At 32.3% G+C, this 63,389-nt stretch overlaps 5 protein-coding genes and 1 long non-coding RNA gene across 10 annotated transcripts; 2 read left to right on the top strand and 4 right to left on the bottom strand.

The window, feature by feature from the left end:
- Positions 1-2,742: 2,742 nt before the first annotated feature.
- On the bottom strand, positions 2,743-11,793 carry LOC125868321 (uncharacterized). The gene is made up of 2 exons (XR_007446725.1): positions 11,565-11,793; positions 2,743-2,791 (listed from the first exon to the last, which is right to left on the bottom strand). It is a non-coding gene; the product is annotated as an uncharacterized LOC125868321 (long non-coding RNA).
- Positions 11,794-12,486: 693 nt separating this feature from the next.
- LOC125867546 (mitogen-activated protein kinase 17) lies at positions 12,487-16,843 on the bottom strand. Of its 2 annotated transcripts, none has more exons than XM_049548086.1 (12): positions 16,767-16,843; positions 16,198-16,257; positions 15,080-15,488; positions 14,860-14,987; positions 14,477-14,536; positions 14,211-14,360; positions 13,962-14,117; positions 13,746-13,883; positions 13,584-13,657; positions 13,202-13,294; positions 12,856-13,114; positions 12,487-12,742 (listed from the first exon to the last, which is right to left on the bottom strand). In XM_049548086.1, exons 2-12 carry the CDS (start codon positions 16,198-16,200, stop codon positions 12,671-12,673), a joined length of 1,542 nt encoding a protein of 513 aa, XP_049404043.1. In that variant the 5' UTR covers positions 16,201-16,257; positions 16,767-16,843; the 3' UTR covers positions 12,487-12,670. The 2 variants fall into 2 exon arrangements, with proteins under 2 accessions (XP_049404043.1, XP_049404042.1); XM_049548085.1 differs by lacking the exon at positions 16,767-16,843 and adding an exon at positions 16,328-16,467.
- A 3,818-nt stretch (positions 16,844-20,661) lies between these two features.
- LOC125868279 (60S ribosomal protein L31-like) lies at positions 20,662-23,415 on the top strand. The gene is made up of 3 exons (XM_049548912.1): positions 20,662-20,699; positions 20,794-20,909; positions 22,938-23,415. The coding sequence occupies exons 2-3, from the start codon at positions 20,827-20,829 to the stop codon at positions 23,215-23,217; spliced, it is 363 nt and encodes a 120-aa protein (XP_049404869.1). The 5' UTR covers positions 20,662-20,699; positions 20,794-20,826; the 3' UTR covers positions 23,218-23,415.
- A 350-nt stretch (positions 23,416-23,765) lies between these two features.
- LOC125867384 (nudix hydrolase 25) lies at positions 23,766-28,372 on the bottom strand. Its single transcript, XM_049547864.1, has 6 exons — positions 28,202-28,372; positions 26,668-26,718; positions 26,231-26,323; positions 25,959-26,053; positions 24,175-24,286; positions 23,766-24,079 (listed from the first exon to the last, which is right to left on the bottom strand). Exons 1-6 carry the CDS (start codon positions 28,265-28,267, stop codon positions 23,975-23,977), a joined length of 522 nt encoding a protein of 173 aa, XP_049403821.1. The 5' UTR covers positions 28,268-28,372; the 3' UTR covers positions 23,766-23,974.
- Positions 28,373-37,506: 9,134 nt separating this feature from the next.
- On the top strand, positions 37,507-54,497 carry LOC125867092 (uncharacterized). Of its 4 annotated transcripts, XM_049547513.1 has the most exons (26): positions 37,507-37,893; positions 38,002-38,114; positions 38,229-38,355; positions 38,669-38,767; positions 38,837-38,905; positions 39,006-39,140; positions 39,215-39,283; positions 40,302-40,360; positions 40,478-40,637; positions 42,256-42,420; positions 42,515-42,599; positions 43,541-43,780; positions 43,867-43,961; positions 44,071-44,113; positions 44,941-45,098; positions 45,312-45,422; positions 45,838-45,906; positions 46,017-46,160; positions 46,563-46,637; positions 46,717-46,893; positions 47,025-47,110; positions 48,130-48,184; positions 48,900-49,025; positions 49,151-49,264; positions 54,010-54,126; positions 54,218-54,497. In XM_049547513.1, the coding sequence occupies exons 1-26, from the start codon at positions 37,777-37,779 to the stop codon at positions 54,281-54,283; spliced, it is 2,874 nt and encodes a 957-aa protein (XP_049403470.1). In that variant the 5' UTR covers positions 37,507-37,776; the 3' UTR covers positions 54,284-54,497. The 4 variants fall into 4 exon arrangements, 3 of the variants coding, with proteins under 3 accessions (XP_049403470.1, XP_049403471.1, XP_049403472.1); XM_049547514.1 differs by lacking the exon at positions 38,837-38,905; XM_049547515.1 differs by lacking the exon at positions 37,507-37,893 and having other exon boundaries at positions 38,234-38,355.
- Positions 54,498-54,956: 459 nt separating this feature from the next.
- On the bottom strand, positions 54,957-59,487 carry LOC125867918 (probable sulfate transporter 3.3). Its single transcript, XM_049548505.1, has 13 exons — positions 59,052-59,487; positions 58,918-58,966; positions 58,561-58,768; positions 58,153-58,324; positions 57,314-57,379; positions 57,118-57,231; positions 56,921-57,037; positions 56,559-56,685; positions 56,178-56,464; positions 55,896-56,086; positions 55,721-55,803; positions 55,568-55,644; positions 54,957-55,260 (listed from the first exon to the last, which is right to left on the bottom strand). The coding sequence occupies exons 1-13, from the start codon at positions 59,337-59,339 to the stop codon at positions 55,102-55,104; spliced, it is 1,938 nt and encodes a 645-aa protein (XP_049404462.1). The 5' UTR covers positions 59,340-59,487; the 3' UTR covers positions 54,957-55,101.
- Positions 59,488-63,389: the final 3,902 nt, after the last annotated feature.

Raw genomic sequence — 63,389 nt, 5'->3', positions numbered from 1 at the left:
AACACGTAGTTTATCGTATACAAACTACAAACTTATTCCAGGAAAGAGAAAAGAGAGAGAGAGGGAAAAAAAAATGAGACATGAGTTATACCAAATATACAAAAAATAATATGAGTAAATTTTTTACTACAGAGTTTAAAAAATAAAATAAAAGATTTTTTATAATCCTAAATTAAAGTTATATTATATTTAGCTCTCCAAAGAGCAATTCTTCTCAAAAGGTGCTGACCATTCTAAACGTGGCTTCAAAGTTAAATCAAATATATAAAAATATACTTTAATTTTATAGTCTTAAATATATCACGTGTTTAAGCAGAACTTAAACTGTTACCTAAAGAGGAACCTGTTTTTTAAACCAAAAGAGTATCAAATTAGGTATAGTGGTATGTTACTTTTCCTAGTTACTATCACATTAGGATTTTTCAGCCCGTGTAAGATTATATTTGTTGCTCTCTTTATAAATACATCCATAAGTACTAGCCTAGATTTTATAACTAGACCTTAGCTTGTATTTAATTTTAATTGCAAGCAAATAATGGCCCTTAGAAGCATATGGCAAGAAGAGACCCTCATAGATATCATGGAGATGATACTGAAAAGAGTTGGCATTGGTGACTATGTACGTATGACTCTCGTTTGCAAGTCATGGAGATCAATACTTGCTCATCTCAAGCCATCACATCATCTTACCGCCCCTTGGCTTTTACAGATAAAAGATTGTGTGTATAATGATCATATAGGATTCAACTTCTATAGTTTGTCTGAGGGTCGTTTTTATTCTTTCAAATTGCCTACTCATATCTTGAATAAATATCCTAAGGTATCTCATGGTGTTACGTTCTGTTGTGCAACTTCTAATGGTTGGCTGGTTCTTGTTGCTGGACCGGACCATAACCCTGATATGTTCCTTTTTGACCCTATTTCAGAAACTGATGTCAAACTCCCTCCATTGACAACAATACCATTCTCCTCAACATATATTAAGGATCATTGTAGAATAGCATGCATGATCTATACGGTTTACGTATTTTCAATCTCGGATGATCCGACTAGAAATCTTATAACTGTCACGGTTTTTGGGGATGTACTGAATGATGAAGAAATCTTGGCATTCTGTAATTGTGATATTGGAGTCAAAGAAGAAGAGAGATTGTGGAAGATATTTGATGCAGATGGAGCAATTAGCGGCTATAATACTGAGAGCATGTTATTTCATGATGGTGTGTTATACATTCTTATTTCAAATAAGGATTATGATGATTTTAACAATTTTAAGTCAAGTGATCAGGATGATAAGAGAATCGGTGACGAAATAAATCATGTTATCATTCTCAAGACCGACTGTTGTGAAGTGAAGATGAAAATAATTGATATAGTAAAACACAACACAGCTCCTCATATTCGGCCTTGTGATAATAAGCTTCGGTTTATTGCTTATTCTGGCCTAAGATATGTGTATTTGGCTAAGTCAATTACTACAGGGGAGTTGCTTATAATTTGGAACAAGACAGATCCGTTGTCTGAACATGAGGATGATTATGAACTTCATATCTATCATACTAGTAAATTAACAATCGAGCGATATCAAGGTATCTCTAAAACAAGTAAGGATTTTGAATCTATCACTAGTTTGGATGATCAAGCACTATTTGTGTCGCCAAATAGCAACTCTTTCTCAATTCCTGCAACAAGTGATGATCGAAATGGATGTCAAGCAAATTGCATCTATTTTACTATGGATGGCATTGATGCTCTCTACAAGAAATCTTTAACTCTTTATCGTCAATCGGGTATTTACTTAATGCAAGAAGAAAGGATCAAACGACCTTTTCCTAATCCACCAATGTGGTTTCAACCACGACTTAGCAATTAAATAACCACATTTTTTCTTTTGCTACAATCAATATTTTTGTTGTAGTATTGATTACATATGTATTATACATGTTATTCAAGTTTTGGATGTTCAAATTATACTTAAGTTAGTTCTAAGTTACTACATATGTTTTATAATGTGCCTTCCGGTCTTAGTAACCAAAGTTGATGGCTGAAAGTTAACTTAGTTTTCCCTTACTTATATTAAGTTGTCCCATGAATCCAATATCTTTTAGGTCTTACCTATTTTTTCTTCCTAAAATCATATATTTATCCTTTCATAACTAAACATTTTAAGTCGCTACTTTGATAATATTTCTTGTCTTTTTTTAGTGGAGATCTACTCGTATGCCTATTGAAGATAGACCCCTATCTATGCTAACTATGTTTGTTTGGTACGTTTATTACATCATGTTTGTCATCCTACTGTAATTTATGGCTATTTCCTACATAAAAATATGGACATGGATGTTTTTTACAGCTATCATGAAAAAAATTATCATCACTATATAGAAAGAAAGAAAGAAAAAATTGTGCTTTGAGTTCACAACGTACAGAAGACCATATTATAGTCTTGACAATTGCCCAAATCAATTATGTTTATATATTATTATGGAGTAACTAACAACCGAAAAAGTAGTTTCTGTTTATCTTCAGTTACTGTCAATTTTTTTGCCAGCCCCTTATCCTTCCATTAACTTATCTTTGAGCGACCGGCTACAATGATTTACAACTAACATCACAATATAATGGTAAAAACGATCCAAACAATAAACCACCTTCTTCTTTTTTTAATAAGCGTGTAAATTGAAGAACACAACAACATCCGCAATAAACATTATGAAGTACTTTATCAGTTCTCATAAAAGCAAAATGTAATGGCGTTTGGAGGCGAATTTGTGAACGAAAGAGTTCTAAACTGGGAAATTGACTCAAAAAAGTGAACAAAATTCACTTTCAGAGCTATAGTTCATAAGCTCTCCCCTGTCCTCATTTGCAAAGCACAACTATTCATTTTCCATTCACACATTTTAAAACCCAATAATACATATCTACAGAATAAACAGAGTATTCATTCCATCTTTTTTAACTATATCTTGAATGATTTATAAGCTATATAAATATTTATGACTTATTTTAGACCACATTTTTTTAAATTTGCGACAAATTAAATTACATCATATAAATAGAAACGGTGATCATATCGATTTACTTAGCTATTTTTCTTCACTCCTGTTTATATGATCTAGTAATCTTACGTTCTTTCATCTGTTGTGGTAGGTGTTTATATGATCTAGCATATGTGGTGTATTGCTCCCATTTTCTTGATTCCGTATATTCTAATGATGCGATTCAAGGAGTATATTCGATCTCACCATGAAGTTGTGTGATTGATTGACAAACATGTATGCATACCAAAAGATTGTTATACAAAAAGATACTAAATAAAATACTTGAAAAGATTATGACAAAATTGACATTTCATTGAGAAAAGAGAGCAAAACACATCTATAAAGAGGGACGAAAGTTGAGCATGACTTGTTTTTGTGGAATATAGCAAAATAAACAGAGCATTGAAGTAAACCTTTTGCAATAACTCTGCACTGATTTGAGCTGTTAACAAAGCTCAAGAATTCCGATCACTGTACTCTGTAGAAGCTTGTAATTTCTTCCGTGAAAGTTGTTAGAATCTTCAACCCAAAATATACTACCTGAATCTTCATTGCAATAACTCTGTACTTTGCAGAAGCTTGTAATTTCTTTTCGTGAAAGTTGATAGAACCCTCAACCCAAAATACTACCTAGAATCTTCATCACACACTGGAGAAAGCTAATAAAAGGGGAAGAACACACAAATGTAAAGGAGAAAAATCAGCCCAAACAAGACAAGAAAAGTAAAACCCGCCATTGCAGCTACATCATTGTTTACTGGTGTGTTCAAAGATGAACGACTTGAGATCTTCATCTTCTTTGAAGATGATTTTATGGTGGCACAATGCACCTTCTTCGTTTTACCGGCCATTTTTGCAGAACAAATTTTATTTTCTGTTTTTTTTTTTCGTTTTGGGAATTGGAGGGAGTTAACTGCTTTTGATATTGATAGTAATATATATAATAGAGTTATCACCCTTAAAACTTGTACATTTAATAAAATGCACACCTAAATTATTAAAAAATTTAATTACCCCCTCAAACATTATTTTTTGGAACTATTTACCCCTAATTTATGAGAAGTTTTAATTATCCCCTTAAATATGAATTTTTGGTACTATGTATCCCTAAATATGCCACATGGCGTAAAAAAAAATTATTATGTCCCAATTTAGATGACTATATTAAGAGAAATGACATATTCCTCTATTTAGTAAAAAATTGATTGTATATTTTCCATTTTATTTTTAATGAAACTGAAAATTAAATTGGGCTCATCACTGAAGATTTTCTTAAAATGGGTAACGGCTTGAATGAGTAAAGATTAAACCAAATTCAAATTATTTTAGTTCAATCCTTAGAATTCTGATGGATTGAACGAGTTATCGTTACCTGGGTTCATTTTTTACACCCCTAATTTTATTTATGAGGAAATTTCGCAAATAGCCACTATAATAAACTTAATTATACTCCATAGCTATAGTTTGCATATTTACTGGTTGTAGCTATAGTTTAAGTTGTCTCGTTTGTATAATTCGCAGATTTGTACAATTCGCGGGTACATTTGTATAATTCAGTTATTTTTGTATAAACTCGAAATAACGAACTCATACTATTACAAATATCAAAAGTGTAAACAGTTATACAAATTATATTATACAAATTTTGAATTATACAAAAGGTATACAAATTATATTATACAAAATCTGAATTATACAAACGTGCGAATTATACAAAACTAAAAAGCTGAGCCGCGTAATTATAGCTAAAAGTAGGTCGCAAATTGTAATTAAGGCAAACTACAGCGCTATGTTAAATAATTAACTAGAATATGTTTGCTTATACGTGTAATTTTCCCTTTTATTTAATTATTTGTCTTCACTTCAATTTAGTCTCCGCTCCTATTTATATGATCTGGTGATCTTACGTTCTTTTAACTGTTGTGGTAGGAGTTTAATTCTTGGTTTATTTTCGTTTGTGTTATTGTTTTAGTATATTGAATAGGGGTGTACATGGTTGGATTGCTTCTAGTTTTTCATATATCAAATCAAATTATTTATGTCAAATTTTTAAATTTATAAATCAAATTAAACTAATAAAATTCGGGTTTTTTAATCTATTCGATAAAGTATTTCTACAAACATATAACTAACTTGTGCTTTAAATATTTCTTTAGATAAATATTTTTGTATACTTATACATAAAAATATGTATACGTATATGTAACTGTATTTTTGTATATATGTTTTTTTGTTGTGATTTTCAGTCGTATATGTATATGTGTATTATATGTATTTAAATATGTATATGTATATGTCATATTTTTGTATTTAGATAGATTTGTATAAAAATCTCTCTCTCGCTTTATACAAACACAAATTACACATTGTATTTTGTATAATTCATGTTTGTATAAACCGAGAAAGAGAGAAAGGCAAAAGAGAACTGAATAGGGGAAGATTTGTATGGTATGATTATAAGTGTATAGGACAAAGATATATGTGTTTGTATGTGTATATACACTTTTCTCTCGCTTTATACAAAGAGAAATGCAATTTATACATTTGTGTTTGTATAAAGTGAGAGAGGCGATGGAAAGTGGCGAGCGAGATTCGCTGGGGAGAGGCGAGTGACAAACTATTTGCTACGGATTAGAATTAAATGAAACTGTGGTTATAACATTTAATTTAAATTAATAATTTGCTATTGTATACAATTTTTCCTAAAAAGAATATTACAAATTAAAAATCATAATAAAAACTATCATAATTTAAATAACAATCAAAATAAATTGTATTGTATTTAAACTACTATCACAATATAATGGGTAGCAACAATCAAAACAAGAAACTACCTTCTTCTTTTTTAATAAGCGTGTTACTATAAAAAAATAATCCAAAATAGACTCGTATAGTTTCACTAAAATTACCAAATTAGAATCTTTTTTAATAAGCGTGTTACTATATAAAAAAAAATCTAAAATAGACTCGTATAGTTTCACTAAAATTACCAAATTAGAATCTATAGTACGGTGTAATAATTAATACTTCTAAATAATTTTAATCTGATAATTTAAAACATTATTACATTAATATATATTTTTGCGACGTTTTCTTAATATATTAGCCAAATTTTTGGACATCCATGCTTATGAACCTTACGTTGAATGAATTTTGGGAACTCGACGCCATCTTCAAAATTAGCATAGTTAAAATTGATATGATTTTGCCTCGATTTTCATACCTTATTTGAGCTCTACTTTCTTTTTTTTTAGTAAAAACAAAATATTACCATAAATGTTTTTTACTTTTTAAAAGAAAAAAAATATAATTATATTTCATATTTTGATATTTTTTCTTTAGAGAAAAAATTTTGAACTCTGTAAATTGAACCTCCTCTAATCATATCAAGAATACAACAACATCCGCAATGTCATTTAAGAGTTTTATTTAGGGAGAAATTTTCTCCCAACATGTTTATGTTTTTTCAATATAAGTTTTATAATATGTAAGTCAATTGATCAAATCATATAATAATATTTTGATTTTTTAGTATAGTTCTTTGTTATTTGATTTATCGAGTCAACGATTTGCAATTATAAACTTCCACATAAAACCATGATTACTTTCGTACCCAACAAAAACTCACTAATTTCAAATTAAATCGATATAATATATCTCTTTTTTTAATTATCATAAATGTTTACTTTTCCTAGTTACTATAGGATTATATTTGTTGCTCTCTTTATAAATGTACTAGCCTGGATTTTATAAGCTTATATTTTAATCGCAACCAAATAATGGCCCTTAGAAGCATATGGCAAGAAGAGACCCTCGTAGATATCATGGACATGATACTGAAAAGAGTTGGCATTGGTGACTATGTACGTATGACTCTCGTTTGCAAGTCATGGAGATCAATGCTTGCTCATCTCAAGCCATCACATCATCTTACCGCCCCTTGGCTTTTACAGATAAAAGATTGTNGCCCTTAGAAGCATATGGCAAGAAGAGACCCTCATAGATATCATGGACATGATACTAAAAAGAGTTGGCATTGGTGACTATGTACGTATGACTCTTGTTTGCAAGTCATGGAGATCAATACTTGCTCATCTCAAGCCATCACATCATCTTACCGCCCCTTGGCTTTTACAGATAAAAGATTGTGTGTATAACGATCATATAGGATTCAACTTCTATAGTTTGTCTGAGGATCGTTTTTATTCTTTTAAACTACCTACTCATATCTTGAATAAATATCCTAAGGTAGCTCATGGTGCTACGTTCTGTTGTGCAACTTCCAATGGCTGGTTGGTTCTTGTTGTTGGACCGGACCATAACCCTGATATGTTCCTTTTTGACCCTATTTCAGAAATTGATGTCAAACTCCCTCCATTGACAACAATACCATTCTCATCACGTTTTGATTATCGACGCGGTAATGCGTTCCAAAAAATCGCATTTATGGTTAATATGGTTCATGTATTTTCAATTTCGAATGATTATTCAACTAGAAATAATCTCATAGTCGTGGTTAATTTTATGAACGAGTTGGAAGATGAAGAAGTCGGAGAAATATTGGGATTTTGTAATTGTGACATTGGAGTGACAGAAGAAGAGAGATCATGGAAATTATTTGATGCGGATGGAACAATTACCCACAAAAATATTGAAAGTATGTTATTTCACAATGATGTGTTATACATTATTGTTTCTAAGGAAGAGGATTTTTTGAGTTTTAAGTCAAGTCAAGATAACGAGGAGAGAATTGGTAAAGAAATAAATTATGTTGTCGTTCTCAACAGTGATCGTTGCGAGTTGAAGATAAAAATAATCAATATAGTAAAACACAACACGGCTCCTCATATTCGGCCTTGTAATAATGAGCTTCGTTATTCTGGCCTAAAATATACCTATTTGGCTAAGTCAATTACAGGGGAGTTGCTTATAATTTGGAACAACACAGATCCATTTTCTGAAGATGATGTTGATTATTATGATCTCGATATCTATCATACTAGTAAATTGACAATCGAGCGATACGAAGGTATCGAGAAAAAAAGTAAAGACTTCAAATACATATCTAGTTTGGGTGATCAAACACTATTTGTGTCACCAAATAGTAATTCCTTTTCAATTCCTACCATAAGTGGCAATGGATACCAAGCAAATGGTATTTATTTTACTGTGGATTTGCTTGATACTCTCCACAAGAAATCTCTAGCCCTTTATCGTCAATCGGGTATTTATTGTATGCAAGAAGGAAGGATCAAACGACCTTTTCCTAATCCACCAATGTGGTTTCAACCACGACTTAGCAATTAAACAACCACATTCATTTTAGTTGCTTAGTAGTGATTTCATATGTATTATTATACATGTTATTCAAGTTTTGGATGTTCAAATTATTCCTCATGAAATGTTAAGTTTTGTTATGAACTCTGTTTTTTACTCATAATGAACAGAAAATCAAGGAAGTAATTGAATAGGATGAGTTTTGACCTTAGGAACTACATAAATGGGAAGGGTATACCAATAACATAAATGGTACTAACTAGGATGATTCTCCCTAAGTCTATTCGGGTTTCGTAAAGCCATGTCAAAGTTGTTAATAGACCTTAAACACTATAAGAAAGTAGAGATACAATGACATTTATTTAGTGACATGTCGGGAAAAAAAAGAACTTTTCGACATTTACGAAAGAATGTCATATTAGTAACAACATTTGATACAAGTATCATAAAAACAACGACATTTAGTGATTATATAATGAATAACAATTAGTGAGTAATTTGGAACTAATGAAACTTACTTTAAACAATATATATAGTCGTGAAGATATATATGTTTGCTTCATGTTATAAAAATTTGAGGCAATAACTAGCTCAATAGCTTCATGTTATAAAAAATTGAGGAAGTAAAGTTATTTGTTTAGCTAAAATATTTTATTTCAAGTTTTATACTTTATTACTCCGTAGTGTACGAGTCTAATTTGGTAATTAAGTGAAACTATACAAGTCTATTATGGATTTTTGTTTATAGTAACACACTTATTAGAAAAAAAAAGAAGGTGGATTCTGGTTTGGATTGTTGTTACCCATATTGTGATGGTAGTTTAAATATATTATTTATTTTGATTGTTACTTAAATTTTAGTATAAAGTACATAAATTTAAATAATTTAGGCATTAATTATATCATATTCCGAAAGTTTCCCAAGTTACAATAATTTCAAATTTTTCAAAACTCACGAATACGTTATTCCTTCGTCCGTACATGGCAAATATTATATAACTATAAACCAGATTCATACTAATTTAGGTTTGAAATAATTGAGGTTATATATTAACAATAACATTTGTACTAGACACATTATACACAAACAAAATTGTAATGTATCGAATATATTATACACAAACAAATTTATCCAAAAAAGCGGTAATCAAATAATGAATTTTCGATGTTTGATCAGGCAAAATTATTTGATTCTGGTTTTTCTTCATTATTATTAAATTGATATGTACAGATACTACACATGGTTGTGGTTATTTTGTATGAAAAACACAATTTTTTTCTTGGGGATTTCTTGTATTTACAAGAAGATCAATTCACATAGAAAAAATCTCCGTCTTTTTTTTTTGGTACCGAGGGCGGCTTAGTGCCTTCAAAAATGAGGCATCTATCTTAGGCCCCTAAATTTGAGGGGACCCATTTTTTACAAGTAATAATAGAATTATTATAAGTATTTTTTAATAAAAAAAATAAATTATATTGTGTCTTTCTTTAGTTTGTTTTGAAATATTAAATAATATTTTTTTCTTTTTGACAATTTTTAAATTTAACTTTCACGTGACATATTTAAAACTACAAGATTTAAATAATACTTTGGTATATATATCCATAGAAAATTTAAAGCTTTTTCATTTAAAGAAGATATAACTTTGGATTTCAAAAATTAAAAAAATAAAAGATAGATGTCCAATTTATTTTTGATTTTAGACCACTAATTAACTGACGTCAAAATTGCCTAGACCTAGTAGCTTCTTCAGGATGAAACTTAATAAAATTAATACATCTTATGAAGAAACTGACAATCTTATGCAGAAAAAACTACTTTTAAGAAGTTTCATAACATCCGAGATTCTTCTATCCGTCATCCGCCTTTTTTGAGTGCAATGAAAAAGAAGAGAAAAAAAAAAGAGAAAAAGGTAAACTTGAAATGGAAAAAGAAACTAAGTTAAGAACTAGAAAATTGAAGATATAAAGAAAAAAACAAAATTTAAAACTTCGCAAAAGCAACGTAAAGAACAAAAACCATTAAAATAAGGATAGAAAAGCAAAAAATACACTATAGGTCGTGTCTTTCAGTACCGATACAGTAAAGAAAGATGGAGAAATTGTAGAATCTTTAAGTTCTTTAAGGAAGCGAAATATTGATTCTCTCCCAGTAACTTAGACTTGGCCATTGGGGAAGATGATGATCTTCCTTAAGTGATTTTTTAAACCTTGTTTATGGTGCAGTAAAGTAGTTAGAAGTTTACATAGTTACAGAGTTCGTTTTGACGGTAATCCATTTCACATATTTTTAATTATAAAGAAAAATTTAGGTGTGTCTCAAGTATTTCAGTCACAATCTAAGAGATACTTGTGTCTTATCAGTCATAATCATTTATCTCTTCACTCTCATTTACTCAATCCCCAAGTATCAATTGAAATCACAACACATTAGTACCGTATTGTATTGTTTTAATGAATACAACGTCTAAATTTGTTGATACATAATGTCAAAATCAATATTTTGAAAGATAAGTACTATAATCGATATCCTAGAGACACACCTAGACTTAACTAAGTCCTATTACCCTAGTTAAATTTAGGTGTGTCTCTGAAATTTCAATCATAATCTAGGAGATATGTTGATGGCTGAAAGTTGACTTAGTTTGCCCTTTTTGCTTTTCGTTGATCACAATAACTGTATATTCACCAAAGAAATAATCAAGGTGTCTAATCTAATATACAAAGTATTATAAATGGAGTGAATTTTAACTTTAATATTCGTACATATTTAACAAATATTATTTAAGCAAATTCTATTGCATTTGATACTAGAATTGAATTTGATACTTGATTATTATGCGTCTCGAAATACTAAATGCAATAAATCTTTGACATGTGAAAATTAAAAAAAAATTGGTGATATTTTTTGTTATTAGAGAAACAAAGTACTACTTTATATTGGTCAATAATTAACTTGTCGAGGTCAACAATTTATTTGTATGGTTCTATTTTATGATAGGTAATTCAATGATAAGCCATTGAATTCTAAGGCAGTGATTTTTGAAAAGAGACTTTAGGCAGTGATTTGGGCGAATTCGAATTTAGATAGGTAGCGATACCGAACGCCAGATGAAAAATCAAAAAACAAAACGTATAGTTTTTCTGAGTTTCACCCAGAAACTAATACAAGTTCATCAGTTATCATAAAAGCAAAATGTAATGGCGTTTGGAGGCGAATTTGTGAACGAAAGAGTTCTAAACTGGGAAATTGACTCAAAAAAGTGAACAAAATTCACTTTCAGAAGCAAAAACCCATACTTAGAACTGCAACAAATCCGTACTATGATGCCATTTTTTAATTTAGGCTTTGAATTTGCAGGGCACCCCACAGAAAACCTGCAAGTATTTCAGAGCTATAATTCATAAGCTCTCCCCTGTTTTGCAATCCAAAGCCCTACAAATTCATTTCACAAAAATAAAATTCAAAAAAACTGAAGAAAAAAGAAGAAGACAAAGCAATTCGCCGTAAATTGAACAGAAATTTTCGGAGCTCTGCAATGGTGTTTAGCTTGAATCTGCTAATGAAGAAACCCTAATTGTGTTTTCTTTTTTATTTATAGAGAGAGAAAGAAAGAGAATACTGTTGGGCTGGGCTTTGGAGTTTGGGCTAAAATGCATGTGTCGTTTGATTTTAGGTTTTGAAAAAGTGGATATCCAATATCGAACATTTCAATTTTGATTCGATTTGATTTGGTGTTTTTAGAACGAGTTTTTGATGTGAATAAAAAATAAAATGAGGATAAAATCAAAATATAAGATACTTAAAAATTTAAAATTATGTTAAGTGATGATGTGTCTTATCATTGAACACTTATATTGTGCTTAAAAGACCATATTTGTTTTTGTCAAGAATATTGTGCCCTCCAACTACTTCTTGAAGAAAATCAAAATGAAGACGGGTTCCTTTACATGACATACATCAACAAAAATACGTATGAATTTCTCTTGAAAATTAATATTTGAAGTTAACTATCTGAATTGTAAATCTATTGCTACTTTGATTTGTTCGTGAATAATTTAATTTGTACTTAACTTTTGCTTTTTGGTCAAGGTAATGTCCATATATCTTTTTAGGAGAACAATATAGAGTGGATTATATACATGAAAATAGTTGCTGAGGTAGTTAAAATTAAACTCTTCTCATTCATTGTATTCGATGAACCTGTCAAAGCATATAAAATTAATCTAGAACGCCATACAGACGAAAATGGCTAGGTCTTGGACCTCTTAGTAGCCAAACTGTTACATTCTAGCAAGTATTACTAATCAGAAATCTATCAGTAGCTCATCCGCGCCAGTATAAGAAGTCAAGCATACAATGTTGCTGGCTCCTTTGAAGATCTACTTATCCCATTATCATATCGTTTGTAAGTTGTATCCTGAGGAGAAATGCAGAGTTAAGGTGAAAACATGAACGGTAGAGAAGTGTTTCTTCATTTTGTGAGTGAGTTGTTTTCCGAAGATCAAAATGTGACATATGAGAAGAACTTACCTCACAGTCATCCCACACTGCCCCAACACACTTGGAAAAGCTAATGCTAGCACTTCTTATTAAGCAACGCGCTGTGTTGCTTGTTGGACTTAGCTCATTCTGGCTATGACCTTCATTTTCATTACTAGAATCAGCTTTGTTGACCTCGTCTGATCCTCTCTGGCTTAGAAGGCGTTTATGAGCAACAACTGTTTCAACATGTCTTTCGAAATCATCATGTTGATCAGTTTCCTCATCTATTGAAACATAGACACGCTCTCTGTCGAAAAAAAATGATGAGTGTATTTGAGAGTAAGCAAACTTTATCCGACACTACTCGCAATAACAAATATCAGGGTCAACTAACCTGGGCAAAGAGGTATATCGCCTTGGATGGTGCGTAATATTCCTTCCATCTCCCTCAAGTAGGTCAAATTGTTCCTTAAAGCAATCAACACCACTGAATGCAGATCAAAATTAATGTTAGTAAAGCATTCAAAATTATAGCTTAATGCACACAATCAAAGACGCTTATATATTAAGTGTCAATTCGAGTGATACATTTTTGAAATATTCTCGAAGCTCATTTTGATCCATTACAACAATTTTTACTAATACATAACCAGATGGCGGATATCACACGGATTGAAACTGAGTGGAGTGTTCAAAACTGGAAGACTTCAAGTATGGGCGCAGGATGTAATTGCAACACAAGCAAGTGGATGAATAAGGAGAACTATTGGCAGTACCTTGGGTACAAAAAGCTAGTATGTTCAGTGCCATGAAGATACTCCTGCAACATTTGAGGGTGGTACTCTAAAATCTGTCCAGGGAAACATCAATGTTGTAATACAACGGAGGCATAACAAAATGAATGTCCACGAAAGATAAGAATGTTTGACAACTCATACCTCCCGGTAGATGAGTTCTGTAATATCCTCTTTTGTCAGTTTTCTTCTTTCAAAGTCGAATTCAAATTTTGAAATAGGCCGAGCAGATGGTTCATGCTCAATGTTTGCTAAACCACGGAAGTACGGATGTGCTAGTGCCTGTATTAGGATAACATGAGTGGAAATATAACTTGCATCACAAACTGCAATAAGTGTACTATGTTTTCTAAGTCCTACCTCTTCAGCAGACGGGCGATCTTTGGGGTCAAAAGCAATCAAACTCTCAAGTAATCTTAGAGCTAATGGATCTATATCCGGGAATTTTTGAGAGAGAGGAACAGGAGCTTTCTTCGTCATGCTGCTTAAATGTATCCTTGCTTTGTCATTTTTAATCTACACATATGGGGAAAATGGATCAGACTTATTTGGCTATTCGTTATACAGCACTAACTTATCGACTTTAACTGAGAAAAGGGAAGGACAAACCCTTGAAATAACTTCAGTGGATGGAGAACCAAGCAAATCAGTAATCAAATCCAATTGGTGGACGACATCATCCCCCGGAAACAATGGCTGCTTTGTAAGCATTTCTGCAAATATACATCCTATACTCCACATATCAACTGCCGGCGTGTACTGCAATAAGTAGTTTGTTTTAGAATTGATACAAAATAGAATTAATTCTGAAGTGTCACCAGATAAGAAACAGAAGTATATAAGAATGTAAGTTATCCTATAAATGACATACTTACTTTGGAGTAAAACGAACCACAAAGTTCAGGAGCACGGTACCAACGAGTTGCCACATAGTCCTATACAGAGCAAAGAAGTTAAGAATCTTACTTGGAATAAATCAAAAATAGTTTTTAGATATATTTCAAGAAAAAGAAGGGATAGACTACGAAACAAAGAGAAGTATATGAGGTTATTGAAAGGTATGTTGCTCGGATTCTCCAAAAATGCACTACTTTTAGAGGATCCAACATGCACCCGTCAACATTTTTGAAGAATCCAAGCAACATAGCTTGAAAGAGGTGTAATAACTTGACATTTTAATGACAACAATGCGACCTTTCAGCTGGATATTATGGTTAAGATATATCGAGAAAATTTTAAGTAGAGAAATGCTTCATACAGTCCAGAAAATAGCTGATGGGGTATCGCCAAATGCTGCCCGAGCAAGCCCAAAATCACAAAGTTTCAGCTTGCAATCTGCATTTGCTAAAATGTTCTTTGGCTTCAAATCTCGATGGAACACGTTTGCTGTTGAATCAATGAATTGAGAGAATAAGTCATAAAATATGTAAAAGAGAAATCTAACTAGAATAACAGAGAGAAAAATGAGGAACAGCCACCTGTGTGCATATATTTTAAACCTCGAAGAAGCTGATACAAGAAGAATTGATAATGTTCAGGCGAGAGACTGCCGTTGGCCTTAATGACATGCTGAAGGTCACACTCCATCAACTCGAAAACAACATATATATCCTTGAATTCTCTCGGACATGGAGGTAACAGAATATGCTTTATTTCTACAATGTCTGGATGTCGAAGCAACCTTAGGAGCTTTATTTCTCTAAGAATACGAGTGGCTTCAGAGACATGCTCAAAAACATTGTTGATCTTCTTTATCGCTACCTTCTTTCCTGTATGAGTATCAACTGCTGATGCAACAACACCATAGCTCCCCTTTCCAACAACCTCTTGGATTTCATATTGATGTGCTTCACCATATTCAGTGAAGAATTCCTTGAAAGGCATTGTCTGAGATATTAAAAGACTTTATTAGAACTGTACATGCCCAAGTCCATTTAAGCAGACCATCAGTCCATTCTCCAACCAATATGGGACTTTAACTGGCTCGTGAGGGGAGATTGCCCAAGACCATACAAGCAAACCATCAATACATTCCTCAACCAATGTGGAACTTTAGCCCACTCTAACACTTACATTAATTTTCAGTTTGTGGAAAGTGTTCAAGAAAATAAGGAAATAATCCTCTTAAGTGTCGGAAAATGATAGAGATCAACGATATGATGGGGATCCGGTAATCATTTATGCTAGAGAATCAAATGCAAACTTGATGAACCACTCTAGGTAATATTGACTCAAGTGCGAGTTATAAAGTAGTCATGGGAAATCGAACACTAGCAATGAAAATTGATAACATTCATAGTTTCACAGAGACACAAAAAGTGGCAATCACAAATCAACAGCTAAAACTAACACAACTACTATGCAGGTGAACAACAATAAGGAAAACACCATTACACATGAATAAATTAAACTTAATGATGAGAATGACTAAATTGTTTATAACAACAACAACATACTCAGTGAAATCCCACAAAGTGATGTCTGGGGAGGGTAGACTGTACGCAGAACTTACCACTAGAGAGATTGTTTCCAAAAGACCCTCGAATAAAGCAAATCAATGCAGTAATTAAAAGGGAAAAAAAAGAAGTAAAGTTACCATCTTTTTAGTATTTAGACTTCAATTTAAGATGCACCTGTTTAAAATCACATCCAAGACCTACAATATGTCAAAAAGTTAAAAATAAGTGCAATGAAAGTTTAAGAAAAATCAAAATAAAAGTTTATACCTCTGAATTATGGTTAGGGAGAACAGCTCTTAGATAATAATAATAATAATAATAATAATATGTCTTCTTCTGTCCACACTTTCTGGTAAGACTTTATATTTATACATTCATGAAAGTGTAGCACGTCTAAAGAAACGACCAGGTAAAAGCAACCCCAGTTGAAAGCTGTTATATTTGTATCAGTAAAATATTAAAATACTATATAATAAAAAATTTAAAAAATAGGCTAACTTAGAATATGTCAGCTTTACTTTTCCATATCACTCAAACAGCTTTATCCAAACAATAATAAAGTAGAATTGAGGTACAGGTGCGCGAAAGTTGATTCAGATAATTTCAATCAATATTATTCGAATAGACAATTCATTTGTTTGAATCCAGAAAATATGAAAATAGAATGTGTAAGGAAGTTATGAAGAATTAGAAAGAAAGAGCAGACCTTTTGCAAACTGAGGTAACTAGTGAGAATTTCTTCACTGAAAACTTAAAGGCTTTAGTCAGTTAGGACAAACTGATAACAGCCAACATTTTACCTATTCTTCAGGATCCTGTTTTGTTTTAGCTTATTTTACGTTCATTAATAAAAATATAAGGTATGATTTGTTATGTTAATCATTTTTATCTTATGTTTCTCGAGAATTGAGTACTATTAAGATACTTATTGTTTTTGTTAAAGTGACACTTATTTTGGGACGGATAAGGTTGATAACAGGAGCGTTAGTTAAGGGAACAATCAATCAAGAATGTATTAATTTAAAGCTTAGTTGTACAAATGTTTTTGATTATATAATATGATATTTTATAAATAAATATAAATGAATAAGCATCGTCGACATAAGATGTACATTTAATTTCTATCTACCAAACTCTACGCACATTTATTTTTGGTACGGCCAAGGACAACATTTTTAGTTGACAAATTGCTTGTTTAATACAAATTTTATAAGCCAAATATATATAAAAAAATTTGGAAACACGTCATTCCAAGCTTACAAATTATTATTCAAAAATATTCTAACTACATATATAATTACCAGATCAGTGGATTAACTTGTTTGATTTGAACTTTGAAAACATTCCTGATAAGTGATAACGTAGATGAGATATCCTATAATTATTGAAGATGAATTAATTAGTTATATTAATCTAACAACTGGTGGTTAATTATTTACTAAGCCAACCACAAATAACGTGTTATCCCTTTTGATTTATTTAGAAATAATGATAGAAAGGGTTGACCTCGAACTTTAAGGAAATTGTCTTTTACTCTCATTTATAACTTAAATAACAAAATTATATTTATTTATTTTTTTAATTTGATGTACTTTATTATATTTTTCATGTGTGCTTTTTTGTGAAAAAAATAATATTATGTAGCTAAAATAATATTTGTAACGAAATTATATCCCGACTGATCTAATGATAATTACAGAAATGATTTGATTAAAAAAAGTCATAAGTAGAGAAAGAATATTATATTATATTATATTATTTCATTCAGTTTTTCTTATATTTCTTCATCTTGCTAGAATTTGACCAACAACACAAAACAAAACACACGTGTCTCCTATTCGGTGTTCGGACCCTGTATTGGAGTATGTTTCCCACTTAGTATTCGAAGTCCGTATTAAAGACTTGACTAAATTTGAATTATACATTACTTTAGTTTGTAATATTACGTATCTTATCAGATTTTTCGTTAATATATACACTTGTTTTTTTTTCTTGCTATGAGATGTGGAGAAATTAAACCTTCAATATTAAGATTTTTCTTGGATTCTTTTGACAGCAACCTTTGATTTTATTAATTGAGTTGTCCAGTTGATGTAGACATAATTATTAGGAGAGTCTTAATTTTATCAACTAATTGATGTAATAAAGGTCGACTTTGAACCATAGATAAATTAGATGTATAATTAAATAAAGTAAAATGGTTATTTTATACTCCTTTTGTTTGTCATGACAATTAAATAATGCTTCAAAGATATATACATTTCAAAACAAGGTGGATGGAATATGTAGTTTGTCTCTTGCTAAAATCAAATAAATTGTATTAACAAATTGCAAAGTCAAATTGACATACTTGAGCCAAATATATTGTATATGGGAAATTAGGAGTTCAAATTTAATAGTTTGTCTCTTCCACTTGCCAAAGAACATTATAAATTTATAGTCTATCCTTGGTATTTTATTTATTTGAGATTATTTGCTTGAATATGCCGTTTAAAATATTGATGGATGTTGCAAAATGAAGATATTACTAATTAAAAGATAAGTTTAACATAGAAAATATATCTTGGAAAAGATATAAAATTGTATGATCAAAACCGTCTAGCTAAAATTAATTTCTGAAATGTTCCAAAACAAAAAGGAAATAGTATATATTAGGTTGAAACATTAGCTCACAAAAATAAAGAGCAAGCAACATAAATCTGACTAGTTTAGAGTTTAGTTATATGTCTTTGTTTATAGTTTTCGAAATTACCTTATGCACCACAGTTACTTTGCCAAATAGCACTTAAATACATGTATCTCAGGTACATGCTGGTCAAATACTATACCCAAAATAATCTTTAGCGATATTTAATTAACAACATTAGCTTAATTACCAGTAAAATATGTATTTTTAGCGGCAATAATACTTTTGTAAAATGTCTTTAAAACCTATAGTGACATTGGATCCAATTACAATTAACTTATGTCGGTAAATGTTTTAGCACTCTTTATTAATGTATATATTTACTATTGCTAAAAGTTATTTTTGCTATAGTAAAATTAGGTGTAATTTATTCCAAATACACCTTAACCAAGTGTGATCACATATATCTGGAATACACTAATTATCTCGCTCGCCTCTCCCCCTATGTATTTGTATTTCAAAATGTATTTGGTAGCAAAGATATATGTATCTAGTATCAAAAGATACATGCTGACTCTCTTGCTCGTCTCTTTCTTCTCTCGCTTGCATCTCCCTATGTATCCATATTTTAGAATGTATCTGGTAACAAAGATGCATGTATCTAGTATTAAAAGATACATGTTAACTATCTTGCTCGTCTACTTTCTCTCTCGTTCCCCTCTTTCCCTGTGTATTTGTATTTCAGAATGTATCTTGTATCAAAAATACATGTATCTAGCATCAAAAGATACATGTTAATTCTCTGACTCGCCTCTCTCCTCTCTGACTCACCTCTCTCTATGTATCTGGTATCAAAGATACATGTATCTAGTATCAAAAGATACATGTTGACTCTCTTGATCGTCTCTTTCCACTCTCACTCGCATCTTCCTATGTATAAGTATATTAGAATGTATATGGTAACGAAGATACATGTATGTATATGGTATTAAATGATACACATTGACTCTCTTGCTCGTCTATTTCCTCTCACACTCGCCTCTCTCCCTTTGTATCTGTATTTCAGAATGTATCTGGTATCAAAGATACATGTATCTAGTATCAAAAGATACATGTTGACTCTCTTGCTTTGCTTGCCTTTCTCCTCTCTCTCTCACCTCATTTAAGATACATATATCTAGTACTTTGTTATATGTATCTTACTTGAAATTTGAAGAAGTGATATATCTAACTTGAAATATGATACAAAATTATTAATTAGTGAGACAATATGTAATTATTTCAAACTAAATTAGTATTTTTTTTTATCCTTAATAGTAGTAGACTTTATGGACAGATTATCAAGCCATATGGACCATTCTGGAAATTTGCCATCTGTGGGCCGAGGTAGCCCAAATAACATGAGCAGCTAAAGTAGGCAGGCCCAGCTNTGGTATTGAATGATACACGTTGACTCTCTTGCTCGTCTATTTTCTCTCACACCCGCCTCTCTCCTTGTGTATCTGTATTTCAGAATGTATCTGGTATCAAAGATATATGTATCTAGTATCAAAAGATACATGTTGACTCTCTTCCTCGCATCTCTCCTCTATCACTCACCTCTCTCTATGTATCTGGTATCAAAGATACATGTTGACTCTCTTTCTTGCCTCTCTCCTCTCTCACTCACCTCATTTAAGATACATATATCTAGTACTTTGTTATATGTATCTTACTTGAAATTTGAAGAAGTGATATATCTAACTTGAAATATGATACAAAATTATTAATTAGTGAGACAATATGTAATTATTTCAAACTAAATTAGTATTTTTTTATCCTTAATAGTAGTAGACTTTATGGACAGATTATCAAGCCATATGGACCATTCTGGAAATTTGCCATCTGTGGGCCGAGGAAGCCCAAATAACATGAGCAGTTAAGGTAGGCAGGCCCAGCTACAGAGTACAGCCTACAAAATAGCAATTGCGCTGCTTCACGGCCCGGTCTCTCGCCGTCTCCTTTGAAACCCTAGTAAGTTTGCCTTGCTCTCCTTTTCTTCTTCCATTGAAATTGTTGTTTAGGGTTTAAGCTAATTGAAGCAGGAATTTCTGTTCATTGTTTGCAGGGAAGTGTAAGTTTAGACTTAAAGGAGTTGAAAATGTCGGACAAAACCAAAGGAAGAAAAGAGGAAGTAGTTACCAGGGAGTACACCATCAACCTCCACAAGCGCTTGCATGGCTGGTAATCACTGTTTTTGTTTTGGATTTCTGTTTAATACGATTTTGATTACAAATTTTGATTATCACTTTCATAATCTGAATCAGTATTTTGTTATTGTACCAAAAAATACATCTTTTGTTAAATAGAGCTGATTGCTTTTATCAATTTTATGATTATATGAAGAAAAATTGTCCCTAGAATATATAGCTGTGTTGTTTCATATCCAATGTATGGAGGCATTTTGAGTTCTAGAGTACGAATAACTGTTACCGTCAGCTCATTTGACAACTGTGAGTGTGGAGCCTAAATGACATGAAAAAAAGCGAAGTTGGAGTATTAATTCTATAGAGTTGATCACTTTTGTCAATTTTATGGTTATCTGAATAAAATTTGACCCTAGAATATATAGCTGTGCTCTTTTATTTCCAATTTATAGTTGTCTGGTGCTTGTTTATCTTTTATGTGTATTATGTAAATGCCAGATAGTAGGGATGCATTTTGAGTTCCAGAGTATGACCAAGTGTTTCCACAGCTCATTTGATAACTATGAGCGGAACCTAAATGAGGCAAAGTTGACCAAAATAATGGGCAAAAAAACTTTATGAAAACTGTATATAGCGTACTAATTAAGTGCTCTGTACGACTTCCATTGACGAACCAAACTTAATGGCCATTAAAGTCCCCCAGCATCTTCCCCATTCAATATAGTGCTCTAAATATTTAGTGCGCTATGTAGTTAGTTAGTTTTAGCTTGAAAAAACTGTTTATTTCCTAATGTTAACAAAATTTTAACTAAATATAACTAATTTAATACATTAACATTGTGGAATTAGATAAATTAGTAAATAGCGAAGTACACATTAATTGGCACATTAACAATTGAACAAATAACAAAGAATAAACAATTTACTAATAATAATTAAACAAAGAAAAAAAAACACTTAATTGAAACTAAAAAACGATATAAGCATGCTTTGGATATAGTTGTATTAGACATTGAACACAATTTTTTTTGAAATAAATGCCTCAATTGTTAGTTGTTAAGGGTTGATTTGAATCGTATTGAAAGTTGATTTTTTCCTGAGATTTTTGCTTAGAATCTTGTTCTTTGACTCAAACATACCTATTATCTTGATTTTTGGGGAATTCTTAACGAGGTGGGGCTGGACCTTCAATGGCTTCACGTTTTTATTTTTTGAAAATTGAATGGGGACCTGTGGGGAAGAAGAGGGTGAGGGACTTTTTAGGAGTTACATAGTGGACTAATTTAGTGCGTTTTATTGCTCCATTGACTTTAACGGCTATTAAGGTCTGGTCTGGCGATGGAAGTCATAATAAATTGTCCATTATTTTGGTCAACTTCCATCTTTTTTCATGTCATTTAGGTTCCGCTCTCGACAATATATAGATAGCCAGGCTATAGTGTGCATGAGTGAGAGTTTGCTAAAAAAATATGAACAGTGGGACAAATTGTCAACTAGTGTGAAAAGAAAAATGGAATAGTAAGTAAATAAATACCCATTTTATGAAAGGTGCTGTTAGGAAAGAATATTGACATGCTTCATAACTATTGTACACCAAAATCCCTCAGGTTAAACTCAATTTATCATTTCAATATATTGGCTGACTGGAATTTGTGGAATAGAGACTGTCCAGATACTTCACATTGCTGCTATGGTTATAATAATTTAATTTGTTGTGTGTTCTAACTGATTTTGTGTTGCTAATTAATCAAACTACCATTATTTTCATAGTATTTTTAGTGTTCTCATCATCAATATGATGTGTGTGCTGTGTATTTTTGTTGATGAACCCCTCGATGTTCTCAACCCCTCGATGCTCTCCTGTAAAATTATGACCTATTGAGTACAACTATACATTTCGGTATCCTCGACCAGGATTATTAGCTTTATTTTTTGGTGGGGAGAGATTTCTGTTGAAATTTCCTTTTGGCTTGGTGAAACTGTTAACAGCACATTCAGTTTTAGTATATATGCTGCTCCATGCCGAGTAGTGGTCTAACATTAGAATGCTATGCTTTTGTAACAGCACATTCAAGAAGAAGGCTCCCACAGCCATCAAGGAGATCCGGAAGTTTGCAGTGAAAGCTATGGGTACAAAGGATGTCAGAGTGGACGTGAAGTTGAACAAGCACATCTGGAGCAGAGGAATCCGAAGTGTCCCAAGGAGAGTCAGAGTTCGTATTGCTCGCAAAAGGAATGATGACGAAGATGCAAAGGAAGAGCTCTACTCCCTGGTTACTGTAACTGAGATCCCACCAGAGGGATTGAAGGGACTTGGCACCAAGATCATTGAGGATGAAGATTAAGCTATCAGTAGTGGAGAACGATAGACACATTATTTATCTGAGAATTATCAATTTTGTTTCGAAACTTAATTTGTTCTTGGACTAATATGGTCTACTTCGCAATTCGGATTGTTAGATTTGTGTGCCTTGGACTTACGAGATCCAATTATCTGTTGCGTCAGTATATGACCATGCAAGTTCTTTTTCTGATTTCTAGAATTCGTACTGTGATTTTGGTTGTGCTTTATATAATAGTAAGTAGTATCTACAAGGATTAATGTTGGGTGTTCGTGCTAGCTAGAAAGCCTTTTTACTGTGATTTCTTCTTATTCGTCAAAGTTGTAGTCTGTGATCTTCATTTCTAACCCAACCACACCATTATTTCTGGAAAACGTTGGAAAAATTGACAGAAGATTGTAAGGTGATGGCGAGTAAAGCCCAGATATCTAACCATACAACTTGAGTTCGAATGAATTGGTCATGAACAGCAAAATTAACTTCTTTGCTCAACTTGATCATTGCACAAAGGAACTTAGAGACTGCTAGACATTTGTCTTTCACTATAGGAAGTATAGTTCGACTACTCGATGACATCTACTTTTTAAGACAATCAATTAACATGTGGAAAGAAGTATTTTATTACAATCAGAACATCAACCTATATTTGCAGATCTTAGCAGACAAGTTCATGTACAAGGAGCCTAAAGAAGTTCTGAATCCCAATAACAAGTAACCTGTGTAAGGAATGAGGACTATATGCAAACAACGTGCACAGGATTCACCATTTCGTTGATTGGCATTTAGCAGCTTTGCTACCATCATTGAGGTAAGACTGGAAAGTCCGAACAACTTCCTCATACGTTGGCCTCTTGTAGTCTACAGCCTGTCATTATTTAGGACGACAAGGTTCAAAGTTAATGTTTTGACATACGTAGATATGTATTAAGTTTAAAACTGGTTATCCACTTCGGAAAATACCTGCTCAATTACTTCTTCTGGTCTTGCCCACTTCCACTCTGAGAATTCTGCTTCTGCTTCACCAGTTGCTAAGTTGATTTCACTTTCAGCATTGGTAGATTGCATAAGAAACCTGCCAGACACATAAAATCCTTTTTTTACATGTTACAGTTAACTTCAATTTCTCCGGAAAAACTACTATTCCTTCATGAGAACAGAAACGTGTCATTTTGGCTGAAAACTAGACAAAGCTTATCGAGTGCAATTGTGCAAATGCTATTTTATATACTTCTTTCATCAACTGATGGGTGAATCCAAAATATAAACAAGTAAAAAAGCTGCATCAGGCGCTGATCTTTTAGCACAAGTACTTGCTATGGTGTGAAAGAAACTGATGCAAAATCTTCATTTTACAAAAGCAGAAGCAGGAAATCTAGATCCAATTGCAGGCTTCTGCTTTACCAGAACCAATACCTACGAGTAATTACACCATTAGCTCCCTACACTGCTTAGATCCTTCACTTGTCTTGACGTACTTATGTTGAATGAGTTTGACACGGGTGTCGGTACTTCGTGTAGTGCTTCTAAATTTAAAAACAGCAGAAAACTACATATACCCTAATTGGATATCTACACACTCTTATCAAATACAAGTACCCACTTCCGGGTAGATGCAACATAGTTATCCCCTGGGAACACAGGAGTCAGGAAGTATTGGACTCAAATCACTGCCCACATAAGCTCCAAGTCCCTGAGTGTGTACAAGATCTATATACTGCTCTAACTCTCCGTGATTATTTATCATTTGGGTTAACATAATTCAATAGAGGATAGACTTAGATGTAACTCAATCTAAAAGATAAATTTTCCTAAAATCTTCTTGGTGCATAATTAAAACAGAACGACGCATCGGATGTAGGTGAATTCCAAAAAGACCACTTCTCCCGACATGAGATATGCTGGCATCATTTCATTTTCAAAGAGAGAAATAACAGTGAACTATCCAAACTGTGCTCAGAATGCAAAGCTTTTCTTTCACATCAAATGATAAAGTATTTCCATTTATTTAGACTCCTTAGGACAGTAAATCCAATTCCAGAAGAAATCCACTGACATCTTACATCACATGGAATTCGGAAACATGTTGTACAAAGCTGGAAACATTCAGCAGAGACGAAGAGGAATGAAATAGTTTATAATAGATGGAAGAACTACTTAACATTGTTCCTTATCTGCAGCTGGCAAAAAACAAGAGAACTCTAATGTAATGTTAATTTACACTATTCAGGAATGAAACCTAACTGAGGTGTTCTTTCGGAGAATAATCCATTGCTTCATCACATATACATTTTCAGTAATACCTTCAGAGTATCTGCTTCTAATACCCACAGCTTAAGGGAAAACAAAAGAACAATATCTTTTAGCAGTGGTGGAGGAGTAGTAGTACAAATATCTACAAAAATGCATGAGAACAAGCAAATAAAATGAGTGGAAAAAGTAGGATTAGATGGACATCTTAATTTTGGTGTCGAATAAAGAGTTTAACTCATATATTTTCTGATCCACCTATGTGATCTACGTTTATAAGGCTTAACCGATACATGGAAAAGGACTAGTGGCAGAAGCTTGAAACATTGTTTCGTAGGCGAAATATGAATAAGGCATCTTTTAAGTTTGATGATGCAAACATACAAGGTTCCTCCCAGGGAAAAGGTGTTTATGGATAAACACAATATTTCTTGAAGATATATTTTGCCTTGAAAGAACAAAGCACAATTATATCAAGAAAACCATAGGATACCTACCATTTCTGTGCCTGTCCATGCCATTCTCCTCCCCAAAGACGGTTTACTTTGGCCTTTACGGCTGGTGGGAAGTCATACGTCAACCATTGTGGGACCTGACAATATGAAACAACCATTATAAATAAATGATCTGATCATTTGAGCTTTTGGACACCAAGGTTTCATGTTTCTTGCCAGATAAATACTTTGCTGTCAGAGGGGAATTAATATTTAACATGACATAATCTAGACATATATATCTAACTAATGAAAACTTTTCACGTTAGACGAACCTCTGCAATTATTTCAGCTGATGTTATTCCAGTTTCCTCTCGCAATTCCCTAATGGCAGCAGATTTAGGGTCTTCTCCATCTTCAATGCCCCCCTAATCAAGTTAATTACCATAAGATAGCTAAACAGTACCAGCACAGTTATGAATATTGAGTGACAAATGGTACAATTCAGGGTGTTAGATTGTGCAAATACTTGGCAACTAGGTGCCATAACTTAGTTTTAATAAATACATGCAATTGAGTTTCACCAAAGGATGAACCATAATACGATAATCTTGAATCTCCTCCTTTCAAAATTTAATACATCGTATCCTTATATTAGTAATCAAGGCTAGAATAAAACTCTATTCCTACAAAAGCTGGTAGTGAGCCCCTTTCTACAATGAGTAAATTAATCAGGTGTTAAAAGTAGAGAAGATATTAATAACAATGTTACCTGTGGCATTTGCCATGCTCCGGGTACATTCAATCTGGAAGCCACAAAGACCTGCAATTGCATCATAACCAGATAAGACCCCAGATTTTCCGTATTTATATTTAGTAAAGACACCATTTACAACATTTTTCGTTGATCAAAATACAAGTGAAAGTAGTTATCTAATTTATGATTACATTTATTGCATGTAAACAAAGACGGAAAAGGGGAAGTTATAATTTGAAATTTCTGATCAAGTGAAAACAAAATGCAACCGATACTTGACACGGAACTGTCTAAGGAGAGAAAATCAGAAGTACGTCCTACTGTTGCAAAGTCATTCCCTTTAAAACTTAAGTACTTTACTGGCTGAGATATATTACTTTTACTGCTATTTGGAATTAATAACTTTGTTTATGGAAGTTGGAACAGTAACAATAGCAATCAAAGAACTCATCTTTTTCTGCTCTCCATTATTGACTCCTTCAATTGAACTGTTCCATTCCCCATCTTTTCTCATTCCAGTCTAAAAACTTTCTAGCTCAACTTAACATACTTTCAGGTTCTCACCCCTCATGTTACTTCATTTTTTTATAATCATGGTTTCTGGGCCCTTGACTAATTCCACAGGATACATGTCACCTCCCACCAGCAACATATATCAGTTAGTAAATGTTCCTCTATCCACCAAGCTAGGATAGAAAAGAAGAAATCACCTAACGTTTTTTACTGTGCTGGGATTTGAACCTGAAAACTCATGGTTCTCAACCCTACTCATTGACCATGAAGCCACACCCTTGAGTGTCATATTCCTTTACTGTTCTTCTTTATGTTTTTGGGCTTGCCTAATTTTAGTCCTTTGTTTTCTAACTCGAGGGTCATCACTTTGTCAACTGAAGGGCTAAAGTTGCTCTTGTCAAGGACGGAGCTACTAAGGGGCCACGACGGTCATCCTAACCCTCTTCAACAGAAAATTACATTGTTTATACATGATTACAATTACTTTTTATGCATACATGATAGATGTTGAACACCTTCGACTTCTTTGTGTGTCCACTTCTTCATATTTTGAACCCTCTTAGTGAAAATTCTGGCTCGGTCACTCAATCTTGTTTGACAAATTAAAAGGGTAAAACTACCTAGTGCTACAACTCAAATACTAAAAATCAACAATTTGATAAAAGATATTACTAACATAAAGTAAAAAAATTCTCATTTTTAGCATCCCTAAATAGATGTTTCTTTTGTTTCTCATAAATATTAAAAAAAAATTAAAAAATTCCCTAAATAAATACAGGTTAGATCAATAAGTACACTAACAAAACATAAATATCTAAATCTCAATTTATTACCCTTTTTAGTACAAATATCAGTAATCATGTAATTTAATTTTACCAAACTCCAAAAATAATTGCTCAGATCCAAACAGAGAAACCCAACACATCACATAAGAAAACCCAGAATCAAACACCAGAAAAACAGAGTAAACATGGCTTTAAGCCTTCTATTTGTTAGTAAAATGAAAGAATTAATTGAATAAATGAGAAAAGTATACCAAATGATCATGATTGATGAGACAAATTCCTACGTTAGGACGATAACCACAAGGGAGATTCTCCATTGATAAATATGTTTCTTCTGGGTTTGAGAAAATAAAGTCAGAACTGAGAAGTTTCAGAGAGAGAAAGAGAAAAGATCACTATCAGAAATCAGAAATAGCAGCAATATATATGATAAAAGTCAAAACTTGTACTACTGCAACTTTTAAAAATTAAAGTGCTAAAAAGAGTTTAGTGGAAGGAATGAGGTGATGATGACGAACTTGGACTCAAAACTTCTGATTAAGAAAAAAGAGTGTTACAAGTATTTCTCATTTATTATTATTAAGATTTTGAATTTAAATTTTGAATATACAGTTATTTTTGTTATTAGGAAGTGATTAACTCAATTTGTGACTTTTCATAACTGAATTGGAGTTTTGACATGTTATTTTATTATTAAAAACAGAAATTATTTTAATGCATAAATTAGATGAAGATCTGGTTGTTAAGAACAAACTAAATAGGAGTATTAAAAATTTAAGCTTTCTACTATACAAAAAGTGTGTCAATTATTTTGGAAAGAAAAAAATAATATAGGCATAATAGATCATTAATTCGTTTGAAATATACTTGTACTGATTTGTATTATATCACGTACAATATATATGTTTACTTAGCTCATGTCAATAATAATGTCCCACGGGGTATGGACTCAACCCCATGTTATCTATGCTGGAATAAAGGAATTTAAAAGTAAAATGGGAAATCAAAGAAACTAACATATGTAAGAGTTCTATTTATTGAAGTGTATATAATTAGTTTTTGATTATATTAAATTGATAAATACTTATTATTTATTTGAATTTGACTTTATGTATGTAATTATAAAAATATAAAAAGAAGAAGAAGGTTTAGGTGATAGTACAAAATCTTGCCCCTGTTAAGAAGGAGTACGAATTTAAAAATAGCTTTTAAAATAAGATCATCTTATGCATCAATATGATTGTATAGCGGCGTGTGAAAGTTAAAACTCTCATTTTCCCCTTTCTCGTACCAAATTTTTCCTTTGATTTTTATTTTATTCTTTTCTAACTATTAGGAATTGAAATTATTGTTTTCCTTTTCTTCTCTCTAAACCTCCTTTCAATCATAATCAACGCATGCAATATTTCATTGGCAATTCATCATTTTTTATTGTTTCATTTTATATGACAAAAGGATAAATGTCAATGAGTTTACTATTTACTTGGATTATGTTTGAAAAGATGAATTAGAAAAAGAAAAATAATTTATTTATTTATTTTGGAAAAAAAATAAAAAGATCCTAATAAGTCGTAACAAAAAGAAAGGGACAAAAACAGTAGAATAAATAATTAGTGGGGAAAAAAGGTACGTTGACTTTTTTTGGAGACTTTTGAGTGGAAAAAAGAATCTAATAATGGAAGTAGCATCATCTTCAGGTGGATTTGTCAAATATTTTTTAATTTTTTTGGTTTTCCCTCGGTGTTTAATACATGTATTGGAGTTTAACTATTTTAAATTTTCGCCGCATAGAATCCCATTTAAGAGGAAGTGTTTTCTACTAAAATTAAATTTGATAATTAAAATTCAAACATGAGACTTTTGGTTAAAAGAAAAACAATTGACCCACATTTGTTGATGGTGCTTTGTCAATATTTTATTTCATAAAGAAATGAATATAACCTTAATATCCACACCTTACTTTTTAGTTTTGACATTATGTAAGGAATCAATTAAAAAGCAACTTGTCATTATTATAATTAATAAATAGCATATGGGATTAGTACAAGTACTTAATTCAATGCATAATTAGAGGGGTAAAAGTCCACTTATATAATCACTTTTTCCCCTTAGTTAATAATCTAATTTCAATTTATCCAAAAGTCAATTAAATTGCTATTTCATCCTAAATTTGATAAGTCTTTTTCAATCGATGCTTTTACTATGTTGAAAAAGTGTTGCTATCATAAGATTAGTGTTATAATATAGGATTAATGTAATGATGGTTTTTTTTTAAATTTATCATTATATGTCATTTAGATATTCAAATTAGACTGAATCCTTCAATGACCCCTAAAGTTGGCACTAAGTTTCGCTTACACTCTGTTTGGATCATTGTTACTCATTGTATTGTATTGTATTGTTACTATACCTACAATATTTGTTTTGATTGTTACTTAAAATGTATTGTATTGTTAAATTTCATTGTTACGAAACAATGAAAATCCCTATTTTATGAAACAACCGATTTGGTGTGTACCCATTGTTACTTAATTTCTTTTTCCAATTATATCTTTACATAATATTTCAAAATACTATTTTACCCTTTACCTTATATTATTTAATTCTAGTCAAACCTCCTACCCTAGAATAATTAAGGATATTTTAGTAAAATTATAAATTACAATACAGTGCGATACAATCAAACCAAACAATTAAAATGTTATTAAATAACAACAAACAATACAGTCTAGCCAAACATTGTATCTACCATACAATACAGTACAATAGAGTACAATACAATACAATACATTATGAAAGAATGGGTAACAATGATCCAAACAGAGTGTTAGACACCTCAACTGGGTGATGTTCATTTTAGACACCTCACGTAGGGTTTCGTTGTGTCATTTTGACACTTTTGCTAACATGTTAAAATAAGTGTGATACACTCAAAAATAGAGCGTGAAAGACTCAATTTAGCTATTTTTTATTTTATTTTCTCTTCTTCTTCTCTATTTTTCAAGCTACCACCTCCCACTATTTTTTGAAGCTTAAACTCCTTCAATGGAGGTCAAATTTTTTATTCAAATCCGTTTTCAAGTCATTTTTCTTCTTTCTTCATTGTATTACTTTTCTAAATCTACAATCACTCCCTCCACCTTTTTTACCGGAAAAATGGATACCAACACTCATACTTCATATTTATCTCTCTTTCTTTCTTCCTCTCCCTCTTTTCTTCCCACAAAACAACACTAAAAAGAAAGAGAAAAAAAAAGAGATCCGAAACAATTTAAATAGTTGATAAAAAAATTTAAAAAATTGATGGGTGTAGTAGAGAAGACAACTACCTTCGAGAAGAGGGGAGGGGGTTAAATTGATTTTTTTAGAATAATATTTTTATTTTATTTGCTAAATAGATTTTAAAATCATTTTTAACTTAAAATTACACATATAATCATTTAATTGGTTGTTTGCCACGTCATCAACAAATGTATTACACTCTCCTTCAGCTTTTTGCTTATTGTCAAAAAAAGTGTCAAAATGACATAGCAAAACCCTACACAAGGTGTCTAAAATAAACATCGTTCAATTGAGGTGTCTAAGTGAAATTTGGTGCCAACTTTAGGGGGCCACAGATGAATTTGGCTTTCATTATGACATGTTTCAATTGAACATATGAATGTACATAGTTAAGAGTTAATCACATAAAATATGACATCTCCTTTAATTATGTGTATTCGTCTCTATATATAAGTCGTAAAATTCGAGACATTTTCTGATTGAGATTGATACATATATAATTAAAAAAGATAAAATATTTTTTATTTTTTGTGTGGTAATTAACTTAACTACCTTATAGACTCTTGAGTACATATCAATAAAATTTCAAAATTTAAATTGAACATTTCATCACGTGTTTAGATTCTCAATTGAAACCAACAATAGTTTGATTGTCTAAAAATATTTGCTGACAAATTTTAAAAAATGACTATGTATTAAGCTTATAGTAAACCATTGCATTATTATATAAGCAAACAACACAAATTTCACTAATTTAGTATCTAATTATCTCATTTTTCGTAATTTAGTATCTAATTATCTCATTTTTCGTAATTTGCTATATTATGAATTCTACCATAATTGACATCTAGGATATATATATTTTTTATTTATATATATATTAGAAGAGAGAGTTTCAAAGGCTGCTTATTGGTCATTCAATTGGCAAGTGGGGATATTTTTGTCATTCCAACTTCTCAAAGTGATAAGCATTGCATAGAAAAAATTGTACTATCATCAGCCTTATTATTTGGACCTTCTTAACATCTTTAGAAAAAACCCTACACTTTTCTACTAAATTACATATTATGCCTTCTATCATTGAGTATAGTGGGATCCATTTAATTTTACAATTGACATGTATACAATGATAACTTTATTGAGTTTCTATATATTTCCATTTTTATTCTCTACATATTAAATTGTTTAAATTTAATATAGTTAAATAATTTAATAAACTTTTATTATTTAGCTTTTATATTCAAAACAAATTATTTTTTAATAATATATATATATCATTAAATAACTATATAAGATTATTAATAGTCATAATTATATTTTTAAAGTATAATTAATAAAATTATTATTTTTAAATAAACTCCTAATAAATAATTTATTAAGAAAAACGTCAAATTAATTTAAATTATTTCTTCTTTTTTTTACTTATATTTTATATTATACTTATATAGAAGAGACAATTTTCAAGTTTTCAGCAGTTTCAACATGACTGCTTTTTGCCATTTTTATAAAAGAATAAGGGTCTTTTGGTCATTTACACTACCAAACTGATCAATAAAGGCTGCATACGTGTCTTAATACTGCTTTGGAAGAGACACGTAGCAATGCAGCCAAACTGATGTGTATTTAGGACATTCTGTGAGAGTTGATGCTCTGTCTCTTTTCTTCTTTATTTTGCAAAGCAAAAAAAATCAAGTTTTTCTGCCTAGTTTTCCTGCATGTGTTGTTGTTGTAAAGTAAATGATTATATTGTATTATTAAGAAATGTGCAGTTTTTTGTTATCTTTTTCTACTTTTTGGTTATATTTTAGGGTTGTGGTTTTGAAATTTCTCTCCATCTTCCATAAATCTTAATGAAAATCAACACCCAATTCGATTCTTCTGTTTTAGATCTGTAGGGTTACCGGTTGGACTATAAGAATTGCGTCTTTGTTGAATTCAGAAATTTGAGATGCTCTTTGCTCCTCTATTTCGCCTCAAATTTGTCTTCGATGTTGTCGTTGATTTTTAATAAAAACAAGTGAGCACCGTAAGTGATTGCATATACACTATTAGTTAGTCTAATCAATAAACTTGCACCATGAAAAGGTTAATTACTTCCTTTCATCATTATATGTTTTATTTTTGTATTCTATTGGGGCAAAAGGAGAGTTGAGAACTGCGGAGGAATACAACAAGCTTATCATTGTTGTACTTGCGTATAAGTAGCAATATCATTCCTTTTTAACTTATTGATTCTAAGCTCTTGGGATGTCCCAAACAATTTTTTTCCGTTCTTCGAGTTAGGTTTGAGAAGAGGTAAAACAAGCTAAAGTGTTTGACACTTTCAAGACATAGTTCAACAGCGGTTTAATGTAAGTTTTTTTTTTGAACTCTTGAATGTATCATTTGAAGTGATTCTCGGTATGTGCAGGGTGTCTTTACTTTGGGCAGTATAATCTATTCCTCAAAAGCCCTTCGGTTAAAAGAGCACAAAACTATGATAAAAGACAATAAATCTTAAGCCACAAGTGAAGTCACAAAACTAGACTATTCCATTATAGTACAAAAAATCTCCCATTTTATAGATTTTGCTGGGACCATATTTATATATATATCTTGGCCTTTGTATAGTTGTGGTTGATAGCTTATATTACTAACAGTGAAAGTAGTTTGATTATTGTGATCAATAAACTGCCTTAGAGCTCATATAGTTTTTCAGAGTATTATGATATATGAGCTACTTGAATTGTGTAAAACAACTATGTTTGTCCTTTTCATTTATTAATCGATGCATTGGAGGTAGTTTGGAGATAGTTTTCTGTACCGATAGTTTTTTGTACAGTCAATCACTTCTTAGTTTACCAATAAAGAGGTGAGTGATGAAGGAACTTGAAATCAAAGTAGTGCCAGTCTGCGGTCATTTTCCTAGATGAACCACAAGAAGATTTGTGCTTGTGTTTTCTTTGTGAACTTAAAGAATAAACTCGACAACTTTACTTGTATTTGTGTTTATGAATTTGTCTCTGTTTTGGCCGACCTTGGAAACAATAGCTATCTACCTAGCCTTATCAGCCTTGCACTTGGTTCTTAAGTCATTATATTCAAGTAATTGTACACTTGTTTTCATGTATGTGCATACCTCCTATTTCAAGCAACTGTGATTTGATTCTTTTTCCAATCTTGTAATTTATGAATAATATTTTTTCTTCTTCTCTCATATGTATCAGGTCTTAATCTTTTGATCAAAGATCAAAACAACTCAATCTGCATCTCAGCTAACTTTATATACAATGTATCACATTTTGTTGTTATGTAAAATAAGTGTACATAACTATCTTGTAAAACTTAGTTCCTTCAAATATCAACAAACGATTAATATGCAAGGTTATCTTACGCTACATACTTGTAATCCAACTTTTAATTATTGATATCAAGTTATGATATTTATTATAGAAATCATTTCCTCATTTCAAAAGAAAAAAAAACTTATTTTCTACAGAAAATATGTTGCAAAAATTTTAGCTCATCAAATATAGAAAATTAACATTTTACAGAACACACTGATAGATTCATCAAATTTTTTCTCCAATTTCACGTAAAAACAAATTTAACAAAAAAAATAAAAAATATTACATAATAATATTGGGCCCGTGCTGGCACGGCCCATTACTTTCTAGTATATATATATATGCGACACATCCAAATACATATATCCAAAATACATGTTAGCTAGATAATTTTGGATGTCTACCGTATCATAACTCCTAAAAAAAAATAATTAAAGATTCATACTTATAATGGGATGTCCGGTTCTTGCCATCTAAATTTGAATATATGTTAGCATAAAATTTAAAAATCTTTTTAATGCTTAGAGTATCTATAAAACAAAATGAAGACGTTGCCCTTATTATATTGTTCTTTGAATTTGCATACAAAGACACATTAAAGGGTCTACTAGCTAATAATATATTTAATATAATTTTATAATTGGATGTAGAAAAGATAGAGTGTACGAATATTTTTTTCCTGGCTTAAAAAATAGAAATATTGTTTATGATAAACACTCAACTCAATAAAAAATAATTCAAAGCGATGAAACAGAAAAGTCATGATAAAATACTACATAAAGAAACATGCTAAAGTAGTCTAAAAAAGAATAGTAACTACAACAAAATAATATGATAATTGAAGTACAAGAAACAACATATATTAATAGAAATGGAAGGACAACAAACTATTACGACTAATTAGTAAGCAAAGAAAAATAAGACGAATTAATTTAACCAATGAACATGAATCATTTACTTAGCTTTTCTAAGTTGGTCAAATGTATATTTTCAAGGCAAATAACTCACAAGGGTAAAAAAGGAATAATATGGTAATTTATGCATTGATTTTATAAAATAACAAGTATTATGGACCAACTATTTATACAAAGGGATGACATATAAAAAAGGACAGTGGGAGTGGGAGTGGGAGTGGGAGTAACAATTAAGGAGGGTAGAATCGCAAATTACTATAGTTAGAATCAATCTCCATTTTGTAACTTATGAATTGTCTGCTTGGAATTTCAAGGACAATTTGGTCAATTTGATTAAAATAAAATAATATGATTTGGCCTAAAGAAAAACGTTTTCTTTGAAGTTGTCATCATGCATCACAATGTTTATTATTTTTTTCATGTTTTATTTTTGTCCATGATTTATTGTTTTATTGCGTAATTGCATGTATGTGTGTATTTTTTATTATTTGCATGTAATTGATGTCTTTCAATTTTGTCAGTATCATACATACAAAACACTTAGGTATGACATCAATTGAGTTAATCAAACGTTTTAATACCAAACTTACCTCTTTATTTGTTAACTAAAATTTATCAATACATTTTTATTAACAAGTAACGTTATACTATCGAATTACAATATTACATTCAATTTTCATCATTATCGAATGATCAAAGCTTATAAGAAATACTTCAAAACCAAAGGTAATATTATAATGTTGAATTGATGAGGATATATTATCTCATGCTCATTAAATGTTTGTAAAATTTATTTGACTAATTCATTATTAGTCTTCCCTAATATCACATAGAAATTAGAATACCTAGTAACAAGTCCTTTCATATATATATATCATAAAAAAGACACAACATTAAGTCCATATCAAATTAAAAGATAACTTGCACATTAAAATATAATTTATTTGTCAAAATATTGACTTGCTTAATACAAATATTTACCAAATAATTGAGATACCATCAAGGCTTGATGTTGATGATATACTTCAATTAATTTGCCTTCTAGTTTGATCATCGCATTTTCAAAATTTGTCATTTTATTTTACTAATGCTACTAACTAATTAATTTTTTTGTCTATACAACATATTTTACCTCATTTGCCTAACCAATAACCCATATTTGTTAAATATTGAAATTTATATCATATTATTTGACAATTGTTAGAGAACACTTTATTTTTTCTTTAGTGTTATTTGAAGTTACGTCTTGTATACCAAGTTAGGAATAACATAGGCACTAATTGCAATTAACTATAACTACTTTTATTCTACAAGTTAACTTTTACAACTAGATAGAGTCATATATATATATTTTATCTCTCGATGCTGTATAATTTGCATATTTTCAAATTATTCCGTTTATTATTTTCTTTTCAACCTCTTCTCGCTCATAAAACTGAGTTAGTAAATTTCACCTTCTCGAAATTTCCTTGCTTGAGCAATAAAAAAAAATCTATGATTCTCATATCGAAAAAAAGAGCTAAAAGCCACAACACCTCTTATAACTTCACCATCAAAACCACGTAACATTTCTAAATTGTAACTCTTAAACATCAATCAAGTTGTTTCAGTCTTTTGAGCTTTGAGTAGTACATGTTATTAAAAAGTAACTATATGAGGTGTTGTTATGATTTTTTTTCACTTTTTTTTTTCAAAATTAAACTTCGAAAAACATGTTTGGACATAAAATCTTGAAATTGAAGTTCAAAACAAGATTTTTGAAAATAACACTTTTTACTTCAAATTACTCACAAAAAAGTTGAAAACAACTCTAATTCATATTCATAATCAAACACAACTTCAATTTTTAAATATCATTTTTCGCTCTTACAACAAAGCTACATTTTTCTTTTTCAAATTTCACAATGAAACATTATCAAAAGTTCCACCTTATAATTCATTTTTTTAGCTTTGACGAATGAGATGTGAGAGAAATATTGAAAACATTCCCGCAAATAATCAAAAGGCAATTCAACAACAATACCAACCATCTTCTTGAAATGCTAAATCCCGAGCGGGAGAGTTGAGTCTTGTACACGAAAAATCTCTAAGCACACGCATACATATCCATACAATACAATACAAGACTTGAATGTTCATCTCTTCTACAACACTTACCTAACTTTTCAAAGCAAACCCACAAAATCCCTTTTCCCCAATCCATAGGGTTTTACCAAAAATCCAATTTGAACCATTGAATTTAGCCCCAAAACGATAAAGTTCAATCCTTTTTAGTGAAACAATCGCAAATTACTTTGTGGGGTTATGGATGATGATGTTGTGCAGCGAGTATTGCAAGAAGGTGGCCGCGATTACTACCAACAACAGCCTTCTACTTCATCTTCTTCACCTTCCATTCTTCAATCGCTTCCTCTTCATGTGGTATGCTTTCCCTTTTCGTATCTTGAATGATCGTGCTGATAAGCTCGGACCCTTGTGTATTTGTTTTGGTATTTGAAAGTAGTTTTTTTAAATTTTGAAATGTTGCAGTCATTTGATCATGGATATTACTTGTTGGTAAAATCTATTCAAGAGCTTCGTTCTAAGAAAGATGGTCTTGTAACTGTTGGCATTGGTGGACCAAGTGGGTCGGGTAAAACGAGGTAAGCTTTGTTTATAGTCAGTCCTCTGTTTGCTTGTCATTGAGAATGGTAGACGCGGAGTGGAGATTTTATCTATTGCTTGGCATAATCATGTGAATTCAATCATTTCTGAAGCTTAGCGGAGAAAGTAGCATCTGTACTTGGTTGTATTGTTGTGTCAATGGAGAATTATCGTACTGGAGTGGATGATGGGAACGATATGGATTTAATTGACTTTGATCTTCTTGTCAACAATCTTGAGGTATGGTTTTTGTTCCATTTTCCATCTTTGTTTATTGAGGTTGGATTATGTATAAAAGCTCTTTGCTTTGAGGCCCAAAAAGGGTTTAATTTTTTTTTTCTGGTTTAGGATGATATAATTTTTTTGTAAAGTTCAGTTGTCTGTAGATTTCAGTCCCAACAGCCTTGGAATATATGATCTCCTCAACAAATTGTTCAATTGGCCTAATAATTTTGAACAGTTCACTTCATAAAAAAAAATACTGTAAATATTTTTAGAATAGTTTAATCTCCTCAAATTTGTGTTGTGGTCCTTTATCTGATCGTTTGGGCAGGACTTGATAAGTGGCCGTGATACATTTATCCCAGTGTTTGATTTCCAAGGGAGAAGACACATTGGTACCAAAGCAATAAAAAGCAGCTCATCAGGAGTGGTGAGAATGCTTACTATTTGTTTCCCAGTCCTTTTTATATTTGTATGTTGATGATCATTGTTTCTATAGGTAGTAGTTGATGGTGCTTATGCTTTGCACGCTAAACTACGGTCTTTGCTAGATATACGAGTTGCTGTGGTAAAATCTAATGTCTTTTCATGCTGCATTCTGTTTAACCATGGAGCAACTACTTCTATATGACTTAATCAAATAGAGTATACTGTGTACCTGTCACTAGGTTGGCGGTGTTCACTTCAGTCTTCTTTCTAAAGTGAAGTACGATATAGGAGAATCTTGCCCGCTGGATTCCCTAATCGACAGTATTTTCCCTCTGTTCAGGAAGCATATTGAACCAGACCTTCATCATGCTCAGGTAAATTTGAAGTCTTCCATGCTAATTGGTCTTCTTGCAAAATCCTATTCTTGATTCCCTATGTATTTATGCAGATTAGAATTAACAACAGTTTTGTGTCATCATTTAGAGAGCCAATCTACAAGCTCAAATGCAAAAGTGAGGTATGTAAGGTTCACTTCTAATTTCTAAATGTTGCTCTATGGAATTTAATGGTATGAGCTCTTACTTTCATGAGGGAGATTGTCTAGTCCACACTCCTGAATATGTATGTCATGCTGACATGATCGTTGACATTTTGTGTCCTCAATGTTGCTGGCCCTGTACAACATTTTCTTGAGCCTAGGGTCTTATTGGAAACAACTTCTTACCCCACAAAGGTAGGGGTAAGGTTTGTGTACGCCCCGCCCTTCCCAGACTCCACTTGTGGGATCACACTGGGCATGCTATTGTTGCATTGTTACTGGCCCTGATACAATTGGAAATCTTGTTAAGCATTTATTGATGGTGTTGACTGGTAGTTTACCCCCTTTCCAATGATAACACTTTTTCCGTAGCTGATTTGTGCTTTTTACCATGGCTGTGCACATGGTCTTATGTGTAGATTATACATTTGATCATTCAAAGCTATGTGTTCAGTTAATAGGCTTCTTTCTGAATCACTAATGTGATAATCTTCTACATCCTGTGTGCTGTATTGTCATCTGGCTTATGTTCTTTATGTAGCATTCAAAAATAATGACTCTACAAAAAAAAAAAAATTTTTTTACAACATATGGCCTTTTAGAACTTTAGTTGACAAAATCAGTTTCAAAAAAAAAAACTGTTTCAAATAACTTCTATTGACACCAAGTTACTCACTCATTAAATGTATAACCTATCCAACTTAGGGGATTAATCTGATAATTCAGGAGGCAGTGTTTGGTTTGTAATATATACCTCCAGTTCAGGAGACTACTATCTCCCAAATAAAGGGCATGCTTCTTAGGATCATTTCATTTTTCGACCTGTATTTTTAATATGAAGACGTGTATCCTTGTTTGATGGTGTAATCCAAGAAAGATTCCTGCTTAAGTTGTTTGAACTTTTCATAGTTCCTTAGAGTACTCTACCTTTATATACTGGCTGCGTTTATAATATAAGAAACATAAATCTGGCACTAATTAAATTCCTCTAGAGCAGCAAATCGAAGATGAGCATGCATCTCATGTATTTCATGGAAAGGAAGCACAAGTCGATAAGTGAGTTCTAGGCTCTAGGTTCTTCCTAGCACTGTGGCTGAATTATTTCCTCCATAGTGCTTGTACTTTTCTTTGTAATGATTAGTCACATCTGACTTTCTGGAGCTGTGTTCATAGTTTTATTGAGATGTACCTAAGACCTCCATCTGCCAGTGAAGAAGCACGCATTAATGATTGGATTAAGGTACGACAGTCAGGTATCAGATACTATCTATCTCTGGGCGATCAACGGATAGTTGACAAAAATTTCATCATTCGTCCCAAAGCCGAATTTGAGGTAAGTGGTTTATTCTGATATTCGAGTAATGATCTATGCCTCAATTTTAAACTAGTTGAGATTAGTTATACAAATCATCTATATGTGTTGTATTCTATCTAGATTCATTTTATTCCAATAATAAACAATTTGTTTTTTTCAGAAAACATGAGGTTCTCTAAGTAAGAGGTTCTCTAAATCTCTCACTTATACTTACACAAATATACAAGTCTATTTACAATAAAAAGGTCCTTATTTTTGAATAAAGAGACTTATAGAAAACACCAGACCTAGTGTAAGTGTAAAAAGAACAAGCAACAACAACAACAACATACCCAGTGAAATTCCACTAAGTGGGGTCTTGGGAGGGTAGAGTGTACGCAAACCTTACCACTGCTTTGTGGAGGTAGAGAGGCTGTCTCTGAAAGACCCTCGGCTTAATTGCATCAAACCCAAGTAAAAGAAGTAGAAAACAATGAAGAACGCATAGCCATATATAAGAAAAGCAGTGTAAAGTCTACAAGAAAGAAACAAGCCTTAATCAAAATTGTTGGTATTATCTGAGCTTAGTCCACACTGATTTTGAGATATTTTAGGCCGTTTCAGATTTTCTACATGATCTTTTTGATAGTCGAGAAATCCCCGAGGCCAGTGTGTTCAAAACTCATAGGATAATGGGCCAGCCTCTTAACCTCTTTACCATTCTTCACTTAAATACTTGACTTTTGTTTGCCGCAAGGTTTGACCTTCGATGTGCAGCTAACCCACATATCACAGACTGATCAATTATACCAAATCCCCGGCGGCAACTCCCCGTGTGATTTTAGGTTTACTTCATCAATATTCACCGCGGTCAATCATCATAATATCACACACTTGTTTACCGTTGCTTATAAAGTTCTTATTTAGATCAAATTATGAGGGTGTCTGGATTGACGTATCTTAAGTGCTTTTGGCTTTTAAGCACTTTATCTTTTTTTTGTAGTGTTTGGGAAAGATAAAAAGTGTTTTTACTTTTAGGCCAAAAAGTACAAAAAATAAGCTAAAAGCTAAAAGTTGGGTAGTCCCAACTTATGTCTTTTAGCTTACAAACTATTTTTTATAAGCCAATCCAAACATCCTCTATCTCAGGTGACCTCTAGTTTTATCCTCTAATTTGTACTACATGGACCTCTAATTGTGGATTTCACTGGGTATGTTGTTGTTAAATATTTGCAATAGCTCGAGGAGGAACCTTTTCTAACTTGTGGCCCAAGGAAACTGTAGTCACCACTTGCAATTAAACGCAACTAAGGAGTGATCATATACTAGACTTATTCAACTGCAGCAAAGCTTTCATGAAAAATAAAGGTCTGCAGAACTGAACTGTCTGGTTCATGGATATGTTGTTGAGCGGACTGTGGTAAAGGATTTAGTTTTAGTTTCTCATTGCATTAGAGTGATCCTAATGAACTTTAATGAACTCAAGATACATCTCTTTCAAAATTAATTGTCTGTCATTACCCTTCTCCATCGGATGATCTAGGTTCATTAGTTGCCTTAATATTTCATGTTAATGTTTCTTTGTGTAATCCTTTCTGTTTATTGCCTAAAAGCATTTGTCATTGTTCTTACTCTTACTATATTGAAATTTTTGTAGGTTGGACGGATGACTCTGGGTGGATTACTGACTTTGGGATACAATGTAGTAGTAAGTTACAAAAGGGCATCAACATCAGTTGTTGAGGGCAACTTCTCACTTTCACTGGAAACCATCGATACGCTTGGCGAGACATATCTAGTTTTGAGGGGAATAAATCGAAAAGTATGTATTATTTTACCTCATTCTCTGAAGTGCCTGCTTCTAGGATGGTTAACCCATTGTGTTCTTCTTCTTTGTTTTCATACTGTCTTTTTAGATGGTTGGAGCTGAAGCATCAAGGATGGGTGTTAATGGACCTTGGATTACTAAATCATATCTAGAGATGGTTCTGGAGAGGAAAGGTCATCTCTTGGATGCAGTTTCATTGTTGTTTTGTTTCTCCCACTGGTTTAAGAGTAGCCCATTGATTTATCAGTTCAAAATTTAATCGTTTGAACTCTTGGTCAGTTATAGTAATGAATCTGGCAGAAAATCTGGCTTTTCTACTAAGATAGTTAAACGTGAATTCCAGAGTGCTTGTGAATGTATAAGAGATTTTTGAGTTTGATTATGGTGGTTAAGCTGTTGGGTTTCCATCTTTTCAAACATTATGTTATAGATAGGACTCCATAGTTTTGGGTTTTGGTGTAGCTTTTATTAGCAATGACAAATCTAACAGTGTGTATGCATTTTTTTTAGGGATTTTCTTAGGAAAGTAATGGTGGGTGAGGGCATGCCACCTTCTAATCTTTTGACTGTTGCTTGCTTGTGGTGGCATCAAGAGCTCTTTGATATTGACTTTATACACAGAATTTCTTTTAAATCCGTACCTTGTGCAACCAGAGAATGTGAATGACATGACTCTTCTTTGGAAGTAGGGGGTGATGACATGTATCCTCTACTGTGCCCTTGGCATGCAAGGGTCTATGGAGCGCTAGAAAATTTATATTTCTCCAAGGAAAATGGTGAAAAAGGAAAATTCATTGCAACAATTGGATAGTATAAGCAAATCCTAAGAAGCTGTCATTCCTGATATCATCACAGGCTAGAATATCATGGATAGGGCTAGTGCGTGTTGCCTAGTTATGATTCCTGGGATCCACAAACTTAAACATGTCAAAAGTTTACCTTCATTGCATCTTCTTGATGCCTATTTTATAAAATTTCTTTATCAAAAAAAAAAGGTTTGCCTTCATTGGTTATTGACTAACTTTAGGGTGACTGTGTGACTCTTGTACATAATTGGTGATGTGACTTCAACAAGCAGATATTTGTGTTCTGATAAATTATTTTGCATTCGTAGGGGTACCACGTCTGAATACACCACCATTGTCTAATGCACCTAATGCTGTTTTAGCCAGCAACCAAGAGAGGCTGTTCACAGCTCCAAAGCCACTTCGTGTGAGTTCAAACTCAGCTAACCGGCTAGAAGATTTATCCCAGCCTTGGACGCGTTCCCCCACGAAGTCCAAAATGGAACCTGTGTTAGCAACATGGCAATTTGTCTCACTGGATCCAGCACTTGCTCATGGCTTTGTTATTGGTATGTTTGTCTTACTGGCAGGAAGCAGTGACCTACATGTCATCTATTGTCCATTTGTTTCAATTCCGCTTATAAAACAGCAACAGATCCTACTTCTTCCAGGGATGCCATGCAGCTTGCTCCCATGCCTGATTCATATGATTTAGACAGAGGATTGCTTCTTTCTGTTCAAGCAATCCAGGTTCATTTTATGGGATTAGCCATTTTTAACATTTTCATCGAATCCTGAGAACATCTGCTCATTCTTTTCACAAACAGAAATTTAGTTTTATTACTGGTTTCTTTTGCAGGCTTTGCTGGAAAACAAGGGTCTTCCAGTTATAGTTGGAATTGGTATAATGAACAACAAAGTTCTCTCTTTTCCCCCTCTCCCAAAATATACTGAAACTCATCCTAACTGAAGTTACCGTGATTTCTAATTATCCAGAACTGTTGCACTAACAAATTTTCTCCAAGGATAAGGATTTTTTGTTGTTCAAAAAATACTTGTTAGCTATACTGAAAGAAGGAAAAAAGTGTAATTACCCCTATACAGATTTTGGAACTTCATTTTACCTCCCTGTTTCATACTTAAACTGCAACTGCACATTCTATTTCCATAAATCATCATCAAACTATCTAAATATTTTTTAGATAGAATTATATGAATTGGACAAAAAAATAGCTAGAATGTATCCTCAAATAGAAGAGAATTGCTTTTGGAGGGTATTCGGGCTTTTATCTTAGTTTTTGCATATAAAATGTATTCAATGTATACATGTAAGAGGGTGAAGCAACTGATGGTTTTCAATACAGAAGGTGTCTCTTAACTAATTTCCATACCACAAGGAGGCAATATGCTAATTTTAGAAACCCAAAAGGAATAAAGTGCTTCTTTTCCCTAATTAAAACATATCAATGTTTTAGTTTGATCATGAAAAAATATAGTTATTTAACATTGAACTTTGACTAAAATGGTAATTTGATTTCTAATATTGGTCCTAGTAAATATAGTTCTTGCTATACTGCTACTGGATCCTTTGGTTAGAAATAAATGTTGAGAAGTTTTATCTTCAGTCAAAATTGTCATTCGCTATCTAAAATAAAAAAGTCAATATGTTTTATATTGAGTAGCATCTTATTTAGCCTCCCTTTTTTCCCCTCTTTTGTTGCCATTATAGGAGGTCCGAGTGGATCTGGGAAAACAAGTTTGGCTCGTAAGATGGCAAATATTGTTGGCTGTGAAGTTGTTTCCCTTGAAAGCTATTATAAGTCTGAACATGTAAAGGACTTTAAGTATGATGATTTTAGCTCACTTGATCTCGGTTTGCTGTCAAAGGTACAGCATAATCCTTCCTTCTCTTCTGCTCTATAATCTTTTCTTGAAATTGATGCTCCGTTTGTTACTTTGAATGAAGATGGAAGGCGAATAAGGTTACCAACAGAGTCCTTTTTTCTTTTCTTTTTTTCCCTACCAAAGTCCTTCAAATAGATCAGTAAATTATGTTATTAAGAAATTCTCAGTTCCTGAACTTGTTTTTGTCATTTGTAGAATATCAGTGACATCAGAAATTGCCGAAGAACGAAAGTACCTATCTTTGACCTTGAAACAGGCGCTCGTAGTGGCTTCAAGGAGCTTGAAGTTTCTGAAGAATGTGGAGTGGTATGATATGTAACAATCCCCCCCCCCCCCCCAAAAAAAAGTAGAAGAAAGAAATAAGAAGAACAAGACATGAAAAATGAATGAGTGGTGGTGTTATGCATGAATTTTTTCTTACTTCTACTAAGTCTTTGTACGATCTAAATAAGAAAAAAGAGGGTATAGGTCGAATTAGGTGAGTAAAATTGATTTCCTTCTAAAAGTTGTGAAGTTTACTGTGGGTTTAGCTATTAGCTTTTGCTGTTTAACCTTCTATAGTAATTAGGCAAGCTAGGTTTTTCTTCTTGTTTTTGTGTTGGAACCAATTTTTGTAGGTCTCCAGCATGTCCTTAATGCTGATGAATACAACATTACCTTTCTCCAAAAGAAAAAAAAAAGTAATTTGGCAAGCTGAGTAAGATCTGCTTAATTTGGCTAGGTCATCTTTGAAGGTGTTTATGCTTTGCACCCCGACATCAGAAAATCACTGGATTTGTGGATTGCTGTTGTAAGTATGATGAAGTTGTACATGATAATATTGAATTTGCTTCACTTTTTTGTGAAGGCATTCAACTAAGAAATTTATCACCAATGATTTTATTGCCTGTTTTGGAACAGGTTGGAGGTGTTCATTCACATCTTCTCTCTCGAGTTCAAAGAGACAAGAGTAGAGTTGGCTGCTTTATGTCACAAAATGAAATCATGACAACTGTGTTTCCAATGTTCCAGCAGTACATTGAGCCACATCTTGTTCATGCACATGTTAGTCTATTCTGGAAATACGTTTACTTTTGACATTTTTTACATAGTATTCACTAGATAGTTTAAATTTGGACATAGTTGGGCTTTGGAATTTAATCATCATCTAAATCAAGAAGAATTTGCTACTAGAAATTTGAGTAATTGTTCTTTTGTCATCAACTCTTAATAATGTTAATTTTGCATGGCTACAATGTGGAAGTTCATGTAATTACTTCATTTTTTTTTTGGTGCTTTATGTATGACTTTATACTTCATAATAAGTAACAGTGCATGAGATAAGTCTTATACAATATCATGTGATTGAAGTGGCTTTTGACATAAAGTGGTAATAGAAATCCGATTATCTGTTATTTAGTAAATTGCTAGCAATATTCATGGTGCTTTGCCTTTATTGTTCTGCAGCTAAAAATCAGGAATGATTTTGATCCTGTGCTCTCCCCTGAGAGTTCATTGTTTGTGCTGAAAAGCAATAAACAGGTCTGTTGCTTCCTTTCTGCTACTAGGAAGGACCCAGAATAATTTCATTTTGTTACTTTAACTAGCAAACTGTTTACAGGTGGCATATCAAGACATTTTGAGAATTCTTGATCCTACCAAGATATGTAGTTCCGTCCAGAATTTTATTGATATATACTTGAGGCTTCCTGGAATACCTGCCAATGGCCAGTTAACAGAGAGTGATTCCATTAGAGTCAGAATATGTGAAGGAAGGTTCGCATTGCTAATACGTGAGGTGTGTGGTTTGAAATGCATACAAATGTAATTATCAAAATTCAAAGGACATGCTGTACAGTTTCTTTTTCTGAAAATTATGTGCAAATGCTTGACCATACTGGCTTATGTTTTCTACTGCTACATATGAAGCCTATAAGAGAAGGAAATTATATTATTCAGCCGAAAGTGGACTTCGATATCAGCATTAGTACTGTTGCAGGACTCCTTAATCTTGGGTATGTGGAATATTTGAGAATGGAAGCTAGTTTTTATTGGGCCATTTCTTGCTCATGCATCCCTTCATTTCCATGTTTCATAATTTCATTTGCTTTCCGCAGATAATGAGTATACTTTTGTTGTATCAATAGTTCAGGGCATTTTAATCTATCTTTTTCTCACCAATAGTTGGTCCTAGCTTTATTCTACCATTTTCTCCTCTTACGATAATGAGTAAATAAATTACTTGTTCTCAGAAATAGGACACAATCTGATTGCAACCTACTTACTGGATAAGCCCTCAAAATTGCATGGAGAAAGCAAGAAAAAAAGAACAAGATACAGATTGCCAAAAGGACAACAAACCCAGGCTCACTTTTCTCAAAATGACCCTAGGAAATATTGAATGTCTCTGCAATCCGCTGCTCTATCCTTTTTCTTCCATCTAACACTTCTTTGTTTCCAAATAAAGGTAACCATGTTTTCACACAAAAAACTCATCATTCGAACTGTTGAGATGGGATCTTACAACCCACGGTGGGTATCTTCAAAAAAAATAAAAACATAATGGTTGCCCTACAAAATCAACTAAAGGTTCTACTTCCTCCACCATATCTTGATTTAGCTATGATTTAGATCATTGAAGCCTTCCACTTAGCCACCAGTTTTCAAACTTGAAATAGGATCTCTACTATTCCCAGTTTCCACATTCTAGCATAATAGGGCTATGATCAGCTATGTACGATATTCTTAAAAGTTTCTTCTCATTCCATGGAATAGAGAAACCTATGCAAGCTGCACTGTGATGATTAACCCTCCTTCCATTTAACACTTCTTGGTCCATATTGTCCCAATTTATATGACCCGCTTTCCTTTTTAGTTAGTCCCAAAAAGAATGACACATTTCTATATTGAGTAATAATTCAACACTAATTCAAATGTGAATTGGCTCTTATTATGCAGTTTTATCTTTTGTAGGTTATTTCCTAGTCAGTCTATTTTTAATCAAATTCTTATGCTTCACAACTTCTGATTTCAGGTATCAAGCAGTCGCGTATATTGAAGCTTCAGCTTATATCTACCAAGATGGAAAGGTACTCCCAGTTTTGTGGATACTTTTTATCATACTGAAACACACTAAAGACTTGTCTATTGTCTTCTGTGAGAAATAAGTGAAAAGGAAGATGTATCCATGACTTAAATGATCATGGAATATAAGACATCTGTAGGTGTGAGATATAATTTATATCTTAAACTGACGAAAGACCAGCTTAGTAATAACACTTGGGCTAACTCAAACATTTTGTCATAACTGGGTTTAGATCATGGAATACAAGGCAAATAATCTTCTTGAGAACTTCTTGAATCAGTTTCAGCTTTAGATCTTTGTGGAGTTTATTTTGTCATAACTGGGTTTTCAAAGCTCAATATGTATTTGAATGCTTATCCAATAAGTAGATGGATGATCAGTGATTGCTTTTAGCCTGTAGCATACAGTAGACAGTTACGATCCATATGTGACTACTGATATGAGTTCTTTTAGTTGCTATTGAAGGTCTTCAGTAGTCTTCCTAAGTGTTTCACAGTAATTTTGTTGAACCTGATTTACCTTTTATCCGATGTGCTTCAGGACTGATTCCTGATAATTTAGGTTCCCTGCTAATATGCTGCACTCTATCTCCTTCACAATTAGTTTCAACATTAAACCCTTTAATATATTCCGTGTTATATATAGTTGATCTTACCTATTAAGGTACACTTTTTCATATTCGACTTTGTTTCTGGGAAGTAAAGGGTTCTTCTTTTCAGATTCTTATAGAGGTTGATCATCTACAAGATGTTCCTAGTCCTTACATACAGATTAAAGGGATCAATAAAGAGGTTGTGGCAGCCGCTGGCTCAACACTCAAACTAGATGGTTCATATACCACAAAGGTTTCGACTTCTGGCTTCTTTTTTTTCTTTTCTGATTTGACATTGCTATTACTATCAGACGGATGTTCTATCTGACGTCAGAAACAGTCCAAACTGATAGCTTAATTTTCTAAACTTCTTCACAGAGTTATCTTCAACTAGTTCTAGAAAGGTTGCCTGCACTAAGGGGAAATTCAAGTGGTATCCATTCTCAGCAGGCAGCAAGGCTGCATGAACTTGTGGAATATATACAATCTCAGGTAATCTTATTTGGTGGGCTGGCATACCTCAATTTTTTGGTTTCTCTTGATTGATGTATTGATATTAGATAAATGTAGAAGGAAGCTTCAGAAGCACTGAAGCTTGGTTTTGCTTATACGCGTGATAATCTATGCCCTTTCCTGTTATGGTGTAGTAACTTGGAAGTGGCCGAGGCCAATATTTACTTCGATCATTTGTTTCTGAGTTTCTCATTGTTCATGCATTTGCTGAGACACATTTTGTGTTTAACTATGCCGTTAGTGTTACTTTCCACTCTTACAAATCAAAATGGAAATCGTCAAGTTAGCATTTGATACAAATATAGGATTTCGTCAACAACTCACAAGATTTGACTTAACCTTTTGATCTGAAAACTTGATTAGGCTATTGGATTAATGATGGTAGGGCCACTGATTGACTTGGATGATGGTCTGGACATGGTTGTTGCCTTGTTGGAAATGGTTTTTCTTAATTAAAGAAGAATGGTTGTTGAAATTGGTTTGCACTAGAAAGTCTGCTGATAGTTCGGTCTTCCTCCAAGCTTGAAAATCTTCAAGGCTATCCATGAGGTTTCATTTTCTTGTTTTGTTTTGTTTTATTATTTCTCTTTTTTCTTCAAACTATATAAAGATCCTTCTTGGTGAACTGTTCCTTTTTCTTTTAATATGAAAATTAATATCTTTGGTCCTTCGACTATGGTTTTTTTATGCTTTAAACCTTGAGCATTGTTTGTTTCATTTTTGTTCCTCCAACTAAAACAATTTGTTCATTTTTTATGCTTTAAACCTTGAGCATTGTTTGTTTCATATCTGTTCTTCCAACTGAAACAACTTGTCCAGATTTGTCCTTTTACTCAATTTTTGGGTTAAAACCCCAACTCAGTCCTTTACTTAAAGCTATAAACTTCCTAATCCCTCATTTGGTTTGGTTTGTGATTAGCTGATGCTTTTTCACTATTTTGAGGTATGATGGGGTTTTATGCAATGCTACTATTGTTTGGTTCTTATACTCCCTCTTTACCAACTATGATGGTGCAATCACTCTTTTGGTAATCAACAGTAAATATGAGTTTTCTAACATTTTAAATATTGAAATTGTGTTACATACTTTTTAGTACCTTTAATGCCTGTATATTGACCCTCGTTCTTCAAAAAAATAAGGTGCATTGACCCAATTAATAGCAAAATAAGGTGTTCAAGTTAATTTAAATTATTTTAGAAATTGATGTCCCAATTGATAGCAAAATAAGGTGTATTGACCCTCAGTACTTCGAATATCATCACCTTTTAGGAAAGAGGGAGTACACATTAGGGTACATTATGCACTAAGAAAAGTTGAGAATTGCCTTTAGATGTAGGTATCATTTGTGCGGCCACATGTCTTGTTTTCCAATCTACCTTGGAGAGAAAAAATCACAAGTGGGTTGGACTTTGGCAAATGTCTAGTACCTAGAAAGGTCCTTTGGTGGGTGTTGGAGAAAAAAAGTTCATAAATATAAAATTTCGTAAAGGACATGAGGGAGTCATCATTAGCTTGAGAATGGTAGTAGGGTATACAAAAGCGGTTCCCATAACCACCTTGGGTTGACACCACAGATCAGCATTGTGTGAGTGCTTCTTAACCTTGGATGGATGAGCCAACTAACATAATACAACATGAGACTAACGGGATTGCAATGCCCAAATAAACAATTCAGATAGCTAGGTTTGTTGTTCCAAGAGAATGGAATAACAAATGAAGATGTATGAAATGAATGTCTTGACTCAAGAGTGAAGGATAAAATCCCAGGCATAATGTGTAAACTGGACATAGAGAAGGCATATGACCATGTTAACTGGGAGTATTTGCTTGGAATTCTACATAGTATGGGTTTTGGGAGGAAGTGGATAAGATGGATAAGGTTCTGCATTAGCACTGTCAAGTTCTCAATACTAATAAATGGTTCTCCTGAAGGTTTCTTTCCGGCAAGCAGAGGCTTGAGACAAGGTGATCCACTCTCACCTTTCTTATTTTTGCTAGTCATGGAAGGCCTGAACAGTATGATTAAAACAGCGCATATAAATGATTGGATAAGGGGTTTTAATGTGGTCAAAGAGGTGAATACTAGATTGGAAATCACCCATCTGCAATATGCAGATGACACTTTGATTTTTTGTGATGCAGAAGATAGCCAACTAAAAATTTTGAGGATAGTTCTCATGCTATTTGAGTCAGTATCAGGGTTGCACATTAATTGGAGAAAGAGTCACATCTTTCCAATCAATGACGTGCCTAGAATACAAAATCTGGTGGATATTTTGGGTGTAGAAATAGGACAGTTACCAACAACATACTTGGATATGTCTTTGGGTGCCAATAGCAAATCCAAAGAGATATGGAATGGAGTAGTGGAAAGATGTGAGAAAAGATTGTCTAGGTGGAAGTCTCTATTTATCAAGAGGTGGTAGATTAGTGTTGATTAACTCAGTCCTGGATGCATTACCAACTTACTTAATGCCAGTTTTTCCCCTTCCAGCAAAGGTGGAAGAAAGAATTGATGCTCTGAGAAGGAATTTTTTGTGGCACGGTGAGAAGGAATATAAAGGTTTCCACCTAGTCGAATGGAAGACACTGCTACTATCCAAGAAGCAGGGAGGACTGGCAATCAAAAATCTTAGGAAGCAGAACAAAAGTCTTCTCATAAAGTGGTTGTGGAGATTTCCTTTATAAGAACAATCTTTGTGGGATAGGGGGATCCAGGCCAAATATGGGAAGGAAGGACCCTGGAAGACTAAGGAAGTGACATCCACATATGGAACCAGTTTGTGGAGATCAATTAGAAACTTATGGCATGGTTTCTATGCAAAAACTGAATGTAATGTGAACAATGGGAGGAAGATCAGGTTTTGGGAAGATAACTGGTTAGGGAATGGAAGCCTCAAACGCTTGTTCCCGGATATTCATCACCTGAACCAACAACAAGAGTCGACTCTTTATGAAGTTTGGTCTGAACATGGATGGAACCTTACCTACAGAAGACTGATGCAAGACTGGGAGGTGGAAAGATTGGCTGAATTTTATGGAACACTTGATCAGTTCTTAGGATTCAAGGATGGAGAAGACACTCTTAAATGGAAATGTCATAATAAAGGTTTATTCACTGTTAGTTCTGCATATAGAATTATGAATCAGATGGGATCCCAAGTTAACTTTCTGCCTTGGAAGCTTATATGGAAGGTTAAAATACCATATAAAGTGGTAGTTTTTACTTGGTTGGTGGTGAAAGAGGCTGTACTTACACAAGAGAATCTTATGAAGAGGGGAATACAAATGTGCCCAAGATGCTGTTTTTGTGAGCAGGTTGCAGAGACAATTAATCATCTGTTCTTACATTGTAAAGTGGTTGGCCAGCTGTGGAAATTGTTTACTAGCTTCAGAGGTAAAAGTTGGACTGTTCCAGGGAGAACAGGACAGGCTTTAGAAAGCTGGAATATGGAGGGCAGTGGCAGCACAGACAAGAGTAGATGGAAAATTGTCCCAGCTGTTATTTGGTGGACCATATGGAAAGAAAGGAATTCTAGGAATTTTGATAACAAGAGCAGCCCTCTGCACAAGATTAAAATGAACTGCATTATCACTTTTTGCTATTGGTGTAGTTCAGAGTATATAGATGACCCTGTGGCTATTGTAGACATTCTAGGGTCCTTATAAAGGTGAAAGGAGGATCTAGGGATAGTTATCTTTTTTCTTCTTTCTTTTCTTTATCTTTTGTTTATGCCCGACACACATGTATGGAGGGAGGATATGATGTAAATTTTTGGATACCAGCTTTGAGCTGATGATTGATATACAAATGTTACCTTTATCAAAAAAAAAAAATCAAAATAGGATGGTTAAAATGGAGAAATGCTACCCAGGTGTTGCGTCATAGAAAAATGTCTACCAACAACGTTATATGGTGAGTATTGGAAGGCTAAGGTCCAATACATCCACAAGATGAGTGTTGCAGAGAGTGTGGATGCTATATGCGGTCATACAAGATTAGAGAAGATTAGAAATGATTATATTTGCTAGAAAGATCGAGTTGAACATATCGTGGATAACATGAAAGGTCGCTTGAGATAATATGGTCATGTCTTGCGTCGACCACCAAATGCACCGATATGTAGATGTAAAATCATGGTGAGTGAAGGTATTGAATAGAGACAAGGTAGGCGTGAATCATTTCGAAGGAAGTTGTCTCACAGGACCTGCAAATTGCAATTTCTTGGGATCTGTACAAATTTAATGAAAGATAAGGCACAAGGAAGAATAAGATGAATATAGGAGATCTCTACTTTATGTCATGCTTTGCTAGGAGTTGTTTAGCATTCCAGAGATTTATATGCCTGTAGAAAATATAAAGAATTTTTAGTTTTTTTTTTTAATTTTAATAAATATTTGCCGAAGGAGTCGCTAGTTTTAACAACAAAAGCCATATGGATGACAGCCTGACAATTTCAGTAAAGAAGCTCTTTCTCGTGCTTCCATTAATTCATGAATCATAGATGCCTTCATGTGATACACCACCTATTTCCCTCATCTACTAGTTTGACATTATGGTATGCTTTTACAGTGTTATAGTATATAGATTGAGCTCACTCACATAATACTCCGACGTTGTGGTATGTTTCTACACGGTTATAACATCTAGGTTGAGCTTACTGTCGGAAATCAAGTGTAGTGATTAGTCAGTCTCTTTAAGTGTTTTGTGTATTGCAAACAGGGAAGCAGTACATCTTCAGAGTCCTCACCCAGTAGAGAGATTTCACCTTTGGATGGTGTAATTGAAGACATGCAGTCAAGAATTAAAAGGCTTGAACGATGGCAAATGATTAATACGGTACCTATTTCCCTCGTTTTCTTGACTGCCCCCCTCCCTCCCTCTCTGTAAAACTTTTAGTTCTGACTTAAATTCTATTATGTAATCACAGGTTCTATGGACATTTTTTATGTCTGCTTTTGTTGGTTATTCACTCTACCAGAGGAAGAGACAATAGTAAAGGTTATAGAGTTGATTCAGCAAAGCTACTGCTTGACACCATCAGTGACTGACTCATTTGAACATTAATTAAAGAACAATCTCATAGCTTTTTGTGATCGTCACATTTTTATTGGGTGACTGATCTCCTTCTAATCGACTTTCGATTTAATGCCCTCTAAATGTATAATTTGTGGCTCCATCTTTGTAAATACTAATCTGTAACTGATCAACAAATCCCAGTCATACATAGTATAAGAATCAATCTTGCAAAAGTTTTCTAATCAAAAGTGATTTTTTTTTTGTGTCCTTGCCACTTGTATGTGTTTTAATGTATGATCCCAGCTAACTTGCATTCATTGACTTCCTTTATTTATAGGGTAGTCTCTAATTCCTTGCTATACCATGTACAAGTTTTAAATGTCATGTCGAATGAAACAGAACCTAAAAATATTTATATACATCAATACATACCCAATTTAATCCCATAAGTGTAGCTTGGAGAGGGTAGAATGTTCACAAACCTTTACCACTACCTCGTAGAGGTAGAGAGGTTGTTTCCGGAAAAGAAAAAGTTGTACTTTTGGATACATTACAATAGCTTTGGTGCCAATGTACCCCAGTCTTAGAGAAGTTTGAATTCACCATAACCAACAACAAGAATAACTATTCCTTTCAAGTAAAAGATGAGGTTGTTTAAACAAATTATTTGTATTGATATGAATAATGCTTTCTTAGCTAATGTTTTGGTTGTACAATTCAAGTATTGTAGTGAATCTAAAAGGTGATTGATAGAACCAAATAGAATTACAAAGCTTATACAATAGAAAAAAAATATCAAACATGTTCTGGTATTTGATACTTTACAGTTGAGGAAAGTGAAGCTACTGCTTCATCAACTGTTAAGAAAAGGACACCTGGTCTCATCAAATTTTTGGTTTCATCAGCTCTTTGTAGTTTTTCCATTACTTCACCTATTGGATTCACCAACACAAACTGCAATAGAATAGAAAAAAGAGAAGTGTTAAAGAGTAGTTTGATTTCATCTGAAAAGTAAAACAGGTAAAAAGTCGTAAGTAAATAGTACCATACTTTTGACTTTTAACTTATTTTAAAACTTTTTTATAACTTTCCTGAGACTAAAAAACTACTTAGGTAAAAAGTCGTAAGTAGATAGTACCATACTTTTGACTTTTAACTTATTTTAAAACTTTTTTATAACTTTCCCGAGACTAAAAAACTACTTAGAAGTCAAAAACATTTAAAAATAAGTTAATCCAAATGGGCACTTAGTGGTACTTACCTCAAGTCCTTTCTTTTCCAATGCCATACTTAAATCCTTGAACAATGAGATTCCACTTGTATCAATAGCACTCACAGCTGCAAATAAGTTTTTGTTATAAGAAAGAGGACAGTTGAAGGAACTGTTTCCTGATTGAAGGAAGGAAGAACTTACGAGACAAATCGAGGACCACAACTCTAAGCCCCGATTGTTTCTTGGCTCCCTCCTCCTCGTAGTCTTGTATCCATCTTGAAATCCTTTTAATGGCAAATACATAAGTACGGAAGGAAGAAAAATGTAATACGATGCAATGCAATGTAATGCGATGCAGGGCAGTTGTAGTACTAACCTTTCTTTAAGATAAGTAACATTGGCAAAGTTGATTGGAGCTTCAATGCTTAAAATGAGAAAACCAGCAACACTCATAGCTTCTTTATAATGATCAACATTTCTATATATTCCAGTACCAGGTATATTCCCTAACATCACTGTTTTTGGCCTTGTAATTTGCATTAACACCTTTAAAATTGATATGCCAATCTGAAAGAGAGAAAAAAACAGAACAAAATAAGGCTAACAACACTCGTAAAAAGCAAGTAATGAACGAAACAATGAAAGGAAGAAACTTTACTGCAATGGCAAGACCATCTTGAACAGAAATGAATATGACACCGAAGAATGCACATAACAAGACTAGGAAATCAAATTTATCGATTTTCCAGATTTGAAAAGCAGCAGGGACGTCGATAAGTCCAATAACAGCAGTAACGATGATGGCTCCGAGCACAACATTAGGAGTGTATTGGAATAGGGGCATGAGGAAAAGAAGTGTAACCATCACTGTCACTGCCATTACTATGTTAGACACTGCTGTTTTACTTCCTGCATTGTGATTCACTGCTGACCGCGAGAATGCACCTGATCACAAGTAACGTTTGTTACAACATATATATATACATACACACAATAAATCGATGATAAAGGCCGAGCATGATCATGTACATATACGTACCGGTTGTGACATAGCATGAAGTAGAAGAACCAACCATGTTCATAAGCCCAATAGCAATCATTTCTTTGTTTCCATCCACTTGATAGTTCTTTAAAGCAGCAAAAGTCCTCCCCACAGCAATTCCTTCCTATATTTTTTTTTTACAAACACATCAAGTTTTGCCATCATACTCTCTCTCTGTTCCATTTTATGTCACACCATTTGACTTGACACGGTTTTTTAAGAAAAGAAGGACGACTTCTAAAACTTAAGGTCTAAAACAATTGTTAGATATTTGTGTGTCTGAACATCCTACTGTGTGATATTCTTTTCGAGACGGACTAAAAAGGAAAAATGTTACACAATTTGAGTGTTCAACTTACAGTAAGTGAAAGGATGCCAGTGACAATTCCAGTTTTGATTACAAGTCCCATGTAGCTTCCACTAAAATGTAGCATGTTCCATGATGGAGGATTTAATCCTTGTTGTAATTTTCCAATCTATCAATAAATAAAGATATTGATTAAACAAATATATAGTAAATAAAAAAAATTAATTGTTTGGTTTTTTAGAAACTTACAATGCTAATGCCATGATTTTGACCTTTGATTGCAAAGACAATAAGGGTAGATATAATGACAGATAAAAGAGGGGCACCTGCTGACACCCAAAATAACTTCGGTTTTCTCATACCCTGTTTTCAAAAGCGTTACAACTTTGAAATCGCAAGTAATATGATATGTTTAAGATCACAAGATTTAAATGATGATACTTACAATGTGTCTGGTCAATAAGAGGAACACCAAGAAGCAAAATCCCATTAATATAGTTTGCCATGACCACTGCACATACAATATTACATCAGTCAAGCCCCTCAAACTAGTACTTTTCCCATTTCAATTCAAGTGTGTTACTTTCTTTTTTTGTCTGTCCTAAAAAAAACATCTCTTTTTTAATTAATAAGTTTCCCAATTTCAATATTTTATATGACAAGTTTAAGATTTAAATGACTTTCATTGTTTCTTAAGTTTCGTGCTCAGTCAAACTAAGACCATAGGACGGAGGGAGTAATAAATATGTAAGTGAAGTGAAGCACCTACTATCGTTTCCCTTTAAAATCTTTTTGGACTCAAAGGGTCAATCCCTTTGACTTCAAACAGTACAGTAAAAATTTTATATTCACAATGAAACTACTCTTTCCATCTCAATTTAACTATCTTTTTATCTCATTCTATATTTAGTAAGTTTTTCAATCTCAATATCCTAGCTGTTACGTTTAAGACCACAAAATTTAAAAAACCACGCACATCAATAAGTCAACACCACAAATTCAAAAACAAATCTTTATTTCTTAAATTTCGTATCTAATCAAACTATTTCATTTCAAAATCTTGATTTCACATGATTGCATTAAAAGCCAAGTCAGCATGTGAGTATTCTTTTACTAAAGACACACAAATACAATTCTATGAAAATTTGTGCCAAAAAGCTGAAAGACTAAAAGACAAATTTAGTTTTATATAATCCCAAGACAGGCAAATCAATACAATTATCAGTTACATTGACTATTAAACTATAGATTAAAAGGGGGTTAAAAGATAGAGTAGTAATTAACCTCATTAATTGTGTGGAAAACAGAACTTAGAACAGGGATAATTGCCATTTGCTTGGTAAAATTAGTGATGCCAAGAAGACCCTTGAGTTGTTGTAATGACACTATAATAGCAGCTCCAGCCATGAATCCAATCAATGTTGCTTTTGAAAGAAAATCAATAATAAACCCAAGTCTGCAAAATTCATAAAAAAAAATATTTCAACAAAACAAAAAGAATTTCAAGTATTAACAAAAAAAAGTACTTCATTCACAATTTATGTGACACATTTCGAATTTCGAAATTTCATTTTTAAAAAAATTGAAAATTCTATGAGCAAACTCTCAATCAAACTTAAACTGTTTGACCCTCGAAAAACGAAATGTATCGCGTAAATTGAGACAGAGCCACAGGGGAGTATATGATTTTACCTTAAAAAGCCTAAAGAAGCTTGAAATAGTCCAGCAAAAAAAGTAGATGAAAAAGCAAGTTGAAGGAACAAGATTGGATCTTTAGTTGGAGACACCACTTCTCTCAACATAGATCCTAATACAAGTGATGCAATTGAAACTGGTCCTACTGCTAAATCCCTTGAACTTCCAAGAACAGCATAAACAAGAGGAGGCACAAAACTCGAATCTACAATATCAGTAAAATCTCATAAGTGAGGTCTGAAGAACGCATAGTTACAAGTGGGGTGTATGGTCTGGTAGAATGTACTCAGACCATACACCCCTCTCTCTGCTCGAGTACAACATATCAAAATAACAAAAAATAACAATACTCACAAAGACCAACAATTGGAGGTAAATTAGCCAATTTTGCATAGCTAATCCCCTGCAACTCAAACAAAAAAAAAAAACAGAATGTTAACACATGTATCAACTTTAAAACAGAGAAATCATCAAAAAATGGAATGAACCTGAGGAATTGCAAGACTAGCAATGGTGAGTCCAGATACAATATCAGATTTAAACATGTTGAATCCATAATTAGGACACCATTCAAGTATAGGAAAAAAATACTGAGCACCAAGAATCAGTTTTTGTTTCATTGTCTGTCCTTTAAATTGTCTTAAAGGATCATCAGGGAAGAAAGTTTCTTTAAGGCTGTTTTTGAGTTTCAACAAAGTGCTTCTATGTGGTGGTGATACAACTTTATGCACCTCAAAACTACCTGTTGTTATATCTATAACTCTATTTTCTTCCATTTTTTGACACAACAACAACACAAACTAGTACTAGTACTGGTTAATTTATATATATAGTAGTGTTGAAACAGACTTAGAAAATTGAATGAAATGTAAAAGTGTGGAAAATGGGGAAATGAAAATTTTCATTAAATGGAAGGGTACACTTATCTAAGAAGGTTATGAAATTTATATAAAAGAGTCAGAGTGAGAATACTAAGGTCGGTATGGCGGCAAAACTACTCTCATTCATTTCTGTTATTCCATCTGTCTTAATTTATGTGGTATAGTTGGACTTAACGTGAAATGAAGAAAGATTGACTTATGAAATATATGCTACAAACAAGTCATAGATGATTGTGTGACTATATATGAAGTTTATGGTAAACAAGTTTGACGGGAGTATGTCATTAGGGATAAAATGGATAGTTAAAATTAAATTATTACTAAATATAGAAATATGTCAATTTTTTTGAAATTGACTGAAAAGAAAAATGAGTCAATTTCATTTTTATTTTGTTACCTAGTATTTTTCTAGAGTCAATTTTATTAATTTTCAAACTCAAATTAAGTTATATTAATTTAATATTTTGAACTAAAAATTTAGATATTTAAAAATTATAAGAAAATATTATGAATTATAATTTTTTTATAACAACATAATAAAAAAATATATTTTAAAATATTAATCAATATTCATTTAATTTGATTCTAAAAAGAATTATGACAAGTAATGTCCTATTCATCTTCTTTGACTTGTTTGAATTATAAATTTTACTATTCTTAAAGTGGTAATAAAATTCTTTTGACTCAATTGAATTATAAATTCTTTCTAGGAAAAAAACTCAGACCCAAAAAAATCACAAATCCAGAGCATCAAATATATGCAAATAATACAAATATGATTCATATTTAGCTAATTAAAATGAATTAATAGTTTAATAAATTGGACGAATACTTTTTTTTTTTTATCCATTTTACCTTAGTTGATCTCAAGTTCAAATAAATACAGACAAATACATCAAATAATTGTTTCACATCTGTCCAATTTTTGATAAACAAAATCATACTTTATATACCGATATTAAATAACATATGATAAAATAATCGAAACGATAGCAAATTATTTATAACACCACTTGGATGACAAAAATAAAATGCAAATATCCTAATTATTCCAAACCAACTTTTTGGAGTTTAAAGTTGTTTCACATTATTAGAAGCCATAAGTCAAAGATGATTAAAGCTCACTATAGGCTCAAATAAGATACTAATTATTCTAACTTTTTTATCAGTCACGAGTTAGGAAACAAAGAGACATCATTTTGAATATAAGACATAACTTATACACCAAATTGGCACATTCTCTATACTTCAATTTGTTGTTCAATTATAATTAGTACTACTCACTTTTTCATCCTCCTAAATATAAGAGAAAGGCAAAGTCAGGTGTCCAAATTTGGGAGTAGTCTAGTTTATTTTTATTAAGATTAAGACGTTTAAATTTGAATGTCTATTTGAATATTAAGATGTGATTAAGATATAGAGGCATGAATCTAATTAAGATCTGAATATTAAATAGTTAAGACTGCTTTTCCAACAACTGAATGTATAAAAATTGTCTTTGTTTAAAAAATAATGTGATTGTTTGTGTCGATTTGAGAGATGTTGATGGATGATGATAGTTGTGGATAATATCTTATGGTATAATGGAGTCCGGAGCCTAAAGGGTAAAAAAAATTGTCAAAAATTCCAAAAGGGTACATCACTTTTTATTCTAGCCAAAAGGGCAAAATCGCTGCATCAGCAGCGATTTTCCTCTGACAAAAAGGACGAAATAGCAGAGATTTCGTGTAAATTTTTTTTTTAAATTAAAAATCACTGCCACAGCAGCGATTTTGTAAAAAAAAAAAAAATTCTAATTAAAAATCGCTGCGATTTTGTAATTTTTTTTTTATTAAAGATTGTTGCTTTTTCTTTAAAAAAACTAAAACGGCACATCAAAAAAAAAATTAACCAAAAGGGCTTCTGACAAAACAAAAATAAAAATCGCTGCATATTTTCTCAAAAAAAAAAATAACTTTTTTTCTTCAAAATCGCTGGTATAGCAGCGAATTTGGTTAAGAATTTAAATTTTTTTTAAAAAAATTTAATATTCTTTTATTATTATTTATGATATATAATTCAATTTTCCTCATGCTTCAACAATTTTATTGAGTATACTGTCGTCTTGTTTATCATTTTTATATTATTAATAAGTAATAATAGGCATGAAAATAATAGCACTCGGCATGAAAAACGCTGCCCCTGCAGCGATGTGTAAGGAAAAAAAAAATTCTGACTTAAAATCGCTGCCACAACAAATTTTTTTTTTTTTTTTTTACAATGGCAGCGATTTTTAATAATAATAATAAAAACAAAATTTAACAAAATCGCTGCTGTGGCAGCGATTTTGAATTAAAAAAAATTAAAATTTTTTTTTACACGAAATCTCTGCTATTTCGTCCTTTTTGTCAGAGGAAAATCGCTGCTGATGCAGCGATTTTGCCCTTTTGGCTAGAATAAAAAGTGATGTACCCTTTTGGAATTTTTGACAATTTTTTTTACCCTTTAGGCTCCGGACTCTGGTATAATGGTTGGTAGTAGTGACTAACCACGGTTGTTGTTGTTGATGGCCGATAATTAGTAGTAGAATGATAGCTAATGGTGATAATGAATGAATGATAAAAGATTAGTGATATATAATTTTGACTAATGATAGTAATTATCGATAGTGATTACTAGATGTAATAATGGTTAGTGGTGATGATTGTAAATGATCGATAATGATTATGACTAATGACAATTGATTTTAGTGATTGACGACGATAATGATTGTTGTGGTTGGATTAAAGGTGGTGGTTGTACTTTGTAGATGGTAGGTGGTGATAATTATGGTGATGTGTGAAAATAACTGAAATAACAATAAATTTTGCATTTAATAATTAAGATCCAAAGCTTAAAAATAAATCAACTTAATAACTAAAATTAAAATATTCATTTAACACGCAATGCGAAGGGAATGCGCTAATTAATTGAGCAAAAAGAATAATAATAAACTTGTATTTAATAATTAAAATTCAAACTTTAAAAATAAATCAACTTAATAATTAAAATTAAGATATTTCATCTAACACGCAATGTGAAGGGAATAAGCAAATTAATTGAGCAAAAAGATAAATAGAGAGTGGATCACATGGCACAGATTCTTGATGTTCTCATTCATCTCTTTATATATTTATATATTTTTTCGTTAAAAAAATATATTATTATATATATAAATTAAATATTATTTTTTATACATATATAATATTAAACTTTCAAAATATCCTTGACCGTACTTAAATTTGTCACTAAATAGTGAGTCCACTTGGACTTTGGTTTTTTCCAATCAATAATATTGCAGTTTTTGTAAAAGTAGCAACTTTATTTCCTCTCGTGATACCTTGCACCTTGTTTTGTACTCTGTTTTTCCCTTTTGATCACTTTTTAAATTAATCCTTTAAGATTTGAATCATTATGTGTACCTACATTATATTATTATCTTTGGTTGTTGTCAATTCGGGTTGATTTGGTTCGATTATTATTTAATCTGGTTTGATTATTATTCATAGATGAAAATGAATGAAATAATTCATTCAAAATGAAATGAATTGTTTGTGTGTCATTCTGACTCTTATAATTCTTATACCAAAACTTCAATTATGTTTAACTTCCTGCTTATATTGTTAGATGATTCATTGTACTAAACAACATAAACTTACTAAACAATGCATAACCTATCGATATTATTGCACAAATAAAAAACGCATCATACCTTACTCTTTTTAATTAATTAGAGTACTACATTTTACACATAAAAAATTATATATTATGTATATATAATTATAAAAGAATGTGTATATAATTTGTCGATTTGATACAATTATTTATTCGGGTTATTTTAACAAAATCATAACCAAACTAAATATTAGCAATTTAAAAAAATGTAAAACCAAATCAAAAGACAAAGGTCTGTTATGAAATTAAGAA

The sequence above is a fragment of the Solanum stenotomum genome, chromosome 6 (assembly GCF_019186545.1).
Source record: "Solanum stenotomum isolate F172 chromosome 6, ASM1918654v1, whole genome shotgun sequence".
NCBI lineage: Eukaryota > Viridiplantae > Streptophyta > Magnoliopsida > Solanales > Solanaceae > Solanum > Solanum stenotomum.
The sequence above is the reverse complement of the archived record's forward strand: the minus strand, read 5'-3'. Positions and strand labels throughout refer to the sequence as shown.

Bases quoted from the DNA above. Each gene is read 5' to 3' on its own strand.
- LOC125867546 (XM_049548086.1), bottom strand. The intron at 13,884-13,961 runs GTAGGACTTAGA...ATCCTAATACAG, and splicing joins ATCGCCCGTCTGCTGAAGAG to GCACTAGCACATCCGTACTT. The intron at 13,115-13,201 runs GTTAGTTGACCC...TTTTTTCGACAG, and splicing joins CGATATACCTCTTTGCCCAG to AGAGCGTGTCTATGTTTCAA.
- LOC125868279 (XM_049548912.1), top strand. From the start codon at position 20,827: ATGTCGGACAAAACCAAAGGAAGAAAAGAGGAAGTAGTTACCAGGGAG. The intron at 20,910-22,937 runs GTAATCACTGTT...CTTTTGTAACAG, and splicing joins CACAAGCGCTTGCATGGCTG to CACATTCAAGAAGAAGGCTC.
- LOC125867384 (XM_049547864.1), bottom strand. From the start codon at position 28,267: ATGGAGAATCTCCCTTGTGGTTATCGTCCTAACGTAGGAATTTGTCTC. The intron at 26,054-26,230 runs GTTCGTCTAACG...TCATATTGTCAG, and splicing joins CAGCTGAAATAATTGCAGAG to GTCCCACAATGGTTGACGTA. The intron at 24,080-24,174 runs GTATTTTCCGAA...AAATAATGACAG, and splicing joins CAGAAGAAGTAATTGAGCAG to GCTGTAGACTACAAGAGGCC.
- LOC125867092 (XM_049547513.1), top strand. From the start codon at position 37,777: ATGGATGATGATGTTGTGCAGCGAGTATTGCAAGAAGGTGGCCGCGAT. The intron at 38,768-38,836 runs GTGAGAATGCTT...TTGTTTCTATAG, and splicing joins AAAGCAGCTCATCAGGAGTG to GTAGTAGTTGATGGTGCTTA. The intron at 49,265-54,009 runs GTAATCTTATTT...TATTGCAAACAG, and splicing joins TGGAATATATACAATCTCAG to GGAAGCAGTACATCTTCAGA.
- LOC125867918 (XM_049548505.1), bottom strand. From the start codon at position 59,339: ATGGAAGAAAATAGAGTTATAGATATAACAACAGGTAGTTTTGAGGTG. The intron at 56,686-56,920 runs GTAAGTTGAACA...AAAAAAATATAG, and splicing joins CTGGCATCCTTTCACTTACT to GAAGGAATTGCTGTGGGGAG. The intron at 55,261-55,567 runs GTAAGTACCACT...ATTCTATTGCAG, and splicing joins TGGAAAAGAAAGGACTTGAG to TTTGTGTTGGTGAATCCAAT.